This window comes from Miscanthus floridulus, chromosome 11 (genome assembly GCF_019320115.1).
Source record: "Miscanthus floridulus cultivar M001 chromosome 11, ASM1932011v1, whole genome shotgun sequence".
NCBI classification, from domain to species: Eukaryota; Viridiplantae; Streptophyta; class Magnoliopsida; order Poales; family Poaceae; genus Miscanthus; species Miscanthus floridulus.
This window is the reverse complement of record NC_089590.1, coordinates 64,231,356-64,303,024: the sequence shown is the minus strand read 5'-3', so window position 1 is coordinate 64,303,024 and position 71,669 is coordinate 64,231,356. Positions and strand designations below refer to the sequence as shown.

At 45.9% G+C, this 71,669-nt stretch overlaps 3 protein-coding genes across 4 annotated transcripts; all 3 read right to left on the bottom strand.

Moving 5' to 3' along the window:
• Positions 1-27,114: 27,114 nt before the first annotated feature.
• Positions 27,115-28,762, bottom strand: LOC136494827 (transcription factor MYB17-like). The gene is made up of 3 exons (XM_066491003.1): positions 28,574-28,762; positions 28,324-28,453; positions 27,115-28,108 (listed from the first exon to the last, which is right to left on the bottom strand). Exons 1-3 carry the CDS (start codon positions 28,704-28,706, stop codon positions 27,469-27,471), a joined length of 903 nt encoding a protein of 300 aa, XP_066347100.1. The 5' UTR covers positions 28,707-28,762; the 3' UTR covers positions 27,115-27,468.
• A 7,586-nt stretch (positions 28,763-36,348) lies between these two features.
• On the bottom strand, positions 36,349-46,731 carry LOC136491005 (DEAD-box ATP-dependent RNA helicase 6). 2 transcript variants are annotated; one of them, XM_066487211.1, is made up of 10 exons: positions 46,103-46,729; positions 45,047-45,107; positions 42,365-42,599; positions 42,028-42,266; positions 40,510-40,761; positions 40,244-40,424; positions 38,886-38,974; positions 37,491-37,564; positions 37,254-37,405; positions 36,349-36,913 (listed from the first exon to the last, which is right to left on the bottom strand). In XM_066487211.1, exons 1-9 carry the CDS (start codon positions 46,411-46,413, stop codon positions 37,327-37,329), a joined length of 1,521 nt encoding a protein of 506 aa, XP_066343308.1. In that variant the 5' UTR covers positions 46,414-46,729; the 3' UTR covers positions 36,349-36,913; positions 37,254-37,326. The 2 variants fall into 2 exon arrangements, with proteins under 2 accessions (XP_066343308.1, XP_066343309.1); XM_066487212.1 differs by lacking the exon at positions 36,349-36,913 and adding an exon at positions 37,701-37,782 and having other exon boundaries at positions 37,343-37,405; positions 46,103-46,731.
• A 1,571-nt stretch (positions 46,732-48,302) lies between these two features.
• LOC136493884 (transcription factor LAF1-like) lies at positions 48,303-51,164 on the bottom strand. The gene is made up of 3 exons (XM_066490008.1): positions 50,811-51,164; positions 50,323-50,452; positions 48,303-49,132 (listed from the first exon to the last, which is right to left on the bottom strand). The coding sequence occupies exons 1-3, from the start codon at positions 50,944-50,946 to the stop codon at positions 48,526-48,528; spliced, it is 873 nt and encodes a 290-aa protein (XP_066346105.1). The 5' UTR covers positions 50,947-51,164; the 3' UTR covers positions 48,303-48,525.
• Positions 51,165-71,669: the final 20,505 nt, after the last annotated feature.

The window sequence follows — 71,669 nt, the reverse complement described above, 5'->3', positions numbered from 1 at the left end:
AATGTGTTTGGCAGCACCACTTGACTTATTGTTGTGAGCATACTGTACTGCCGGATTATTATCGTAGTATAACTTAAGTGGTCTATAGATGTCGTCAACCACCATCAAACCGGGTATGAACTTCTTTAGCCAGTTCACCTGCTCCGTTGCCTCATAACACGCTACAAACTTGGCATACATTGTGGACGATGTAGTGACGGTCTATTTTGAGCTTTTCCATGAAATAGCTCCTCCTGCGAGAGTGAATACATATCCAGACGTGGATTTTCTATCATCTCCCGCATAATCAGAATCTGAATATCCCACTATATGGAGTGAATCTGATCTTCTATATGTCATCATGAGGCTTTTCGTTCCTTGCAAATAACGTAAGACTTTCTTTACTAATTTTCAGTGTTCTGTTCTAGGATTGCTCTAGATTCTGCCAAGTAACCCGGTAACAAATGCCAAGTTAGGACGTGTACATACTTGAGCATATTGCAAGCTTCCAACAGCTGAAGCATATGGAACTGTTTTCATTTGATCGATCTCATAATGATTCCTGGGGCATTGAAAATCCCCATATCTGTCGCCCTTGACTATAGGAGCAGGTGAGGGACTACATTTGTGCATATTGAATTTCTTTAAGATCTTTTCTATGTATGCCTTTTGTGACAGTCCTAATACCCATTTACTTCTATCTTGGTGAATCTCGATCCCAATAACAAACAAAGCTTCACCAAGATCTTTCATATCAAATTTTGAGGACAAAAACTTCTTTGTCTCTAGTAGTAGACTGACATCACTACTAGCAAGTAAGATATCATCCACATACAGGACAAGGAAGATAAACTTCCCATTCTTAAACTTTCCATAGACACAATTGTCCTCTACATTCTCTTTAAACCCAAAATTCCTTATTGTCTGATCAAACTTTAAGTACCACTGTCTTAAAGCTTATTTTAATCCATAAATGGATTTTTTAGGTGCCATCCCATTCGTTCTTTTCCTTCTATGACAAAACCTTTCGGTTGTGCCATGTAAACATTTTCCTCCAAGTCCCTGTTGAGAAATGTCGTCTTTACATTCATCTGATGTAATTCAAAATCATAGTGTGCCACTAATGCTATTATGATTCTAAAGGAATCCTTATATGAGACTGGAGAAAATATCTTATTGTAATCAATCCCTTCTCTTTGCGTAAAGCCTTTTGCCATAAGTCATGCTTTATATCTCTCTATATTCCCTTGAGAGTCAAGTTTTGTTTTGTAGACCCATTTACAGCCTACTGTTTTGGCTCCTTTAGGAATTATTTCTAGATCCTAAACTTTATTGGCATTCATAGATTTCATTTCATCTTCCATGGCCTCAAGCCACTTTGATGAATGATCACTTCTCATGGCTTCTTCAAATGAGGTGGGATCATCCTCTATTTGAAATTTCTCAGTGTTGTATACATCATAGTCAGCAGAAATAGCTAATTTTCTAACTCTTTGAGACCTTCTAAAGGCCTTCACATTTAGCACATCTTCTGTTTGAGGCTGTTGTTGCTCCCCCTCATGTGTGGCAATAGGTTCTATAGGATCCTGAAGAACAGGTTCTTCATCATCATTCATTGTTGCCACAGACGGAATAACAACAGGTGCTGGCACTACAGTATCTTGCACTGTCGGTGCAGCGACATCAAGTAGTGAGAAAAATGGCTCATGAATCATCGGAGTGGGCGCATACACCCATTTCTCTTCAAGGTCAATTTCTTGAGCTACCATGCTCCCTCTCATCATTTCATCCTCTAGAAAGACAACGTGTCTCGTTTTTACAAACTTTGTATGTCTATCTGGATAGTAGAAACAAAAACCTTTTGACTTTTCTGGGTAGCCAATGAAATGATAACTTACTGTTTTGGGATCTATCTTCCCAATGTTTGGGTTAAATACTTTAGCCTCAGCAGGACTCCCCCCCCCACATAAGTGGTTTAGTGAGGGTACTCTTCCTGTCCACAACTCATATGGTGTTTTAGGCACCGACTTACTTGGTACTCTATTGAGAATATGAATGGCGGTTTTTAACGCCTCCATCCATAGACTCAACGGTAAGGTGGAGTAACTTATCATACTACGCACCATATCCATCAGTGTATAATTGCGTCTTTCAGCTACTCCATTCTACCGAGGTTCGCCTGGTGTAGAATATTGGGCTACTATGCCATTCTCCTATAAGAACCTTATAAAAGGTCTAGAAACTTGGCCATATGGGGTATGCCGACTGTAGTACTCTCCCCCACGATCAGACCTGACTATCTTAATCTTTAAATTGTGTTGGTTTTCAACTTCTGCCTTAAATATCTTAAATTTATCCAATGCTTATGTTATTTCTTTGATTGGATAAATGTAGCCATAACGGGAGTAATCATCTGTGAATGTTATGAACGAATCATAACCATCCACATTCTTTACAGGAAACGGACCACAGATGTCTCTGTGAATAATCTGTAAAATTCCTACGCTTCATTTGTCATCTTTCTTAATTTTCTTTATATACTTTTTTATGCATTCTCTACATTATTCTAAATTTGAGAACTCTAATGGAGGAAGAATATCAGTCTTAACTAGTTTTTCTATTCTCCCCCTCGAAATATGGCCTAAACGACAGTGTCATAATTTCGACGACGCATCGTGAGCTCTCTTTCGTTTTCTGTTTACATCCGTAGATGAGGATACATTCTCATTATCGCACGCTACGTTCCCATCATCGCATACAACATTCACATCATCACATAGTGATAACAAATAAAGCTTATTTTATAAGATAACAAGACCAACACATGCATTATTAAATGTTATCTTACATTTGCCATTTCCAAAATGGCAATCATATCCATCATTGTCCAAGCATGAAACACTAATCAAGTTTCTCTGTAAAGGGGGAACATAAAGTATATCTCTAAGTAAAAGTGTGAAGCCATCAGCAAGCTCTAGAGAAAGACCGTCAACGGCTTCAACATCTGCTCGGACTCCATTTGCAACTTTAACGTGTCTTTCTCTTCTTTGCATAGTCCTCGTCGAACGGAATTCCTGTAAGGAATTAGCAACATGAACAGTTGCACCTGGGTCAATCCACCAAGTAGATTTCAAATACTGTACATATAGGGATTCATTTATGAACATAATAATGTTTTCACCTTTCTTTGCCATGATCATCTTTAAGTAATTGGGACAATCTTTCTTATAATGTTCCATCTTCTTGCAATAGAGACACTAGTCTTTCTCTACTATAAACTTGTTCTACTGAGGCTAATGCAGCATGGGACCCTTTCTCTTTGACTTTGAGGAGGAGTTAGCATTATTACTATTTTTCTTGTTGTCTTTCACATAATTGACAGTGCCACTATTGGCAGCTTTCATTCTCTCCTCCTCTTGCACACACATAGCCATGAGCCTCTCTAAGTCCCACTTCTCGGGCTATATGTTGTAGATGATAATAAAAGTATCAAATTCCTTCGGCAAGGAAGCAAAAATCAGATGGATAAGAAACTCTTCCTTAAGAACCAGATCCATTGGTTTTAGCTTGGATGCCAAATTGCTCATCCTTAGTATGTGTTCTTTTCTGCCACCATTTCTAGAGTACATCTCTATCACCAGCTGCTTTATCAGCTGGGTAGCATATGTCTTTGAAGAGCCACTGAACAGACTCTTTATTCTATCGAGGTACTTGGTGACTGTGTCACACTCTAGGATTGAGCCCACAATTGCAGGCTTAATCGTATTTTTTATCACAACCAAATATTTCTTGTTGGCAGTGACCCACTTCCTATGCTCAAGGCCATAGGATATCTTTTGGGATGCAAAATCCCTCTCTCTAGTTGTCCAAGAGGCATTGTAACACCCTAAAAATTTGCCTCTTTTGAAATAGAGTTAAAATAATTTAAGTTAGCATTTTTCTGCACATGAAATATAGGAAATAAAATTTTCATTAAATTAAAATACATCATAAGGTAGCAACATGTTTGATGCATACAAGCCATTGCATTTGATTGTATTGGTCGAATGGTTTTAATTCAAAAGTCAAAATTGTTAAAATGCTTTTGAAATAAAATTGAAAATGGCTTTGAAATAAAAGAAAAGAAAGAAAAGAAAATTAGAAAATAAAAGTATTTTTAAAGTTGTAAAGTTTATCTTGGAAAGCCTAACAAAATTGTCCATTTTTATTTGAATAGAAAAGTATATTTGAAACTATACTTGAATTTGATTTGAATTTAGCTTAGAATTGAAAACTGGAAATAGAAAAGAATTTGATTTGGGAAAAAATCTTCCTTCCCACCTTTTCAGCCCAATCCCAGGAATTGGGCCGGCCCTCTTCTTCCTTCCCCTTCCTGGCTTGGCCTGCCCGGTGGCCCACCCGCACTCCCCCTCCCTTCTCCTTTTTCAGCGCCCGCTCAGCCTAGCCGCCCCTCCTCTTCCGCGCGTGCCTGCCTCGCCCACGCGGCCCACTACTCCGCTCGGTCTGCTCTGCTCGGCCTGCCCACGCGCCAGCCGCCCGCACGCGCTGTCTCTCCCTCCCTCTCGCTGCGATGCAGGCCCCATCCGTTAGCTGTCGTTCCCTTCTTTCCTTTCTTCTTCCCCGCTCTTTCCTCCCTCTTCCCGCCTATGGTGTGCCCGTGTACGGCAAGCCACCGAGCCGGTGCTCCTACAAGGCAAGCTCCCAATCCGCCCGCGCCCCGCTCCCTTTCCATCTACGCAGTGCCTCTCCCCGCCTATAAAACTCGAGCTCGACCCCCCTTCTTCTCTCTTTTCTCCGACCACCCCTCGCTCACCACTGCCACCGTAGCCCCGCTGCTCCGGTGCCGATTCAACGACGCCGACGCCACCCGAAGATCCACTGTTGTCTCCCGCGCCCATAGGTATCGTAATTTCTCAGTTTTGGTCATGATTGGATCGAATTTTCCCTTCATCCGCGTATTTTCTCTCTCTCCAGCCACCACCGTCGATGACCCACCCCTTTAGAACCTCCCCAGACGCCGCACTCTATTCAAATCAATTCACGGTGAGCTCCTCCACCTACCCGTGCTCTCCTTTTGTTGAATAACGCTCTAGAGTGCCGTATCGGCGAGTTCCCAAGTTGTCGGTCGTGGCGCCGCCTTGGGGCCGTCATCCTAGCGTGTTTCCCCACCCTATATTTACGCCCCGTTGAGTTTGTGAGACCCCGTGCTATGCGTAGGTGCCCTCGGCTCGGTCTAGGGTGGCCGGAATCACCGTACCGTTGATCACCGATGAGCTCAAACCGTCGGCGATAATGGCGCCGCCGTCGTGAGCCTCTTCCCCGGTGGCCCGGCGCCCTACACCCACCTGCGCCGTCGGATTCACGTGAACGGTCAGGATTAGAACGTAACGGTTCGGTCCACCATGGACCCACGGATTCGGTCCACGACGCCATGTCAGCGCATGCGCCCAAGCCGCGTGGTGCACCACGCCCACGCCGCGTGGTGCACCGCGCCAACAGCGTGCTGCCATGTGGCTACCCAGTCAGCAGCCATGGGTCAACCCACGATCAGTCGCATACATTTTGTGAAAAAAGCCCCTTGATTTCTAGTGAATTAACCCGCAATCCAAATCAGTTCAAAATGATTTCTTTTAGGTCCTGTTTTCTTCTGTCTTAGCCCCTGTATTTTCCAGAATTAGTACCCGTAGTCCAGCAGCCATGTAATTTCATATTTTAAATGTTTTAATTCAAAAATGAGTTCGAGTTATTTACAGAAATGTCATTGCACCTTATTTCATGCGTAACTTTTGCGTTTTAAGTCCGATTTGACCCGTTCAAATTGCGTTAGGATTGTATTTACGTTTTCTACATGTTTATACAACTGTTAGGCATGTTTCCAATATTTCAAATTCATGGGTAGATTTAATTTATTATCTAACTATAGGAAAACTTGTTTAAATCATAACTTATTTATTTTAACTCCGAAATAGTCCGTTCAAGTTGCGTTAGATTCGTAACGGCGAGATCTATGCGTTAATAATAGTGTTTACTATATTGTATTTCTAAAATAACATGGTTTAAATCATATCTTGATTAATGATTATGCAATTGGGTTTTATACATAAAATATGATTTGTTTTACTTTTGTTTTATAATTTAAATCTAAAAATTGACTTCATTTAATCTATATTATTTATAAAATATCTTTTATATATGAATTCATATGGTTAACATAAACAAATCCTATAGTTTTCTTTCCCACGTATAAGGCAAATCTCTCGGTAGTTGTAACTTTTCAACCGTAGCTCCGATTAGCGTGTCTCTCGTGACTGTGTGTTCGTAGCGATACGTAGAATCGTATTTTAATCTCTTTTATTTATTTTTCTATGATTGATGTACTGTTCTAATATTGATGCAATTGTATGCTATGCATATATGTGTATGGATGTTTGTGTGGTGTTCTACGATTACGTTCAATCGGTGAGATATATGTGGTGATCCAGAAGAAGAAGGACGTTGAAGAATAAAGCTTACCGAAGGATCGGTGTGTAAGGCAAGTATAGCATGGGACCATCCTTGTTACCTATTCACATTTAATCACTTAATTTATATTGCATGTGTCTACCTTGTTGTCAATAAGGACATCCTAGATATTTCATATCTTGTACCTTGAAATCTTTGGGTTATTGCATTTGGTAGTTTTTGCTAGTGCTTAACTAAACCATGATCTTGTAACTTGATTAATGGTATATGTAACAGAACCGACCAATTATATGAAATTAAGTAAGAAAATCATCCGCCAGCGCAGACGATTTAACAAACTTAAGCCCGTATAACCCGGTAGTCCATGAAATCGCGAAGGATTTCAAACCAACTCACATACCAACCAAGATCATAATAAGTTTAGTGGTCACCATCACATATTACATAAAAGTTCGCATCTCAGATACATCAGAGTTTAAACATAGTTATTACAAAACGAGTTCGAATAAAAGTAGCGGAAGCCATTTGTTCAAAACCACACACTGACACGGAGTTCAAATACAGTGCCAGCTAATGGTCATCTCCAACAAAAGCATCAGATGAGACATAAGGAATGACCATGCCCATGGTCCTAAGCATCACCCATCGCAGGATAAAGGCAGTTGATACAGTAGCCGTAATACATCTGCTCATCTGCAATAAGTGGGAATAAAACCCTAAGTACAAGAAGGTACTCAGCTAGACTTACCCGACATAACCGAAAATAAGTGACACCAAGGATTATGAAGGCTTTATAGTAGGGTGGCTGACTCATTTGCAAAAAGAAGTATTTTTAGCATTTCAAGAACCTTTCTAAAAGCATTATTGTCAAGTTAATTATTTATAACTTGTCGACTAGATTTGCACCTATACTAGAGCAAACATGTGATTAAGCAGATAATAATAACCCATGATCATCAACAACTTCCATAATGTCATATTCATTATAATTGTCCAAGTGTTCCATTAACATTACTACGATGAAGTAACTCAAGTCAAGTGCTCACTATCCAGGAGCGATGGCAATTCGAATCGATTCCTAACCAGCTGGTGATTTATTCCTTACACAAACCTCACTCACCCGCTAAAGTGAGGTATTGGTCACCGAGTCAACTATACAGGAATCTCGAGTTTGCCAGGAACCACATGTACCCGAGGGCCAACCGACTGCACTTTGGTCTTATCATCTCTCCCCCGTGTCCTACCACACCTGCTCCGGCATAGTGCGCTGCGGGCAATGTACTCGGCCCGAATAATCTCCCAGCATCGCGGTCGAAAGGTACTTTATTCGGCTAGCTAAATATAAGGCATGCGTTCAACATGACTCGAGGCCCAACAACGGTCGGTCCTTAATCGACACAGACGGAAAGTACTACAGTCCAAAACTCTGTAAGTCTCTGTCCGGTCTCAACTTCATTTAACACTTAGTTATACCATGACTACATAGTTATCCAAGCAGATCCAGGTAACCATCTATAGCTCACAGGTGACAGGAAATCACCCAACTTGTACCAGTCTAAGCCAGCTAAGCATTGACTCGACTGCGGATACCAGGGTAACAAGGATATAGTAACAAAGGTAGACAAGGTATAATGCAGCAACGGTTGCAAACAACTCCTGAACATAATGCATCAATTAAAGTAAAGCATTTAATTAACAATTGCGAACCGGAGAGAAAATGCTCCGGGGCTTGCCTCTCTCGAAGGAGCTCGGGCGGTGATTGGGGTACTCCGAAAGTTCCTCAACGTCCTCCTCGTCGGCTTCGGTCACTTCCTGCAGCTGCACCTCGAGCTGCTCCTCGGGTATGACGACTGGGTTCTCGGTTTGCGATCCTGTATGATGCATGTGTGTAAGTGCTTATGCAAAAAGTGCATCGGATGAAATGAATACAATGGATATGCTTGAATGCAAGGTAGTCAACATCATCCAAGAACATATACTACAAGCACATGTCATCTACTGCATTCTCTTCTACTACTAATATGCTAAGTTAACACATCTCATTAAATGCTTCAAAGATACACCAAAGCTTCACTAATTCCTTAAGCATACACAAAGTAACATTTGATTAACCCTAGTTAATAATAGGTTTGAATAACAACATCTATTTTTATAGCTCAGAAAAATCTTAGAAAATTACCATAGCACAGTACTACCCTAAGTAGTCTACCATCAGATTTTTATGGTATTTGAATGGGTGGATTAGCCTACACAAAAATAACAAGCTATGGCATGATTATGAACATGAAAATACTTTGTACTGTGAAAAGTGTCAAACACCAGATGAAATATTTTTCCTATGTTCTACACAACAACTAATCACTGTACAAAAATTATCACATGCATGTTTTATACAAATTTTGCTCTCTAGCAAAAATAACAAAAATTAGCCATTAAAGGCACTTGAACTACACCTCATAATTTTTCTACAGTACATGCATGACACATATTTTTCCTAGGAAGTACATTACACAAGAAGAGTAACAAACTTAGAATCATATTTTTCTGATATATATAGGATTTACTAACCATTTTACAAGATATCAGCAATATCAAGAATTAATTAAAGCTCTACAGAAAAGTATCTCAAAAATGACATACAATATTTTTATCATGTAGATCTGGTGACAAGGAACCTAGCAAAAATTTGTTTCAACAAATTTGGAGCCAAAATGAGTACACAAACATTTTCCAAAGCATTTAACAGAAATCTGAAAAAGCATTTCTTAAATCCCTTTTAAAATCAGCCAACACAATTGCTGGGTGCACCCGGTGCTGTGCACCCGGAACCTTCACCAGCCACTGCGGCTGGGCCCTACGGCCCCACGGGTTAGCGACCCGAGAGCAGGGGAGGAGCTCCGCCGACCAGTGCTCACCGGCGGCGAGCCCTTCTGGTGGCGCGGGCGGTGCCAGCGTGCACACCACGCCGAGCCGCACCGGCTGGGAGGGTGGCGTTGGCCCAGCGGCGCGACGGACCACACAGCCATGGCAGCGCGCTCGCCGGAGAGGAAGGAGGCAGCCAAGCTCGGCCCTTACCTCGACGACGACGGCCGCGAGCGAGCGCAGGCGAGGCAGGGACCCTAGGCGGAGCTGCTGGCGGCGGGAATCGAAGGAAGAGGGTGTGGAAGGGGGTATGTCACCGGCGGGGCAGCGGCGGCGTTCGGTGGTGAGAGCGGGCGCGTGCTGCTGCTAGCGCTGCGTCTAAGAGAGCGGGAGGGCGAAGTGGGGAGCGCAGCGGCTTCAGCAGATGAAGGCGAGTGCGTGGAAGCAGAGGCAGGCAGTGGCTGTCGCGCGACGTGCGTCGCCGGCGCATGGCCGCCACGCGGCGATCGCGCTCTGGTGCTGGTCGGGACGCAACGCGCGGGAACGGCGCGACGCAGCGCGGAGGCAGGCCGGGCGCGCGAGGTGGGCTAGGCCACGGTGAAGGCGTTGCTGGGCCAGACGCGGGGCGAGCGAGCGGCGAGCGTGGTGGCAGGCCGAGCCGGCTTCGGTCGTGGGCCGAGAAGTGGGGCGGTGGCCTGTTAAGCGAAAATGAAATAATTTTCTTTTTATTTCTCAAATAAACAGAACTCAAATCCCATTTTGAGCCATTTAAAAGCATTTTCACAAATTGGTGTAAAATGAAATTTGTTCCATTTTTCAATATCTACAACTTTGCTTTTATGACTAAAGTCAAATTCCAAATAGATTTTGATTACCAAATTAAACTCAATATTAATTCAAAACCCTAATTTTGAAGAATTATTTTTAAAGCAAAATTTGGCAATATTTTTAAATACAAACTTTGCTCCAAAAATATGTGCTAAATAATTCTAGATGATTTACAATCATAGCCAAACATGTTTTACTAACCTAGCAAGCATAATTTGGGCAAAAACAACTCTAAACAAGTGTATGCAACATTCATGTTTCACGAGCATGTTTCATACGTTTTGAAGCAGGGTTTCAGTTATTATTTGCATGATTAGGCAGTATGATTAGGATGCTTGATGATGCATAATATGCATGATTTGCAGTGCCTAAATGCTGGCATAACACCAGGGTGTTATAGTATATGCAATAAACATTAAAACTTGACTTTTTATTAACATGGAAACATGGGGCTGTAGTGTTTAGCTACTCTCTAAATGCTCTAAATTCCTCTCCCTAAGGACTTATCTATAAGCGATCATCCAGGACTTACAATACAGTTGTGAGGGCTATATGGCTCTAACTTTAGCTCAGTATGAGGACCTTTTCTAGCTTGTTAGTGGTTACCTTTATGGCACACGAGGGTATATTTCCTTTTCTGCTAGGTTGTGTGTACCGTGTTGCGATGCCCATGCGTGCCACTCCTAGAGAAGGGCCACATACGCCTAGCGGCCCTAACTTGTTAGACGAATCTTTGAAAGGCTTCATAGTAAACCCTATCGACCTTCCTCGGTAGTGGGTCAAGAGGCTGATCACCTCGGGTGAAAGGATAAATCACGACTCACAGTGAAAGTGTACAAACTCTACAGAGTATAAAACTGATATATCAGCCGTGCTCACGGTCATGAGCAGCCTTGGACCCTTATGGAATAGAGATGATCACTAATGGATAATGGTACTAATGATTAATTATTTATGCTATACATTATTCATGTTTACCTAATCATGTGTTTATGGGAATGATAAATTCTTTGCCACTCAATTGCTTAAAAAGGTGACCTATTAAAACTAATCGCAGTAAACCAGTGTTAGCCTTTTGAGCCTCATGAACCTCATGTTATAATTGTTAAGTACGACATGTACTTACGCTTGCTTTACTTTTCTATACATTGGATAAAAATCCTGGATGGATACCAGATTGCTGGTTTGGAGGAGTTAGGCTTGTGGTCAACCAGTCAGTCATCCCTATAGATTTGAAGTCTTCGCCTGAAGATCGGAGTCGACTTTCCGTTGTCTATACTCTAAGTTTATATTCCTTTTACTAATACGTTATATAATAAGTATTGTCTCTTGATATTACTCTTATTTGTGGCTATATATGAGATTTGACTTCCTGGGCTCATATATATAGTGTGTATCTAGTTTTGTCTTTAAAATCGGGTGCTACAAAATGGTATCAGAGTAATGCTGACTGTAGGACACAAGCCTAGATAGAACTGGACATTTTAGCATGCTTTTATCTTGCTTAGTTCTTCTTTTCTCTCCAACCTTGTTATTTGCTAAAATTTATGCTCACTTCAGCCTCTGTCTGTTATGAAAACTTTGTCTCTATTCTCAATCCTCTTTCTTCATTTATATAGATGGGTCGTAATGAGGAGACCATCAGCATCAGAGATCAGGAGGACCAAGCTACGTTGTCCTTGACTATATTCGACAAGGAGAAGCTTGTAGCTATGCAACAACAAGTACTAGAAGGAATGACTCAACCTAGGAGTTTTCAACAGTGCTTGCCACAAGGTCAAACCAACATACCAAAACGACCAGTGAAGAGACAAGTAGCAGAAGCTTGGAAGAATATGAAGTCCAATGAAGATATTGGAAGAACAACGCATGGATGCCAGGATCACCCATAGCAGAAGCAAGAACAGAAGGTCCAGAAGAAACAGGAGCAAGGAAGTAAAGCAAAGAGAAACTACATCCAAGGAAGATTGAATAATGTGGATATGACTATCACTCATGGAGCTAAGGAGGTTGTGTACGGTTTCATTCTAGTAAACTCAACTCCCACCATAGTGTTGTTTGATCCCAGTGCATCACATTCATTTATCTCTAGTACATACATAAAGGAACATAAGATAACTATGCTTCCAATGAGGAAACCAGTTATAGTTAAGTCCCTAGGAGGAAAAATGAAGGCAAACCGCAAATGCCCAAGAGTTAGTCTTAACATCAAAGGGGTAAAATTTGAAGCAAACCTTATTGTAATGGAGTTAGTGGACATTGATGTCATTCTTGAAATGGGATGGATGTCAGCATGTAAAGGAGTGATCAAGTATGCCCAGCATTCAGTGCTTCTAACCACACTGTCAGGAGAAAGAATTGAGTATGAAGGTATTCAGCCTATACCTAAGGACAATGTGGATAAGAAGAGAAAGGAGGTCTCACCAGAGTCAGAATCAGGAAGCAATCAACATTCGAGTTCTATTACATCGTCACATCTAGCTCTAATCTCTGGCTAGATAAACTCAGACTCTAAAGAATTAGAAGTTTCTCAAGCTAAGGTTACACCACTCTTTCCACATGAGGTATGCATAGATGGGTGGACAATTACCTACATGGAGTTTCAACCCCAAAAGATCAAGCGAGCTAAAAAGCGGTCTAGTCAAACAAAGATGAACTTACAGAATTAGCAAGCTGACAATACTCTAAGCAATAATTCTATGGAGTATGACATCACTAAAGATCCAGCTAAGAGAAAGTGTTATCATTGCTAGCAGGAAGGACATTATGTTAAATCTTGCCCACAGAAGAATCAACAATTACACCAAGGAAGTAGCCAGAGTCAGATCACTACTGGTTTGTTACCAGAAAGTGTCAGTGATAACCAACCTGAAAGAAGCATTTGGTGAGAGTGGTAAATGAAGAAGTTATGCTGGACTACCCAAGATCTTTAGTTAAGGATAGGAGTTGTGCCCCTTATGTAATAAAAAAATGATAGTAGCGTAAGTTGAGTCAATGATTAAGTTGTGCATCTTTAAGTGCATTGTTGATTTGTCATTATGCTTATGATTGTTTGCATCTTTGTAATGATTGCAATGATCTTGTTGGGTGTTCCCGCAATTTCATTTAGTTCATAGGTTCAAGGTATAAGGATTAATGAAATAAATAGTTGGGTTATGGTTTTCTTCTGTTTTTCTTATCCCGTCTTCGGAGCTGCCTATCTTTATCGGTTCATATCTCTGATTTTGGACGATCAAAAACCCTAAGAAAATTCTAAATAATAGTAGACTTCAATCACAAGATGATGCAAGCTATACCTTGGTGTCCCCTACTTTACCTTATCTTAAGGGGGGATAGCCAAGTTGAAGAATTTGCAAGATGAAGTGTCCTACGTTCTAGTTTGCGCAGCGGAAGCGTGGTGGTACCCAAAGATTCAAGAGGAACTCAGAGTTTCAATGAGGTTTGGTTAGAAGTTCAAGAAAGGTCTATCCAAGACTAGAAAGATGTTGATAAAGCTACCGGAGAAGCTTTTAAGTTAGTTTGGATCAAGAGACCTTAGCCAAGTGTTTGAAGAAATCCAAGAAGAGGTTGACGTAAAAATCTAGGTATTAGCTTTATCAGATCAGGACAAGAGCTTTGTATCTATAATAATGCATCTTGTGAAGGTGTGGGATATGTCATTATATGAGAAGAAAAGTAGTGGCTTGTTCGTTAAGTCAACTAAGGAAGCTTGAGTTGAACTACCTAACAGGTTATCTGGAGTTATCCATTGTGGAGCATGGAAGTACCATCTTCTTGAAAGTAAAAGTAACATCTAGGAGGATCACAAGAATATATAGGATACCTTCACTAAGTTGGTCTTGGGCTTGTAATATCCTCATTGGAATGAGATTGATTATGACTTGGAAAAGTGCTATCACTTCGAGAAGCAAAGTCATGGCTGATGCCCTTAGCAATGGAGAATTGTGCTAAGAAGGTTCGAGTAACACCAAGGATTAAGAGTTGTATTCCTAGTTCGAGCAACTTCACCAGGATCATTAAGGTTTTGAAGATTGGTGGTAGATTCTCTTTTGGACCAAAAACATAAGGGGGCTTCGTTGGAAGGTGAACATATGAGGAAATAGAATTATGGCCTAGTGATTAGGGTTACCTGAGAGTTGTTCAAGGTACCTGTCAAAATTTTGGAATTAGTTAGGCAAATTACTTGGAGTAAGGGCAACAGATATGTAAAGTAAAGTGGATCTTTATCAAGACGATGGAACTGCGTGAGGAAATAAAGAAGAATCCAAGGACGGAGTATTACCATCTCTTAGTCGACGCCTTCCGAATCTCAAGGACGAGATTCATCTTAAGGGGGGTAGAGTTGTAGCACCCTAAAAATTTGCCTCTTTTGAAATAGAGTTAAAATAATTTAAGTTAGAATTTCTGTGCACATGAAATATAGGAAATAAATTTTTCATTAAATTAAAATACATCATAAGGTAGCAACATGTTTGATGCATACATGCCATTGCATTTGATTGTATTGGTTGAATGGTTTTAATTGAAAAGTCAAAATGGTTAAAATGCTTTTGAAATGAAATTGAAAATGGCTTTGAAATAAAAGAAAAGAAAGAAAAGAAAATTAGAAAATAAAAGTTTTTTTAAAGTTGTAAAGTTTATCTTGGAAAGCCTAACAAAATTGTCCATTTTTATTTGAATACGAAAGTATATTTAAAACTATACTTGAATTTGATTTGAATTTAGCTTAGAATTGAAAACTAGAAATAGAAATGAACTTGATTTGGGAAAAAATCTTCCTTCACACCTTTTCAGCCCAATCCCAGGAATTGGGCCGGTCCTCTTCTTCCTTACCCTTCCTGGCTTGGCCTGCCCAGCGGCCCAGCCACACTCCCCCTCCCTTCTCCTTTTTCAGTGCCCGCTCAGCCCAGCCGCCCGTCCTCTTCCATGCGCGCCTGCCTCGCCCGCGCAGCCCACTGCTTCGCTCAGCCTGCTCTGCTTGGCCTACCCGCGTGTCAGCCGCCCGCATGCGCTGTCTCTCCCTCCCTCTTGCTGCGATGCAGGCCCCATTCATCAGCCGTTGTTCCCTTCTTTCCTTTCTTCTTCCTCGCTCTTTCCTTCCTCTGCCCGTCGATGGCACGCTCGTGTACGGCAAGCCACCGCGCCGGCGCTCCTACAAGGCAAGCTCCCAATCCGCCCGTGCCCTGCTCCCTTTCCATCTACGCAGCACCTCTCCCCACCTATAAAACCCAAGCTCGACCCCCCCTTCTTCTCTCTTTTCTCCAACAGCCGCTCACTCGCCACTGCCACCGTAGCCCCGCTGCTCCGGTGCCAATTCAACGATGCCGACGCCACCTGAAGATCCACCGTTGTCCTCCACGCCCGTAGGTACCGTAATTTCTCAGTTTTGGTCATGATTGGATCGAATTTTCCCTTCATCCGCGTGTTTTCTCTCTCTCTAGTCGCCGCCGTTGATGACCCACCCCTTCGGAGCCTCCCCGGACGCCGCGCTTCGTTCAAATCAATTCGCGGTGAGCTCCTCCACCAACCCGTGCTCTCCTTTCGTTGAATAACGCTCTAGAGTGTCGTATTAGTGAGTTCCCGAGCTGCCGGCCATGGCGCCGTCGTGGGGCTGTCATCCCGGCGCATTTCCCTCGCCCTATATTTGTGCCCCGTTGAGTTCGCGAGACCCCGTGCTACGCGTAGCCGCGTAGGTGCCCTCGGCTCGGTCTGGGGTGGTCGAAATCACCGTACCGGTGACCACCGATGAGCTTGGACCGTCGGCGACAATGGTGCCACCATCATGAGCCTCTTCCCTAGCGGCCCGCTGCCCTGCACCCACCTGTGCCGTCGGATTCACGTGAACGGCCAGGATTAGAACATAACGGTTCGGTGCACCATGGACCCACAGATTCGGTCCACGGCGCCATGTCAGCGCACGTGCCCACGCCGCGTGGTGCACCGCGCCAATAGCATGCTGCCACGTGGCTGTCCAGTCAGCAGCCACGGGTCAACCCACGGTCAGCCACGTACGTTTTGTGAAAAAACCCCTTGGTTTCTAGTGAATTAACCCGCAATCCAAATCAGTTCAAAATGATTTCTTTTAGGTCCTGTTTTCTTCTATTTTAGCCCCTGTGTTTTCCAAAATTAGTACCCGCAGTCCAGTAGCCGTGTAATTTTATATTTTAAATGTTTTAATTCAAAAATGAGTTCGAGTTATTTATAGAAATGCCATTTCACCTTATTTTATGCGTAACTTTTGTGTTTTAAGTTCGATTTGACCCGTTCAAATTGCGTTAGGATCGTATTTATATTTTCTACATGTTTATACAACTATTAGGCATGTTTCCAATATTTCAAATTCATGGGTAGATTTAATTTATTATCTAACTATAGAAAAACTTGTTTAAATTATAACTTATTCATTTTAACTCCAAAATAGTCCGTTCAAGTTGTGTTAGATTCGTAACAACTAGATCTACGCGTTAATAATAGTGTTTACTATATTGTATTTCTAAAATAACATGGTTTAAATCATATCTTGATTAATGATTATGTAACTGGGTTTTATACATAAAATATGATTTGTTTTACTTTTGTTTTATAATTTAAATCTAAAAATTGACTTAATTTAATCTATATTATTTATAAAATATCTTTTCTATATGAATTCATATGGTTAACATGAACGAAGCCTATAGTTTTCTTTCCCACGTATAAGATAAATCTCTCGGTAGTTGTAACTTTTCAACCGTAGCTCCGATTAGCGTGTCTCTCGCGACTGTGTGTTCGTAGCGATACGTAGAATCGTATTTCAATCTCTTTTACTTATTTTTCTATGATTGGTGTACTGTTCTAATATAGATGCAATTGTATGCTATGCATGTATGTGTATAGATGTTTGTGTGGTGTTCTACGATTACGTTCAATCGGTGAGATATATGCGGTGATCCAGAAGAAGAAGAAGGACGTTGAAGAATAAAACTTACTGAAGGATCGATGTGTAAGACAAGTATAGCATGGGACCATCCTTGTTACCTATTCACATTTAATCATTTAATTCATATTGCATGTGTCTACCTTATTGCCAATAAGGATGTCCTAGATATTTGATATCTTGTACCTTGAAACCTTTGGGTTATTGCATTTGATAGTTTTTGCTAGTGCTTAACTAAACTATGATCTTGTAACTTGATTAATGATATATGCAATAAACATTAAAACTTGACTTTTTAGTAACATAGAAACAGGGGGCTAGAGTGTTTAGCTACTCTCTAAATGCTCTAGATTCCTCTCTCTGAGGACTTATTTGTAAGCGATCATCCGGGACTTACAATATAGCTATGAGGGTTATATGGCTCTGACTTTAGCTCAGTATGAGGACCTTTTCTAGCTTGTTAGTGGTTACATTTATGGCGCACGAGGGTATGTTTCCTTTTCTGCTAGGTTGTGTGTACCGTGCTGTGATGCCCTCGTGTGCCACTCCTATAGAAGGGCCACATACGTCTAGCGGCCCTAACTTGTTAGATGAACCTTTGAAAGGCTCCATAGTGAACCCTGCCGACCTTCCTCGGTAGTGGGTCAAGAGGCTGATCACCTCGGGCAAAAGGGTAATTCACGACTCACAGTGAAAGTGTACAAACTCTACAGAGTATAAAACTGATATATCAGCCGTGCTCACGGTCATGAGCGGCCTTGGACCCTTATGGAATAGAGATGATCACTAATAGATAGTGGTACTAATGATTAATTGTTTATGCTATACATTATTTATGTTTACCTGATCATGTGTTTATGAGAATGATAAATGCTTTACCACTCAATTGCTTAAAAAGATGACCTATTAAAGCTAATCGCAATAAACCAGTGTTAGCCTTTTGAGCCTCATGAACCCCATGATATAATTGTTAATATGACATGTATTTACGCTTGCTTTACTTTTCTATACATTAGATAAAAATTCTGGATGGGTACTAGATTGTTAGTTTGGAGGAGTTAGGCTTGTGGTCAACCAGTCAGTCGTCCCTGTGGATTTGGAGTCTTCGCCTGAAGATCAGAGTCGACTTTCCATTGTCTATACTCTGAGGTTATATTCCTTTTACTAATACGTTATGTAATAAGTATTGTCTCTTGATATTACCCTTATTTGTGGCTATATGTGAGATTTGACTTCATAGGCTCACATATAGTGTGTATCTGGTTTTATCTTTAAAACCGGGTGCTACCCAGCCTCGTTTGTCTCCCTCACTGATGACATAGGCTCAGTGGGACACAGTGATGTGACTATCCAGTCCACCTCAGTCAAGATGAAGGTCGAGTCAATCTTTTTCTTCCACTCTGTGTAGTTGTCACCTTTGAGAGTGGGGATCTCTTTGATACAACCCATCAAGTTATATCCGCCTGAAAACATAATTTATATAGAGTGAGAACATAAATAATAACAACAATTGCATGCCTTGATTCCAACGTTGGTCAAAATTAAAACATACAACTATTTATACATTAAATCTATATCACTGTTGGACAAAAATAAAAATAATACATAAAATCATTAGAATTACGATATTGTTATTAACAACGTTGGTCAAAAAATAACAACATCATAATCATGTCAAAATCTCTTTTTCTCCAATTAAATATCACGTTGGTTCAAAATAACTGGAGAATAAACAATTTCTTTAGCAGCGGAAAACATAAAAAATTATCTATTTTTCAGAAGCATTTCTCTGTAATTTCTCTATTCTCTGAAATTTTATCCTGGTGGTTCAAAATTTAACAGAGAATTAAAACAAACTTCATCAAATTCACTTCTAAAAAATAATAAAACAAAAATTACTCTTCTATTCATTTTGGCCCGGCCTCTAGAAAAATAGTACGTGGCCCAGCTCTACAGTGCGCGGCCCAGTCCAATGAATCGGCGTGGCCTGCTCTGCTGACGCGCGCGCTGTGCCTCCCAGGCCACAACCTGGGCCTGGGCCGGCAAAGCCACCCACCCGCACGCTCCCGCCTGGGCCGAATGTCGGTCCGATCAACGCTGGCCGTTCATCTGAGATCAACGGTCGTCCGCGCCTCTCGGGTGATCAAAAGCACGCCGTGGCCGGTGCTCCCGAAACCCTAATTCCATTTTCATCTTCCATTTCTCTCTCTCATCCCCGCGAGCGATAGAGCATAGCCGAGAGCTTGAAGCGGACACAACGCACGAAATGGCGGCTTCGCCATGGCACCCCTCACCGGCGCACGCGTGCGGCTGGAGCCGCGCGCGGCACCATCGAGCGGCACCACGGTGGTGCCCTTTGGCCCGAGCCCGAGGTGGAGATCGTGCGGCGGCGCTTCTCCCGCCTTGGCGGCTAAGGTTGACTTCCCACGCGATGTCCACACGATGGCCAGCGGTGGAGATGGAGCGGGCGGACCCCTGGTAGGAGCTCCTTCCCCTTGTCCGTTCACTCTCTTCCCCTTTCTCGTCGTGAGTTAGGGTTTTGTTAGGTAAGCCGCCTTGCTAGCTCTTTCCCTTTCCCCTTCTTCTCTTTTGGATCTTCTTCCTTTTCTTCTCGGAGTTGAACCGATTTGGGGTTAGGGTTAGGGTTTGACTCACTAGAGTCACTATTCATCTTCCCCAGCGAGTGCTTCATGGGGTTGAGCTGGATTTGGGTTCTTCTTGAAGCTGAGTCCCTCTTCTTCTTACTGCTTTCATTCACCCTGTTAGGGTTAGGGTTCGGTGACCCTCTTCTTTTCTCGGTTTCTTTCCCGATTAGGGTTAGGGTTTCAATCCAAAACGGATCGAACCCTCTGTTTCTATTTCTCTCCTATTTCTTTTTAATTCTCTATCTCATACTAGATCAACACACTGGCAACCCGGCTCTGATACCATTGATAGAACACCGTACCTCTAAAACGTAGATCAGGGGATAAACATCTTACTTAGATGGAGAAACTGATTCCTCTACTTCGCTCTAGCGCAGTTGCGCCACAGCCACATGGACGCCGATGTCGTGGGAGCTCGGCGCGGTGGAGTCCAGCGTAGTGGTGGTGATGCTGAGGCGACGGTGATGCGAGGTGCCGTGGTCCGGTGGTGACGGGTGAAGTCAGTGGGTCTTTCCGTCGCTGGCAGCACCCTCTTTAGATCGGATTAGGTTTTTGCTGTTGGTGGGTCACGGCGGCTCAGGTCAACCTCGTAGTTAGAGCTCTGGTCCCCACCTCTTTTTAGAGTGTTGTGCGACGGGGGCCCACCAACCATGGAGTGGTTGGACGCCACCGATCAGGGCGTTGATCCAAGGGCCCAATTGGCCGATTGGTGGAGATCAAACTAACAGTTGTGAACCAATTTTTGCCAAGCCAAAACATGGGTAAGTTCCAAAGATTTGGCATGCAATTGGTTTGGTGCCAAAACATTGACAATTTCTTCCAAATTTTGGCAAGACAACATTTTCCTCTCTTGCTGGTAGCAAACTAATTACCAACCTTGGTTGCATTGCCAAGTTGGCTTGCCCTAATATTGATACACCCACATTTTGACTTGAAATTGGCATGGCAAAGATTGGTGCTCAACCAATCAAGCTCTAAGTGGCTTAGGGATGCTATATTTTTTTTATAGGTAGGAATGCTATAATTTTTTGATGAAAAGGAATGCTACAATTTTGGATGCAAAGCGAGCTAGTTTAACTGGTTAAGTTTCTTGCGATGGAATCTGTTCATTCAGATTTAACTACAAGGAATAGTTATAGCCTTCGATAACATTGAAGGAATTATCCCCAACATTGGCGTCTTAAGTGTAGCGGGCCTCGATCCTCAAAGAAGGACAGTTTCTTGCGGCCTGGGCCGAATAATAATGTTGTACTACTAGTTTGGGCTGAAAACAGACAGGCCTCCCCATGTCTGGCTTCGGCAGTTTTGTCGTCAGTGACAGGCTGATAGCACAAGGTTTAAAACTTTGAATGAGATCAGAGGGCGCGCTGGGCACTGACAGCTAGTCAAACTTCCCAGGTTGCGAGAAGTGGTCTACCGATCACTACCCAACCAATAATGTGAAAATTATTTTAAATAAAAAAGGATGCATATTGATACTCTCCGTCTGAAAATTGAAAGGTATATTTCGTTTCATTGAAACATAAGCCTTTTTTAATATAAAAGGTAGACTTTGACTAGTAATTAATATATTGATAGTAATAATCATAAATATTTTTAGCACAATTCTAATGACATCGATTAGATTCACAAGCATCATGTATTAGTAGAGTAGTTATCAGTCAAAGTCTTTTTCCATGGAAAATTAAGAGCCTGATAGGTCGAGCACCAATCTTTACCATGCCAATTTCAAGGCAAGCCAAAATATGGGTGTACCAATATTAGGGCAAGCCAATATCTTGGCAAGGCAACCAAGGTTGGTAATTGGTTTGCTACCGGCAAGAGAGAAAAATGTTGTCTTGCCAAATTTTTGGAAGAAATTGCCAATGTTTTTGGCACCAAACCAATTGCATGCCAAATCTTTGAAACTTGCCCATGTTTTTTTTGAAAGGACAGCAAGAGCTTTGCCATAATTTTTATTAGACAGAAAAAAATAAAAAGAGGTTTTAGTACAAAACAACGACTCGAGTAAGCGCTTAAGCCGGTTTCGAAGGAAACACCAAAACAAGATAAAAAGCTGGCTTGGCAAAATTTGGCTTACAACCCGTCAGGCCCTAAATGTCTTGTTTCAAGTCGAGAGAGTATAATTTTACTCACTCCGTTCGGCTGCCAGTTTTGACAGCCCCTTCGGCTGCTGCTGCGACATGTGGCTGTCACAAAGTACTGTGCCAACAACCAGCAGCAGCTGCGCTTACTTGATGCAAAGCCTACAAACTCTGTCTTTAAAAATATAAATATAAAACCAGTCTCAGGAATGAGTTCTCACAAGTTATAAGACTGTTGCAGAACCGATGTAAATTAACTGAGGGTAGCTCAGCTGATTAACAGCCTATTCTTTTGGTTGTGGCTTGTCGTAAACGATCGTAAATTTTTAGCCGGAATAATATTTTTCTCTCACACAAACCAGCCAATAGTACTTCTTTACGAATCAGCAACGATACGAACCAGCCAACCGAACAGGCTGTAAGTGTCCATCTCACCTTCCAGGAAAAGGACATACCAATACACACTGCATGTATTGACCTACATGTATAGGTAATTTGACGAAGACAGAAACAACAAATCGCGAACACTTGAGGGCCTGTTTGATTATCAGTCAAATAAGGCCAAACGAACGGAACGAAGTCCACATGGATTGGGGATGTGGCCTGAAGGAATCAATCCCCTCCTAGGCTTCACTTCGTTCCTCTTAGACTGTCTCCAACAACCTATGCACAAGGATATCCATACCCAAAATGCATGATGCACAGTAGAAAAAAATGCCTCCAACAGACTACGCAAATCAGCTACCTATTTTGCCTACGAAAAGAGAGGGAACCCAAAAAAGAGTCGTTCTCTCTCCACGACGCATCTCCAGTCGGCGTGCCAGGAAGGGGAGGTCGCACGGGTTCGCAGGTGGGCGGCCGAGCTCCGCCGCCCCATCACTGTCCGTTGCTCCCTCACCGGCCGCGCGAGGTCCCAGATCCGGCTGCGCAAGGTCCGGCTCCTCCCCTCCCCTGCGGCGTGCAGGCCTCTGCCCCCTCACCGGCCACTGCTTCTTCCCGGCGGCGTGCACGGGTACGACTTCTCTCCTTCCTGGCGGCGCGCGTAGGTATGGCTCCTTCCCGGCGGCGCGCGAGGTCCTTCCCAGCGGCGGCGCGAGCTCCTTCCCCATGTCCGGCGGCGCTCGAGCTCTTTCCCCTTGCCCAGTGTGAGCTCTTCCCATGGCCAGCGCGGGCTCCTTCCCCATGCATGGCGCCGTGCGCCGGTTCGCCGAGGTCTACGGGGAGGGGATTTGCATTCTCTTCACCGTTGGAGAAAGGTAGGTTTTGGGTGGGAATGCTTTCACTGACCTAAAGATGGTGTATTTTGGGTGATCTTCAGCCTGTTCGGTTGGTTGATTCATATCGTTGCTGGTTCGTGAAGAAGTACTGCTGGCTAGTTTGTGTGAGAGAAAAATACTGTTTCGGCTGAAAATTTATGATCATTTATGATGAGCCACAGCCAAACGAACACTCTGCTAGTCGGAGATAGTCTTATCACGGCTATTTAAACTGTCCTGGTACGAGAAAACCATCAGGCGTACCGGTGAAACCGCAGGCAGCGACTGTGCAATGTCACATCTTTTTCCTCCCTTCTCTCACAGCCCGAGTCGGTCAGACCATGGCAATAAATGTGCTCGTCCTCGCCGTGCCGGTCCCAGCGATCCGACCGGTGCACCTCCGTACAGGGTCGGCGTGGAAACGGATCAAAACGGACGGGTAGCTAGCGCGTAGCGCCCGCTTGCTGTTCGTCGTGGACCCAGGACCCCTGGCGGGCCGGTGGTATATGGTGGGACGACGCCGCACGCCGGGACCGGCGTTTGATTTCGCGGTGGAAAAGTGAAGCGCGCTGCCGCCGGCCAGGCATGATCGTCGGCCACTCGAGAACCCTAGACGGCACGCACAGATCCTGAATCATCGGGCCGGCTCGGGGCGTCTACTGCGCACGCGTACGGACGGCATGCATATACATATATGCACGTTCCACCGGTCCCGGTACGTACGTTTGTACACGCCAGCCACAGACACCGTGCTTGGTGAAAATCATGTCAAAAGTCCTTATACCACAGAGAAAACCACTCTTTACCTGGCGTGGATGATCATGCTCATGTGCCACTACGAAGACGTGTGATACATATACATACCACGGTCCACGGAAACTCATCTACATATAGGGATGAATAAATGATCAAAATAAAAGTTGTAGATCTTTATGAGTTCTACAACTTTGTTGTTGATGACTTTTTTAGCTGAAATCATTTACTCTTTCAAAATATTGTTTCAAGTTGATATTTTTTAAAATCCAAATTTTGAATCGTCCAAACAAACTCACAAGAAAAGATGAACAAAATAAAAGTTGTAGATCTCGAAAAGTTATACAACTTTGTAGTTGACAACTTTTTCATTTGAATTCATTTTATCAAGGAAAACTACGTTTGAATTTTCAAAAAATTGAAATTTGAATTTTTCAAACGGCCTCGGATGGAGAAACCGCAAAAACGAAAGTCGTAGATCTCGAAAAGTTATGAAACTTTGTAGTTGACAATGTTTTGATTTGAAATCATCTTATCAAGGAAAACTATGTTTGAATTTCTTAAATTTGAAATTCAAATTTTGTAAACGACCTCGGATGGAGAAACTACCAAAATGAAAGTTGTAGATCTCGAAAAGTTATGAAACTTTGTAGTTGATAACTTTTTCATTTGAATTCATTTAGGACCTCAAACAATCAATTTAAACTCGATTTTGGATAATATGCGGGGAACCAAAAGCCAATATAGACAAAGTGAATATAAGGTGCAGCGAGGGGAGGTTGCGGGTTTGAATCCCCGTAGAGGCGAAGCGTGCGATTTTCGCACAAAAAATGCCACGACTTCGACGGAGCGGACGGGGGTGGCTGCCGGTGGGAGCCTCCCATAGATAAAAAAATTGCTATTTTTTGAATCTGGAATCACGATTTTTGTAAAATGGTTTGCAGGGATGCCTCAATACCCAACCACCCCTATAAATTTAGAGCTGTCTCTCCAAATACGATTTGTAGAATCGGCCAGCCAACCGCACTTATAAATCAACGATTTTATAGCAGCGCTGTGGTAGATGTGGCCGGTAAAACCGCTCCTCCAAGTTCATTTGAGCCGCCCCTGAAGCAGTGTGTGCTACGCATACCTTCTACAGTACCGCGTGGTTGCAATGCCGTGTGCACAGGTGATCCACTGATCCCACATTATGCAGCGTGAATTGACGTTCGCATCCCTAACAAACGCCATAATAGGAGAAGCAGCGCCAGCTATAGCTAGCTGGTAGCTAGTATACTCCCTCCGTCTTAAAAGATAGAGTCGCTACGGAATTATACTGGTCAAATTTTCTTAACTTTGATTAGTTTTGTAAAAAATACGTGCAACGTTTATATCTCCAAATAAATTTATTATGAAAGTATATTCAACGATCTACCTAATAATACTAATTATATAACATAAATATTAATATTTTGTTAGATGTATTTGATCCAAATTAAAAGTCGTTGACTTTTTTGAAGCGAGAATGACTCTCTTTTAACGGAAGGAGTATGCTATATGGAGCGAGTTCCGGCAGAACAATCAGGTATGGACGTCGCATGCACGATTCATGAATGGTTGGTGCCATTAATATAAAAGCAAGCATATCAGCGTGTCGATCGTATTCTCCCAGCAAAACGATCGAATCTGTGGATGGTCCAAGGCCTATATACATAGGTAGAAGGACGTATATCATGGTGTGTGTTTCGCCGTAGCATTGCACGAATCGACCGTGTCCATGCATGCATGCACCCGTCGCTCTAATTCACGAGGAAGACGTACTCTCGTGCATGCGCCGGCCGGCCGCACAACACATCCATGCACGCCAAAACGTTGGTCCATAGCCTGAAGGTTGCCATTCCCTACTAGTATAGGATAATATTTGCACAATAGCTAGGGGTCTGACTATCTGATTCAAATTCACCACTTGCGTACGGAGTAGGTACTTATTTTTTTAATTTATTCTAAGATTTAACAAAGCTTTTTTTATTTATGATAAGACTTAACGAAGCTTTTTAACGGTAGATGGCGTCTCTCTTAATAACGGACAGACGCCTGTGATGCTCGAGATCGGTCAATTCTGTCTTTCAAATGTGCTCATTATGACTTATGAGTGTCCGCATCTATAATGTGATTAAAAAAGGGTCCAAATTAATAGTTGACAAACTATGTCCATCTCCTGTGGAGAGAACTAAACCCATATGACTTTATTTGGAAGAGGGGTTCTTCTCTTTCAAGTTAATTGTCTTATGTTCTCTCCCACATATCGACCAAGTAAATATTGTAAAGTTTCATGGCACAAATGCTTGTAAAATGACGTCAAAGTAGCAATTGATCATGTATTCTAAGCTTATGGGGCCATTGCTTTGACGAGGCAACAACTTCTTCCTCTCGCCAAGCTCTATCTTCTCAGTTCTCTGGTTCATCATCTAAAACTTTGCATATGCGCAACTACCTTCGACCAAGAAATGGTTTAATTCATGTTATTTTCCGATGACCTCACGCTTCGCGGTAGAGTACAAGCAAGAGTTATGGAACGGTCTACTAATATTAGTAACGAAGGGAATAACATTAAAATTTAAGTGAAAATCTTTTCTTCCACATCTTAATTTTAGTAACGGTCATATTGGATTTACACACAACTTTGTCTAGAGTTATGGAACAGTACGCTCAACTTGTACTAGAGTTATGGAACGGTGATTAAACTTATACTAGAGTTGGTGACTATACTTGTACTAGAGTTGCGGTGACTATTTAGGCTCTCTTTCGCGAGGCTTCTTGGCTATATGTGCTACAGTAGCAGGAGGAGCAATAAATTGTGGTTTCTCCCGGCTCCCTGTTGTTTTTTAGATAAGAGGTTTTAGAGAGGTGAGAGAAAAAAGGGCTCCATTTAGAGAAGAGGTTTTGAAGAAAAGAGACGAAGAAAAGAGGAGCCGAGACACTTCAGAGCCGTGCCAAACGGCCCTATTTCTTCGTAAATCGGTATAGCTAACCAGACGTCCCTTTAGTGTAATTTCTTCGTAAATTGACATAACTAAGAATTCAGATCTTAGGGTACGTCTAATTTGGATGTAGAACAGCTCAGAAACTCAGATTATTATTCTTATATCTTGCTCAGAAACAGACATATAGGAGGGCAATTTTTCACCCAAGCGTGATATGACAAATCTGATTTTATTTGATTGGACCTGACATATATCGGTGCAATTCAGCGTGAAGTGTACGCATGGCCACCCTCGATCGTGCAATAAGCGCTCAACTCTTTTTTCCATCCAAACTGACGCAGAGAATTCTGCATCCACACAGTAATAAACCAGAGCTTGTACACAAACAGACAAACCGAAACCGCGACCATGTACACACGCAGAGGCAAAAAGACCTGAAAGTTGACAACATTCACCAGAGCAATGCTACGGCTAGAGCAGTCGCAAAAACCTCTTGCTCTAGGGCACATACTAACGTACTGTCACACGCCAACTCCTCCACCCATCCGGTCGTTGCGTACAGGCACGTACATACGCCATCGTCGTCCCCAAGACAGGCGGCATGTGTACGTATGTACGTACGCGTACGCACGCAGACGAACGCATGCAGACAATGCGGTCACGTACGTCTAGTCTACTACTACTCTGGTGACTGGCTGATAATGAGATCGAGCAAAGCTACTCAAACGGAGCGAACAGGGAGCAAGGCGCGTCGGCGAACACGTCGGCCTGCGGGAACACCGAGAACGCGCCAAGCCGGCCTTGCAGCAGCGCGAACTCCTCCATCGCCAGGTCCAGGAACGCCTGGTAGTCATCGTCCGCCGCGGCCTCGGTCCCGTAGGTCGACGCGGCCGAGGAATCGTCGCCGCCGAGCTCAGCAGGCAGCGCCTGCTGCGCCGGCACACCAGCCGCCGCCGCACTCGTCTCCGGACCGCCATGCCCCTGCTGCTGCACGGCGGCGCCGCGGAAAGAATCCCCGACCTCGGAGTTCCAGAGGCGCAGGAAGATGTCGGGCGCCGCGTGCTCGGTGGACGACGACGAGGAGGCGGTGGCGGAGGTGACCGTCGTGGCCGAGGACGAGAACAGGGAGAGGCGCGCCTCGGCCTCGAGGCGGGCCGTCTCCCACTGGGCCATGTGGCGCGCGGCGGGGCATGACGACGCGGTCGCCGCCCTGGCGAGCTGGGCGGCAGCAGCGCCCTCGCCGGCGACGGCGACGGCGAGCGCATCCTGGCGGAGCTGCTTCTTCATGTGCGTGTTCCAGTAGTTCTTGATCTCGTTGTCCGTCCGGCCCGGCAGCTGTGCCGCGATCATGGACCACCTGAGATCACAAGGTTCCAGCACGTGATCAGTGAGGCTGGCTTTCGTGTGCTCCAGATGCGTGTTCGTTACATGAATGCACATGAGTGATGAGTTGCAGAGTGACAGTGAGTATCCAATAAATACAGAACGCATTGCTGAAGAGTGCTCCTACTTTGACGGCACGTACTGAGCGAGCAGGGAGAAAGACGTATTGAGTTGAGAGTTGAGACTCACTTGTTGCCGACTATGGCGTGGAGGTGGAGGATGGAATTGTGCTCCTCGGGGGTGAAGGGCCCGCGCTTGATGTCCGGGCGCAGGTAGTTCGTCCACCGCAGCCGGCAGCTCTTGCCACACCGGTTCAGCCCTGAAAGCGCGCGCATCGCATTAGCCCACCCAAATCGCTCAAGAAATGACGAGCCAAAACGACCAGGTCACGCATGCACGAAGCGGCCGGGCTCGATCGAGGAGCAGACAGAGCACGTACCCGCGAGCTTGGGGAGCATGCGCCAGTTGCCGGGACCGTTGGCCTGGACGTAGTCGACGAGCAGCTTGTCCTCCTCGGGCGCCCATGGCCCCTTCTTGATGCCCTTGCTGTCGCAGCACGGAGTCCTCCCCATGGTGGTCGGCCGGTCGCTCTCCGTTTCCCCTCGGCGGCGTCGGCAGCGACAGCAACGAGAAGTGAGGGGACGAGCCGTGCTCATAAATGCCGAGGCGATGATTTATAGGCCGAGGAGGATCCCGGTGGCCATAAATGTGACGGATTTTCACCTGCTGGGGTGTGGCCTGTGGCTGCTGCTGCACCGACGACGAGAGTGAGGGGAAGGGAAGAAGGCATGGCATCAATTATGAGGCGATCCACGGGGCAGCCGGGCCATGCATGCATTTTTAATAGGGGCGAGGTGTTTTCTTGCAAGTACGCCGGGCGGGGCCAGGTGCCTTGAATGCGGTAGGGGACGACCGGTTGTCTGTTGTTGCGCGCCGTACAACTGCCTTCCTGCCCAGGAAATTATCAGCACGCATTCAAATTTCATAACAGATCACCGATAAAAAGAAGATATTTGCAGACAGTGTGGGCACACAAGATCAAATTGCCGACATATTTATCAAGCCACTTGATGAGAAGAGGTTTTGCAAGCTAAGGAATGAATTGAACATACTTGACTTCTCCAATATATGTTGATGCACCCCCACTTATATGACATGCCTCTACTTCGAGCAATCCAAGGTAAAAATTGATTGGCATGGCATACATCCTTGCTAAGGACATGATTAGTGCATCTAGATATATTTCACATTTGAATAGGCTCATTCATAAAAATCAAATAAATTTGATGCTTATATGTTTGAAATGATCTAGTGGTAGCATATGACATGTTCGTGGGCTTGTAAACCTAGTGTTTGATTTAGAAAATGAGCTATAAGTGTTTAACTCAACATGGTACAAGATAACCCTTATTTGAAGGTGTGAAGAAGCTTGTCCTTGGATCAAACCGAGTTAAATATCTTTTGCAAGTAATCTAGATTGAACCAAATTGAGAAAATGATCCTCATCTCATATGGTTTCACCCCAACCTATCTATAATTTGAGCTCACCTTTTATGCTAATTGTTGACAAAGAGGGAGAGACACAAAGATATGATAAAGGAAAGGGATCAATTAAAATTTTGAGCACACAAGTAGGGGGAGCAAGCTTATAAACTTGTATGTTGTATTTTGATGTGCATTTCATATGTTTGCTTGCATAGCACAAGTTTTAAATTTCAATATCTATGCTTGTATGATGTATGCTAGCTATAGGTTTAAGTGATAGAATGAAAAACTAGCATGCATAGGCTAAGTAACTAGACTCATGCTCATATTATACTAGACCCTTACTTTTAATGTTGATCTCATAGGGTATTCTAGTTTTTGTGCATATCTAGTTACTAATGGTGCTAAAGATAATATATTAGTGCACTCCGTTTGGTATCATGCTTTAAAGGTCCATCTCTTATACCTTAGCATTATTTGGTAGAAATTAACTCCTATATTTTCTATCTAAGCATATGTGCAAGCTACAATCCAAACTCTTGGCACATATGTAGGAGGAGCAATTACTATCATTTGGAGTTTATGAAACTTGTCCATACTCTTTTACACATGGTAGATATGCTTGGGCAAGCAACGTGAATTCAATTAAATCTCAATTCATATCTTTGTGAAAGGGTTGTCATCAATTATCAAAAAGAGAGAGATTGAAAGCTCTAATTTGGTTTTGGTTAATTGATGAAACCCTAAGTGCTAACCTAGTTTATCAAAGTGATTATAAGATAGGTAGCACTACTCCAAGTGATGAAGCAATGGCAAAGATCATGACAATGGTGATGGCGTGGTGATGGTCAAATGCTTAAACTTGGAAAAGAAGAAAAAGAAGAACAAAAGACTCAAGGCAAAGGTAAAATTATAGGAGCCATTTTGTTTCGGTGATCACATTTAGGATAGATAGCCGTACTATTAAGAGGAGTGAAACTCGTATTGAAATGCGGTTATCAAAGTACCACTAGATGCTCTAATTCATTGCATATGCATTTAGGATCTAGTGGAGTACTAACACCCTTGAAAACGTTTGTGAAAATTTGCTAACACATGTGCACATGGTGATACACTTGGTGGTTAGCACATTTGAGTAAGGGTGAAGAAGATAGAGCTGAAAAGGAGTTAGTCGCGCTGGTTACAGAGCTACCGGACGCGTCCGGTATGGTGACCGGACACGTCCGGTATTTGATGATGTACTCAGTGATCGGACACGTCCGGTCATCACACCAGACGCGTCCGGTGTGAACCAGAAAAGGCAGTGTTCGGTAGAGCAATCGATCAGACGCTGGCAGCGTCCGGTCGTTGGTGGGTGCTTACTGTACTTGACCGGACGCTGAGGCTCAGCGTTCGGTCAATTTCTTCCAGACGCGTCTGGTCGGCCCTGGTGACTTACTAGACTCGACCGGACTCGGCGGCTCAGCGTCCGGTCAATTGTGTTTGAGCGTCCGATCGTCGGCGAATGGGCAGCAACGGCTAGGCTGGTTTGAACTAGACACGTGGCAGTCTGAGAGCTACCGAACACGTTCGGTAGGCTGACCGGACGCGTCCGGTATTCACGACCAGAGCGTCTGGTGCTACGTCCGGTGCACTCTGACCGGAGCGTCCGATCGATGCACAGTCAGCAAAATGTTTGAGCCAACGACTCTATTTCGTGGGAGGCTTCTATTTAAGCCCCATGGCCGGCTCAAGCTCACTCTCTTGCACATTTTCATTGACATAGCAACCTTGTGAGCTTAGCCAAAGCCCTCCCACTCATCTCCATCATTGATTCATCATCTTTGTGAGATTGAGAGAGAATCCAAGTGTATTGCTTGAGTGATTGTATCTAGAGGCACTTGATATTCGTGTTGCGCTGCGAATTTCGCTTGTTACTCTTGGTGGTTGCCACCATCTAGACGGCTTGGTACAGCGGTGGAGGATCGGCACGAGTTAGTGATTGTTCGTGGCCGTCTCCGGTGATTGTGAGGGGAGTTGTACCTTCCCCGGCGGAGCGCCGAAAGGTAACTCTAGTAAATTGCTCGTGTTATTGAGTTACCTCACTTATGGGTAGGTTCTTGTGGTGTCCTATCGTGTGGACGAGGTTTGTGAAACACCTCTTAGCCGCCGAACCACCAAGTGTTGGTCGACACAACGGGGACGTAGCGTGTTTGCAAGCACGTGAACCTCGGAAGAAAATCGGTTGTCTCTTGCCCATATGGTATTATCCCAGTGATTGGTATATATTTACCTTGTGATTGGTTCATCCCTCTACATGTCGGTATAATCACCCTACTCACTCTCTTATATTCTTGCAAACTAGTTGTAGCAAGCTCTTTAGTGTAATTAGAATTGAGAGCTTACTTTCATATTTAAGTTTGCTTAGTGAAGCTCTTTAGAGTAGAAAGATTGAGAGCTCTTAGTGAGTAGTATCATAGCAAATTATGTGTCTAGTTATCATTGCAACTAGAATTATTGGATAGGTGGCTTGCAACCCTTGTAGAGCTAGAGCAAGTTTGCATTTCGCTATTTGTCATACTAATCAAATTGCTCTAGTTGATTTGTAGATTTTTAAATAGGCTATTCACCCCCCTCTAGCCATATTAGGACATTTCAGCTGTTCCGTGCTGCCCCCTCCGTCATCCCCTTCCTCCACCCCGACCACCTCTGCTCCTCGGTTGATGAGATCAGCAGCGCGGCCTAGGTGATGACATCGGCACGGCATGGCACGACTAAGAGGCCGTAGTGCTATGCCTGGGCCGAGATGGCGGCATGGTGGTACTATCAGGCACACCACAACTAAGCTATCCTGGCGCATAGTGCCGTGCCTGTCCATGTCGTGCCTGATCGTGCTCGTGCCCATACTGTGTGGCCCGGTTGGCCACTATAGTTAAACCGTTATAATTTGATAATTATAGTTTTGCCATGTGCCTGACGCTTGATTAAGCGTTAGTCATCTTCAACCTTGAGCCGCCTACCGCCATCCTCCATCTCTCCCAGGCTCCCCTGTCTACTGCCAGCCTCCTCCTCTCCCACGCTACCCCGCTTATCACCGGCCTCCTCTTGTCCTCGGCAGCGTCCTCGCTGACAGGTCCGCCTCCGCTGCCCCTCGCAGCGCTAAACTCAGAGGCGGAGCTAAAGCTCACCGCGCCCTTGCCCCCACCTACCGCCAGCCTCCTCTAGTCCCTGGCGGCGTCCCCATCGCCGGATCCGTCTCCGCTGCTCCCCGTTGTGCTAAACTCAGAGCCAGCGATGCGATGAAGCTCACCGTGCTGTCGCCCCTACCACGACTCTTGCTATCCAGTTGTCTAGCCCCGCTCGCTCGCCGGCGGCCAATAACCCACCACCACTACCATGCCTACCTGCCTCCCTAAGCCCTTCCTTTCTAAGCCCGCTGCCATTGGAACTCAGGACAGTGGCGGACCCAAGATTTCAAACTTGGGTATGCCCAAGCCCCAAGCTAAAGAAAATATATTACAAATTGAGCCAAGATCAAAGAAGAACTTGAGTTGTTGCCTCAGAATTTGGTTAACAAAGATACCAAATCAAGATCTGTCTGCACTTCCAAACGCCTCCAGTGGTGTGCGCCTGTGCTGGTGACCAGCGTGCCCTCCTACCCGCTGGTATCTAGCGAGGTGTGAGGCGACCCATGGTTGAACTATGCCTACCTACTTGCTGAGTGCTCGAGCCGCAACAGTGGTACATCCACAGCAACACTGTGCGTCTTAGGGCAACACCGCGCTGGGGTTTTAAGGTAGTAAAGGGGTGGCCGTCATCTTTGCTTGGCAGGCGCTAGGATTTCATCTCGTGGTAGCATCCATTGGGCTCATGGCTCTTACGCTCTGCCTCGCCAGTTGCTAGACCGAGGGTGGAGAATGGACTAGAATCAATCTGGCTGTTTTTGATAAATAAGACGAAGAGAACTACAATATTAAAGCTTAACTATATCATACATATGTGTATACTTATATCTACTAATTTTTGGAGCAAAATGTTGGATATGCCCGGGAATACCCGGGCACAACACCAGGTCCGCCCATGACTCAGGAGGAAGATGAATAGGGTCCCCTAAAGGAGGAAGATAAACAGTGTCGCCTGAAGAAGGAAGATGAACCCATTAATTTCTGATCGGACGCCCAAGCACATCGACTGACGAGAATTGCAAATTAGCAGGAGCATGCATACGAGTAATTCTGATTTCTATAATATACATATTTAATATTGGTGTTATTTAAAAAAATTCAAAAAAGCTTAACCATTGCATTTTTTGGACGGAAGTACTAATAGTACCCGTGAGTAGTGACGGTTACCGTTTGGAAATGTAGGAACTTCACTGGGGGCAACTCGGTTTCGAAACGGATCTGAACTTATCGGCGGCCGTCTTATCAGTTCTCTCACAGTAAAACAGTTTGATCGGCTTTAATACCAATCGAACAATGTCATGTGTCCGACGAGGCTCCGGGCTGTAGAAGTCGGTGTACAGCTACGGATGACGGGAAAAAAGAAGGACCAGAAAAAAAGGATCACCGGCGGCTATTTGTTTCGTAGGAGTAAGGCCCCGTTTAGTTCCACTCAAAACTCAAAATTTTTTGTGCAGTATCCATCACATCAAATCTTGCGGCACATACATGGAGTACTAAATATAGACGAAAAAAAACTAATTGCATAGTTAGGTGAGAAATCGCGAGACGAAACTTTTAATCCTAATTAGTCCATAATTAAACACTAATTACCAAATACAAACGAAAGTGCTACGGTACCCAAGACCCAAAATTTTTGTATCTAAACGCGTCCTAAATAGATTGATCCACAGGCCACAGCAGATGCGCTGGTACAGGAGCTGCACAGCAGCAACGCAACGCACAGGGTCAGACGTCAGAGATGGGCGGGACTGCACTGTGCACTGCAGCTAAATTTTAATAGTTGGGGGAGGAATTGTGAAAAATTTGGCAAAACGACACGGTAGCATTTTCATTATTATTTAGCAATTAGTGTTCAATCATAGTCTAATTAGACTTAAAAGATTCGTCTCGTGGATTTCGTCTAAACTGTGTAATTAGTTTTATTTTTTATTTATATTTAATGCTTCATGCATGCGTTTTCGTATTCGATGTAATGGAAAATCTTGAAAAATTTGACATTTTGGAGGTAACTAAACAGGGCCGAAGGCCGGCCGATCCGCCCGGCCCGCCGATGGGACCGAGACGTGAAGCGGAGGTTGCCACCATAAATGAGCTCTTGCCCTCTGCCACTGCCACTGCCATACGGGTACGGCTCGGACTTTGGCGCGGCCGGGCGCCAGGCGGTGGCGGAAGCGGAGTGGGCCGGCGAAAGGGCAGCCCGGCAGGGCGTCGCAGCGGGGGCGGACGAAATAAATGCAGCTGGCGGGGCGGGGCGGGGCGGCGGGGGCCGGGCGGCCGGGCGAGGGGGTGAGAGCTGACTGGCCTGGGCGTTTTACTGTTGCTGGGCTGGCACGGCCGCCGCGGCAGGTGACGTGCCGTGGCCCCGTGGCGTGGCGGTGGTGGCAGCAGCAGCAGAAGCAGGGGCAAGGAGGCGTCCTGGTTAAACGATGGTAGAAGCCGCACGGCAGGCGTCCTGGTTAAAACGGGACAGGGAGTCGTGGCCGCCTGACCGGGTCGGTGTTGTCAAAGCCAGCCTGACATGCCGAGTGCTACGGGCGTTTCGTCTTTTGTCTTGTCTGCTGACTGCTGCCAACTGGCAACTGCCGCCCCGTTTCGTCATCCACCCATGAGAGGTGTGCAGTGGGCTGGCTGGCGCCGGCGCGTGTGCTTGGCTTACGGCAACGCAAACGCATGGCAAAAGTTATGAGAAGCTGATGGAACGGGATCATGTTTGATCTCTTCGCTTCGTGGCATGCCGCATGCCCTCCGCAGTGCGTGCTCTGTGCTCAGGAAGTCAGGAGTCGCACGTCCTCTTCTTCCAAATTGTTACTAGGATCAGGCTTTGTCGCTCTTGGAAGGTTGGACTAATTCTTCTTAAATAGGAATTTTATCTGTCTTCCAATAAATCAGTAATACGCTACTAGTACTAAGTTAAAGAAGCAGTTATTTCCGTGAACAAGAGAGCCGGATCAACCAGAGCCAAATGAATGTGGATGTTCCTAGTTGTTTTGGTCTGGCTTTATTTAAATCTTTGTCAAAAAGCCCAAGGAGCTGTACAAAGAAACATGTAGGTATTTCACAAAAACTAAAATAATTCCTTCTGTTTGTATGGGGTCAAAGCCCAAGGAGCTGTACAAAGAAACATGTAGGTATTTCACAAAAAATAAAATAATTCCTTCTGTTTGTATGGGAAATTAAACTGGAAATCGTATTCCAGGCAGCAACAGTGCTACCCTCGTTCCTGTTTGGATAAAAGTATTTTTTTTTGGAGTTTTAAAAAAATACCATGGTTCTGTGAAATACTTTAGTTTTAGAATGCCACGAAGTATTTGGGTGCAACAAACTTTATGGTTTCAATACCATAGTATTGCTGAAACTACAATCTTTTTAGAGTTTTAAAAACTCCACTTAAGACATCTTTTTTCTAAACCATGGTTTTGCACATCAATGGTTCTGAAACTACAATTTCTAGATACTATGGTTTTTTAATACTACAGCATCCAATAGATGCAGAAATCCAAACATCTATTATTAGGGTGCGTATCATCAAGAGGAGAAGACATAATAAGCACCTGTTCAAATCAAATGCAAGACATGAATAGTACTTGTCTGGTGCGACCTTTTCATCCCAAAAGAGGAAAGTAGAGAATCAGGTTTCGACTAGAATCACAACAGCAAAAGATGATACATATGAAAGAAGGGAAACGAAATTCTGATCTGGGTAAACAAGCTCTAGCAGGCCCAAACTAGACAACAACGGAATGCGATATCAGCATCGGAACGGAAATGATGATTCAAATACAAAATACTAAAGATGTAAGTCTAATCGAGCACCCTGGATACAGAGCTTGACACAAATGACATGGCCAAGGGGCACTGCACAGCCCACAGGTGAAAGATCCGTTTGTTTGCACCAAGCTCACAATGCAGAAGGTATCAGGGTTAAAATGTCCTGTTGTAAATGCCAGTTGTCGAACACATATCTGGCAAGCTTGGGGGGAAACAGCCTGGGGGCAGACCGCTTTAACTGGATGGACCATACGCATCACCGAGTGCGAATTTTGATGATCTTGGCTACATGTCACTTAGTTACTGAGTGCCCCTCACAACTATGGGTTAAAAACACACCACATGATATAACAGAATGAAACCTGCAGCATGAATAGAAACTGAGTCAACCAGACATCCAGATAGATACAGCTTTGGAAAAACTTTGCACGACACTGAAGGCATTTTTTTCCTGTTGGCCAATGCTAGGCTTAATCTGTTATATAAAATTTGGGGTCGGTGAAAATTCATGACACCACCAAATCATACAAACTGCTACTGTCCAACAAATAAAATCTTTGAGCATTGAAATGTCAACTTCCATTACTAATGCCAAGGTTGTGAAAAGTTTGGAGAAGTCCATGGTTGGATGAAAACTAACACCGCCATCAACTGTAACTAGCTCCAATTTTTCTTATAAGACTAAAAATGTAGCGTTCATACCTGGTGAGCCGGTATTTACACAAGTTGTCTTATTCCTTCAAGAGAGTGGCTACAAGATCACTCTCTCATATCACTACTGGCAGTATATAGCCCGGTCTATCTGAGGAGGTATTGGTTTTATCTCTGTTCCAAGTTCTTGCTCAATCCGATACCTGTAACCAACAGGAAAAAGAATTATGTTATAGCAGGAAAAAAGAGAGAAAAGACAACATCTGCAACAGTCATCAGAATGCATACAAGTTAAAGCGATCCTCATAGGTGATCAAATTCACAGCCAGACCAAGGTGGCCAAACCTCCCAGATCTACCAACCTGTAAGAGAATAAACCGTCAAGGCAAAGAAGCGAATCAAGTAATCAACATACGGTACCATGCTAATTTGCTCATTCATTATGGCTAAGGAAAAGCAGAAAAGATGATAACAGGGATAATATTAATACAGTTGTACCAGATGACATGTATTTTCTCCATAGTTTTTACGGCGGCGTGGCGAGGCGCGGCGACCCACCACCTTCACACCTTTACAGCGTCTATGGCGCGCGGCGTGGCGACGCCATACACATATCGGCGTGGCGAATACATACATTATAGTCTAGGATATTAGGAAATTATATTGACAAATGGTAATGCAAATGTAGCTTAAAAGGTACATTTCATCTTCCTGGTGAGTTTAATTAAACAAAACAAACACTTCAGCATTTATCACGTTGAGGAACTTCTGATTTCTAGACTAGGCTGGGTTTCGGTTTTAAGGATCCAAACGGGCCGTTATGGAAACAGGAAAGAAATTGCGTCTGTTTCCGGCCCAGCAGGCCACAGGATCGAGCCTGCCAGTCTGCCACTCACCTCGGCCCGTTCAAGTCCTAACCCTGCTAGGTCACCACACCGCTGCCACGAGGGGGAGGGGGAGCAGGAGCAGGAGCATCCACGAGAGGAGATCGAAGGAGATTCCCATTCGCCCCCATCCGTCTCCCATCTCACCAGAAGCGAAGCCGGAGGAGGGAGGAAGGAGATCGCGAGCAGCCGGAGCCGTTGCCGGAACCCGAGAAGATGAAGAAGTTCGACCCGTGGCCGGATCTAGGCGGGGGCGGCCGGCTCGGGCTCGGGCGAGGCCGACGGAGGGCGGGGGAGGCTAACGGAGGGCGGGGGAGGCCGACGGAGGGCGAAGCGGACGGATTTCCAGGCGGGGGCGGGCGGAGGGCGACCGTCCCGGCGGCCGACAGCGGCGGCGGCTCGGAGGGCTGCTTGCGGTTGCGTCTCGGGCTCGGTCTCGGAGGGCTCCAATCGGCCACTCGGCCTATACAAGTACCCTCACGGCCTCACCCTCACCCTCACCGTCTATTGCGCCCGCCACAGCGCACAAAGGCGCCACGGGGACGCCACGGCGCTATGGCGGACGCCATACACGCCGGAGCCGTGGCGTCGCCGTGGCGAGAGCCAGAAAAACGCCACGGCGATATGGCGACAATATGGCGTCGGTATAGCGACGCCTTAACAAATATGATTTTCTCTATACTATTTCCAATCAAATGTCTACAGTAGAGTATTATTTCTCCGATACTGAAATGCATCATTGGAATAAAGAATTACAATGTGAACATCAAACTCAAATCTCAATGTTTTCAATGCATACCCTGTGAAGATATGTCTCTGCATTCTTCGGGAAATCAAAGTTGATTACAACATTGACAGCTTGGATATCTATTCCCCTTGTAAAAAGATCTGCAAAGGGAAAGAAAAAATGTTAGAACCAGAGGTCAAACAACAATCCACTTCTAAAATGGAAAAATACGTTCATCAGTGAACTAACAGCCTTTGGTGCCAACGTGTCATTAAAAAAAGGGCGTACCCAGTGCAGAGAGCTCCCGCCCTGTACGGGGTCTGGGGAAGGGTGTTAGTGGCAAGCCTTACCCTCGCCTGTGCAATGCGAGGAGACCGCGACTCGAACCCGGGACCTTCCGGTCACAAGCGGTAAGACTCTACCGCTTGCACCAGCCTTTGGTGCCAACGTGTCATTGAGAGCAAGATATTCTGTCAGGCTAACCTTTTGCAGGCAATTAAGAAAAATAATAGATCTGTTCTCTACCATTTAAAGTTTTATTAGGAGCAAAATTACTCTTTCTTTCGGGCTACAAGATTTCAAGACAACTATACCTCTCTAAGAGCACACATATCACAATATTGGGGTATCAAAATGAGGTAACAATGACAAAATTTAGAGTGTTCGTTTTGTGTTTAGGATTTACTATTTAGAGTCCACAAGCATTTCATCTCTTCATCTGTGGTATCCATATGATGACATGAATGAACTGCCCTTCTGTATAGTAAACAATTTTAGGTAAAATGACAGGTACTAAAAAAATGCCAGATCAGACAAGTAACTAACAGCATCTCTCTCCCTTTTTTTGCTGGAAAAATACTCTCTCCTCTCTTTTTGTGAGGCTGAAACTTAACCTTAATACCAACGCAAAACAGAGCTACGAGCAAACATCCAAATATATCCTGGAATTCCGTTTGTTCAAAGGAGGTGAACAGTGCCCAACTCAGGGTCTAAGGAGGTTGGTTTGCCCAAATGTCTTTGGACTTGTCAAGAAAGCTAATTTATATACTGAGTTATCGTAAGATGACGCAAAACAGGCTACATATGTAAAGAACATGGAAGAAATGTCCTCCATATACTAATAATCATTTTACACTACTAAGTTCCAAACAGGTAGTTATTAAAGAAGAACTAAGCAAAGACATGCTAGCTAAGATAAGCGAAGGCATGCTAGCTAAGATATAACCTCCATTGTTGAAAAGCAACAACACAGAAGTAATAGTTTAATTGCAGTAAGGAATGGGGACAAACTATCCATAGTTACAGGTAAGGTAGAGCTTATGAGTACAGAAAGGTAATATTTAATTGCCAAAAAATATTTCCATTCAATCAAAAAAGAAAGGAAGAAAACAAAAAATAAAGCCAGAGCCTAGAAAAGGAAAGTCCGATACCTGTACACACAAGGTTCCTGCATGCACCGTTGCGGAAATCATGAAAAACCCTATTGCGATGATCTTGAAGCATTTTAGCATGGATGTAGAAGCAAGAGTAGCCAAGCTCGGTGATCTTCTTTGCCAAAAGTTCAACACGATTTACAGAGTTGCAGAATATTATTGATTGGTTAATTTGCAGCTGTATGGAAAAGAGTGATATGCATCAGTTACATATCAATGTATTCTAGGTGACAATAGAGGTAAATACAAGGGGGGAAATAAACCTTGGAAAAGAGAGTATTAAGACAATGAACTTTCTGCCTTTCTTCAACAAAAGCATAAAACTGAGTAATTCCCTTAAGCGTAAGTTCATCCATAAGGTTTATAACATAAGGTTTAGGAAGATATTTGTCCTTGAATTCCTTGACGGTCACAGGGAATGTTGCTGAGAACATCAAAACCTGTCGATTCGATGGGAGGTATCGAATCAACTGCTCAATAGAAGGTTGGAACTCAGGAGAAAGAAGCTTGTCCGCCTACAAGGAAAAAAGTGGCTGTAAGTGCCTATTTAATGAGAAATCTTTCACCACAGCACCAATTCAAACTTTAACTTTCTAATATTATCCTCTCTTTTTTCTTCACAGACCCATAGGGCTTCAAGTCTGCATTGCAGAACTTAATTTTCATATATATAATACATAATGATCCATGCAGACGTAGTCCACGTAATCAGATTTGAACATTTTTTGTTGTCGTCCTAGAATCATAATAGAGTAACTATTGATGCTTTGCCCCAATAGGAATAACAGAGACATAAAAGACATATTGTTCCACTTAGTCTCAAATAGAAAAGCAAATCATTACATGGCCAGGCAAACTGAGAACTGTAAGACATAATCTGCTGCTCCCCAAATCTCTTTTTGCTGCAGATTAGGAGTTGGAGCTGGTCAGCTCGGCCTGTCCACTCTCTACTGCTGTAGCTACTAAGGCAATAGGCCATCTAGTACATGTAGTTGGTAGCAAATACATCAGCCATGTCTTGGTAGTGGGCTGATCTAAGCAATGTACTGCTAGTACTAGGAGTAGATGGGGCTGTACTCAGCCATACTCTTGTGTACCTTATAGTTGGTACAATAGTTGTATATATACTACCTCAATAAAGGGCGTACCCAGTGCAGAGAGCTCCCGCTCTATGCGGGGTCTGGGGAAGGGTGTTAGTGGCAAGCCTTGCCCTCGCCTGTGCAATGCGAGGAGACCGCGACTCGAACTCGGGACCTTCCGGTCACAGGCGGTAAGACTCTACCGCTTGCACCAGGCCCGCCCTTCAATATACTACCTCAATGCAATTGGAATAAGTAGTTCAGTTGCCACATTCAGGGTTCAGAGCTGCTGCTGCTGCTCGTGAAGTGTATGTGTGAGTGCTGAGCTCAACTCCTTCTACCTCTAGCCAAAGTGAGTGTGTGGGTGTGCTGGTAAGCTAGCTGCTTACCTGTGCAGGGATCCTAGGGACCAACAAGAACAAGGTTAAGAAGGGAAATGAAACTGCCAGGAGTAGAGTGTGAATAAATCTCATCAGTCAAAAAAAAAGTGTAAATGCATTCCTTTTTGTCATTGTTTAATAATACTTCCTTCCATAGATAGTGTTTTCTTTTTGTCTTTGATTTGTACGTCCTTTCTTAGATATAGATAATAAGCATAATTATTGGACACGTGACCATAAAAATACTTCAGCAAGGATGTTGAAAAATGTAAGTCTGTTTGTTTAAAAACATAAGTAACCCGCATGATAACAAATGTAATACCTCATCCATTATAAGCATTGAACACTCTTTCAGAATGCAAATGCCTTTCTTTGTAAGGTCCAAAACGCGACCAGGTGTCCCAACAAGTAAATGAACAGGTTGATAAAGCCGAATGATATCATCCTTTAGGCTGGTTCCGCCAGTAGTGACCATAACTTCAATTTTTAGGTGTTTCCCAAGTTCTTTGCAGACTTGCGAAGTTTGCAAAGCCAATTCCCTTGTAGGGACCAATATGACGACTGAATAAGAAAATACAAGAAAAAAGAAGTCAGAACTCAAAAGGTCATATTGATCAGGAGTGCCATGCAGAATAATAATATCTTGAATTGAAAAACACCTTGGATAGCATTTTTGTCTTGGTCAATCTTTTCTAGAGCAGGTATACAAAATGCAGCTGTTTTGCCAGTTCCATTTTTTGCTCTTGCAAGAATGTCACTACCAGTTAATGCAATAGGAATGCTTTCTTCTTGGATAGGTGAAGGCCTTTCAAATCCTTTCTCATATATTCCCATAAGTAGTTCACGTTTCAGAAAATAGTCTTCGAATTCATTTCCCTTGGTCGCAGTAACATCCTGCACAAAGATTTTTTTAAAAATAAAATAAAATCACCAATGAGAAAAATACATAGATACATGGCATACAATGATAAAAAAGAAAAAAGATCAGACAAACTTGACATTTAACTCAGTCAACAATCTGTTCTTAAAACGGAAAGAAGATTATTAAATTCTGATGGGGTTCCAAATTTGATGGATGTATAATAGTGTAAAGAACGAAGGGCGGGCCTGGTGCAAGCGGTAGAGTCTTACCGCCTGTGACCGAAAGGTCCCGGGTTGGAGTCGCGGTCTCCTCGCATTGCACAGGCGAGGGTAAGGCTTGCCACTATCACCCTTCCCTAGACCCCGCACAGAGCGGGAGCTCTCTGCACTAGGTACGCCCTTATAATAGTGTAAAGAACAATAGTCTGTTGAGTATCAACAGCATCAAATACCCTGCTTTCATAGTCCAATATCTAATCTCATAGTACTAACACATCATCACTTGTAATGAACACAACAAAGAATGGATACTATATCTTACTCCAAACATCAAAATTTTGCAACGCAAGTACACAAGGCAATGTGTCGCCCCATTGCCTTACGTGCATGCCTCACCCATTCTAGTCTGCCAGCTGATCAATTCCACCATCTCCCGCACGATTCAGCCTTCTCCTGCTCATCAATTCCTAGATTCCATCACCAGCTACTGTCACCCACTCTTTGTGGCTCAATTCCACCATTGGGAGATCACAGGAGGAGGAGGCAGATAAAGAGTAGGGATGCAGGTTTTTGGGTCAACCCAACGACCCATCACCCGATATGTGAAAACCGGTAATTAACCTATAGGAAAAACCCACTGAGTCCTGGTGCCAATGTGGGTTTTTATACTTGGGGTAACTGGGTAACCCAAACGGCCTACAACACCATCGCGTCGGCCCCACTCCCCACAACCACAGCTCCTTCCTCCACCAAGCTTGCCTCGTCACCGCCCTGTCCGGCACTCCTTGCACTGTCAAGCCTGCCTCACCGCCTCCTGCCGGCTGCCGACTATCTTCTGTGCTCTGGAGGCTTCCCGGCCGGCAGTTCCACACACACCGTGGACGACTGACAATTGAGAGCGCGACTGCACAGATCTGGCAGGTGGCCGACCGGGATGGTTGGGTGGTGCTTCGCAGTGTTGGGCTCGCAGATCCTGTGCAGATTAGCTGCATCCGGGCCAGCGATGGTGCCCTTCCTCCCTCCTAGCTATAGTCTGCTAGTGCGCCCCTCCCATGCCTGCGGATGCGACGAAGTGGCACTGGCATGGGGCTGCTGCGGCGGCGGCGTATGCGGCGGACTCCGGAGACCATGGAACGCGGAGCTGGAGGGTGTGCAAAGGAGCACCTGCGTGAGCGCCTGCTACTTAATATTGCGAGTTGATTCATCTGTTCGCTTCCAACTCTTTTTTCTTCCCTCTCAAATTGTGCAATTCTTATACTAGATTTTGCTTAGTTCTTCAGATTTGGATTGCTTTCCGCCAGGGTTGTGAAGTGTTCCCCTTTCTTGACTAATTATGCCACCATACTTTGTACATAGTTTTGTTAATCAATTTGTATTTGATTGATCCTCAATCCATCCATGATTATTTTGGAGTTGGATGAGACCATGCTGAGACACTGTCTGGCGCCATGCAATATGGTGGCAAGTTCAAGCCAGAGTGGTCAAGGAAGAGCGGAGGACATGGCAAGCGTCTCGACTCACAAGGACGATAACATCTAGAGGCCGTCAGTGCTGGTGTTTTTAGGTCAACCCAGAACCCAAAGACCCAAAAGTTGTAACTGATTGGATCGACCCAAAACCCAACACAGACTGGCTGGGTAGAATGGGTCACCGTCTGGGCTGACCCATTGCGACCCACCTTCAAGGGTAGAGAGGAGGCACCAGTGGGTGCTGTGGATTGGTTGACATGGGAGGTAGCTGCTGCTGTTGGAGCTCTCAGAAGGCATGCACAAGCTTGAGAGGGTGCTATGCACACGAGGGACAGGCGGCAGCTGATACACGAACTCCAGAGGCACAAGAGGATATTGCAACTAGGGCTCGCAATGGGTTATGCGCTGCTAGGCCTTGTATTGGGCTTTAACTGGCTAATGGTCTGTAGCTGACTAACTAGTAATAGCTCACGTACATTCCCATTTTTTACTTCTCTTATTCGATGCATATGTGTGTAAGGGGTTGCCTCATCTCACGCCTTAGAGCTAAAACCGTGACACGTACCGGGGTCACCACACCTCGCCTTGCTACATTAAGAGTTAAGAACCATGTTTGCAATAACTAAACTGTAACTTTATAAGTTTTTCATGATCGGAAACAGAAACCCCATGAGAAGACATAAATTATTTTCAAAAATAAGTAGATTGCTATCTACATCAATAAATGTACCAGTCCATAGCAGTTATTACTATCTAGTACTGACATGGAGAGAGGGGAGTTCTAAAGTGTACCTCTGTCCTGTAGCGAGTATCTGGAGGTGGAAGCTTCAGTTGGGCCTTCCAGTCTTGTGAACTGCAAAAGGATAAAATTTGAGGTCTGGTCTGTATCTATAGCACATACCACGAAGGTCCAAGAAGAATTGAACTGCACATGTCCCTAATTCAAGAAACATTTTTCCATACAACTCCAAGAAGCGGAAGCACATCCAGAGGATATACTTGCCCTTTCAACTATAACTACTACATCACAAGGCATTTTCAAAAGGAAACAACTAAATCATATAATGTACTGATCCCACCTGCTTTTAGCAACGATGTAACAAAATCATTTCTATGTAGTGGCATATAAAAAACTTCCCAACTACTAACTCATGTCAGAAGGGCGGACCTGGCACAGTGGTAGACTCTCTACACTTGTGAACTGGAAGCAGTGTTCCCCTGAATTGCGGTTTAGTAACCCGTTTAATTGGCTAAACAATAAGTGACTGCCTCTTTAACTTTTACTGTTTAGGTGAACACTGCCAGTGGTCCAGGGTTCGAATCAGCCACCTTGCAAAATAAGCAAGGATAAGGCTGGCTCGAAATTCCCTTCCCCAAACCCCACCCCTTGTGTGGGAGCATTTCGGCAGTGCATACACTTTTACTGTCTCAAGCCATTGCGGTGACCCTACATACATTTAAGCAAACTAAACTGGAAAGAATAAGAATCATGCTTTCCTATGAACAAAGCTCACATCTACATGTTTCTCCAAAATATAAACAACAGCATGCTCCATCAATTGTGCCACAGTACGCAATCTTATTGACAAAATTACTTCATAAGAAGCAATCTCTGGATTATTTGACAAATGATGTTGTGTTTGGTACGCTTCCACAAAACTTGTGATCAGACGCTATAATTCCCCTGTCTAGCACCATAAGTTGACTACAAACACTGAGCGCTCTACCACAAAAACCGAATGGTATAATTCCGCCACCTAACCAAATTTCAAGTCCATAAATCACACAAATATGAACCTTCTGTATCGATATCAAATAAGTTGCAGACATTTCACGTGCTTCTATCACCTTGAATCGATGTTGTCGGCGGCAGGCGGCGCCCTCTGTGCGCTGGCTCCTACGGCCTCGCCAGCGATCTGGTTGCGCCGAAGCCACTGCTGCTGCTGCTGCTGGTTGTGGTGCTGCGGCTGCGGCTGACGCTGCACGAACTGCTGGTGGTGCGCCTGCGACGGTGGCCGTGGCTGCTGGTGGTGATGCTGCTGCGGCGGCTGTTGGTGGTGATGCTGATGCTGCGGTGGCGGTGGACCGCGGCCGTAGTAGTTAGGGTTCCCGCCGCGGCCGTTTCCCATGCCGGGAGGGTACCTGGCCCGCGGATCCATCGCAGCGAGAAGCGCTCAAATCGAGGAGAAATCAGGCCAGCGGGTAGATCCCACCCGAGGACGACGACTCGGCAGGAGGAATCAGGTGTTGGATGCTCGAATTGGGAAAAAATTTCTGGGGCGGTTTCCGTGGTGTTTCCCTGTTTTGGCGAATTCGTGGGTAGGGGAGGGCCGGTGGGAGGATTCGGATGAAGCGTCGCGCCGTCGCTGGCTCGCGACGAACTTGAGCTAGACGACAGGCTAGGGCAACGGCGAACTTGGGACGACAGAGTTGGAATTACAAAATGGCCCTTCTTCCCCTGCACGTACGGTTTTTTTTTCCTCTGCTTTTGCCTATGTCCCGAAGTTGCAGTATGTGTACGCAACAAAATTCATAACCCGTGAATTTGAATCAAGTCTCATTCGTGGGTGTGTTTGGTTCGTGCATATCTACGATGGGACATGAATATTTATAGATTGGTTGGATAGAAAAAGCTAAACTTGGATATCCATAACAGGGAATATTCTGGATAGATGCTGGATATCATGTACCTCAAAAGTCTGACGGATGAGGATATCTATATGTTGATTAGAGCATGTTTTGTGTGATAATTAGAGTAGTATAATGCTAATTAACATATTTTATTTTTTATTAGTGATTATAATGACAAAATTAGTGTCTGCATATTTATTAGGGTATAATTAGTTGTTATTATTTTTAAATAATAGATATAATTAGTCAAGTATTCTCATCCCATGCAGTCTCATCTATCCAACCAAACAGAAAAATAGCTTATCACATTCATCCAACCAAACTGACAACATAGATATCCATATCCCGAAATTCATGATAGTTATATCACACCCACTTTGTCCTCAAACCAAACACACCCTATATATCAAACTCGTTTAATTTTTTCCAATTCTTCTGCAATCACTAAAACCATCTACCCATGAATTGTTGGTGTGTGAATAGAGACAACATTGATGTTGAAACTTGGAAAAAAATATCAATGCCTTTTGCTTGTGATACGTGCATCCGCAGTTGAAAATTTTAAACCTGTCACCGATATCCGTGATGAGTTTTAATAGATATTTTTGTACAACTGTCACATCAATGTGCTGGTGTATAGTGTGTATAATGTGGCCTAATCATGGGCAGATTTATCAAAAATAGTACCATCTGTGTGTGTTTTACGATGTTATCTGGTTTGCTTACCTAGGGGTCTAAAACCTAAAAAAGTTTTACGAAATCGTATTGTTCTTAGTTTTATAGGATAGGAAAATATTGATCAATCCAATCAGTGCAGTTTGATATTACTAACTCTTAGTCAAATATTATTTCATACATGGAATGGACAAACTTATGAAACAGATGGAGTAAGCAAAAATTTTAGATGACATTGCTTGGTTTGTTGGTTTAGTAATTTTTTGAGTTAGACCTGGTTTAGTTCCTCCCCAAAAGTTTACACCTTATTCCATCGAATGTTTGTACACATGCATGAAGTATTAAATATAGATTAAAAAATAACTAATTGCACAGATTACAACTATTTTGCGAGATGAATCTTTTAAGCCTAATTAGTCCATGATTTGACAACAAAAGTGCTACAGTACACGCATGCACTAATGACGGATTAATTAGGCTTAATAAATTTGTCTCGCGATTTACTGACGGATTCTGTAATTTATTTTTTTATTAGTATTCGAACACTCCATGCAACACCCCCATATGACACCTGATCTGACACCTAAAACTTTACCCCCTAGAATTGAACAGGACCTTATATTATAGTTGTGCTTTGGTAAGTAAAATTTTATATTTTTTTAAGTTCCTTACTCTGTGTGACATTGCCGTACAAAAAGCAAGAGTTTATTTTGCCTACTCGTTCAAATCATAAGGTGAAAATTTGGACTTGAAACCATGCAATTCCGACCAACTGAGGTTAGAGCACAGCCGCGTAGTGGACTCGAAAGGAGAATCCTCACACATCTTTACTCGGCTCTGCATATACTACATTTAACTGCACACTGGTATAGCACACAATTTACACTTTGTCCTACGGAAGAAACAGATTCGACACAATGCTTCGCGATGAACCGTTGGAAAGAAGACAACAACACTCTGACGGCCTAGTTGATCCCAAGGAACTCGCTCATGGAGAGCAAATCGCAGAACCCTCCTCCACCCTGCACGTCCAACTGATCCGCCGCCGCGTCGAACTCCCAGCACATGCCGCCGACGCCGAGCCCGTGCAGGGAATCCACGGCGCCGCACGGCCGGTCGACCTGCGCGGACGACCCCTGGTGGCTCAGGCCCTGGGCCGGGCTGAGGCCGCCCACGTCGAAGACCCCGGCGTCCGGACCCAGCGCCACCAGGCTGGTCCCGTAGTCCATGTCCAGCCAGTCCGCGAACATGACCTTCGGGAGCACGGGCGCGTGCGGTCGCACGGCGGCGCCCGCGCCCGCAGGCTCGGTGGCGGTGAGGCAGCTGGAGTCATCGGCCGAGGACGACTCGGACCAGTCGGAGTTCGCCGGCCGGCTGACGACGGACCCCTGGCCGTTGTTCTCGCTGGGGTCCGGGCTCCCGTGGACGTCGGAAGGGGCGGGTGTCGGCGGGTCCGCCGCCGCGCCCTTGCCCTGCGCGCCGCCCTCGACACGCTTCTTGAGGTACGAATTCCAGTAGTTCTTCACCTCGTTGTCCGTCCGGCCCGGCAGATGCCGTGCGATCTGAGACCACCTGAGGCACAAGAATTTTCCAGTGTCAGAGAGTCGGTCATAAAAAAAGTTACGTTAATTACTGACAAAAACTACAGCTCGATGAAACTTCTTGTGTCGGCGGGCACGTTTTTGGCATCTCCATCACCAGCGTTTACTCGTGTAGCTTTCTATTATACTACTTTGTAGGGAGAAAAATCCTTGGACATGACGTGTTTCGTAAGAACTATGACACATTGACACCTCTGATTCTTTTTTCTTTTTTTCTTTGGGGTAGTAGGATACTAGTAGGATTATATATAAAAATACGAATCAGTTCAATACAGCACCACTTGCCGTGAGTACTACTAACATGCTTACAGGTCTTCTTTCATATCGTCAAACTAAATGGATTTATATTTATATACCATAATATAAACCAATTGGGCTCGATAGTTGACAGTTGTATTTATAAATCGTTGCGTCAAGAATTTTGTATAGTGGCCCCGTTTGGCTTGCTGAAACTTGGCTGAATTGGCTGAAAACACTGTTCTAGCTGAATTGTTGTGAGAGAAAAATGTTCTTCCGGCTGAAAAAACAAGCTGAATAGGACGGATTATAAGGTAGGCCGAACGAGGCCATGTATAAAACCGGAACAAGATAAAGTACAGGGGCAGGAAGCAACTACTGCAGCACCTCCTCCAGAGAGAAAGTAGCAGACACTGCCTTTTCTTGCCCATTTTCTTTTTCTTTAGTTATTCTGTTTTCTCCCCGGGTCTAGAAAGGGACTCACCGTGACTAAGCGCACTTTTTTTTTCATTAATTAAACAAATGAAAGAGATGCTAGCTAACAATCATCAATTTGAGCACTGGGAAAAGATGCGATCGAGTATCTCGATAGCCGATATGGAGCGCAGATGTCAGCATCAACTCCACCACTTAAAGCGGTCTCCACGTTAAACATCAGCATTTCTCCTTTTTCTTCGCACTGATTGACACTTTTCTACTCTAAACTAACTGGATTTTCCAGCTTATTAACCACACTGCCAAGCACACACACTAGTAGCAAAGCTAAAGCATCCAGGTAGAAATGGAAGCTACTAATATCATAATTTAGCTAGCCATTTGGTAACCGAAACCTTACTTGTCAGTAATCGTCTTCTAGCAGTACAAGTGTACTACAGGCTAAAAGGTGAGGTGAAAATAAGCTGAGAAAGTGTGCGCGGTGCTTACTTGTTGCCCAGCTTGGCGTGAAGGCTCATGACGGTCTCCTCTTCCTCCCGGGAGAACATGCCGTGCTTGAGCCCCGGCCTCAGGTAGTTGATCCATCGCAGCCTGCAGCTCTTGCCGTTGCGCTGCAGCCCTGAACGAGTGGCAATTCACACAGAATTCAGCACACGAGCGCCAACAAGGTGCATTTCGCAATCACAAGGGATTCGTTACAACACAAGCATGCAAGAGCACGCGAAATTGAAGAGCTACGACCCTGTTCTGACTCTGAGAGCTGAGCAGCAGACTTTGCTAAAATTGCCCCACCCTTTCCTCTCCCAAAAGCCAGCAAAGGTACATTTGAGAAACACGAGAGGAGGAACAAGCAGCTGCAAAATAGGGCCGTAGCTACCTTGTCGCTGCGAATTCAGAGCTCGGCGCAAATGCAATTCGCTCAACGCCCCTTCGAATTATTCAGGGAGGATTGTGAACTAACTCGTGCGATTTCTTACCAGCCTTGAGGGGCAGAGCGCTCCAGCAGCCGTGGCCGTAGCGGAGGATGTAGTCGCGGAGCTTCTCGTCCTCCTCCGGCGACCACAGGCCCTTGCGGTACTGCACCTTGGGCTTCTGGCATGCCTTGCACCCCATTATCTGCTTGTTGCCAGAGGAGAAATAATGTCGCTGCAGAGGACAGGAGCGGAGAGCTCCGAGCAGGAGGAGGAAGAAGAAAGAAGGAAGGAGCACTAGCTTGGCAAGAGGATTGGGGTGCGCTAGCACTGTGGTGTCGGTCCTGCCTGCGTTGCCGTGCGAGCAGAGAGAGCTAGCTGTGCGCGCGACTTTATAGGGGTGGGAACCAATGATGAGGTTGTTACTCGGAGAGTTGAAAATGGGGGAGCATCTCTCTTGTACAGTTGTACAGTTGAAAATGGGGGAGTTTTTTTTTTTTTTTTTGAGAATAAACTAAAACAAGATGAAACGAGCTGATAACCTACCAGCCGAATGAGTGCGCTGATCTCCACATATTCTTTTTCGAACGCCAGACATCTATTTTATCTTATTACTATTACTAGATATATTACTAGACAGAGTCACGTTGATTTCCACCATACACACTAGAAAACAAAAGTTAAACTCAAAAAATTCTCAATATTATGACCTTTATTTAGCAGACTCTTATCATTATCACAAATAATACACAATCAGACTATTTACGTTTTATAAAAAAATACTTACATCTATCACTATGAAAAATACATATTGCCATATTGGCGATGGTAGATAAATTATAGTTTCATATTAAAATGTTGATAAGAAAATGAAATGATGTAAAACGAGCTTATATAGTTTAGGTTTCAACTGAATACATATTACAACTAGAAAAAAAGTAAATTACAAAAATTCTAATTAGAGGTCCTAACGCGGCCTCCACGTTAATCCTCACAAGACCCGCTTGAAAAAAAATCCTTGAAATTCTTATAAAATCCATAAATATCCGTCTATTAATTCGTAGACTCTAATCATTGTCGATGATAATAATAGCCATTGGATCTATTCTATTTTATAAATAAAAACCTACCTCTGCGCTTTTGTAAAACAAAATAAACTAACCCATGGATCTATATTTAAGTTATCCATGTGTGCTATTAAAAATAGGAATAAATTAAACCTAAATTTACATCTAATTGTCTACATGCTATTATGATATATAATCTATGCAACCCCTTAAAGTTGCTTCTAAAGTACCACTTCTATCATTACTAAAAAAACTAAATATCCCCTCAAATTTACATCTAAGCTATATGCATCTTTTATTACAAAAAGGTTAAATAAACCATTATGCATATATATGTTTCTAGCCTGTACTATTCTAGAATTACATTCTTATTATGACAGAGGGAGTAACTTTTTATTTGTTAGGGGTATTGAACAATAATCAATGCTTATGTCTTCTAGATTCTAGCCCGTGCAAGAGCACAATTCAGTGGCCGATGGAATGGGGCTAGGGCCTGGCACCCCAAACCTCCTGGATGTCCCATAGTACAATCCTCATCATTTAGCTAATTTAACGATGCTACTTATTAAAAAGTGTTTTATTTGCTAGCTCTCTCTTTGTGTTAATCTCTAATAACACTTAATATGATTTATGATTAATCTTCATGTTACCTTCGCCCTCTATGTTGTTCTTGTTCTTGTTGTTGTAGTTTTTTTTGCATGCACAAAGTTCTAGCTAATCTGCAGAATACATGCCTGATTAGCTAGTTAATGATGGTAATTAGTGGTCTTTTTGTTTGTTCTCCCTCCATACTAATCTCCAATGACATCTTATGATTTAGGATTTGTCGGGGACCTAATACTGGGGTACCCAATGGGGTGAAGCTAATAACCATCAAACGTTGATGCTTCCAAATAGACAAGAACGCAGCTACACTTCTTGCCCGAACGACTGAAAATTGGCTCCGCCTTGCCCGATGTCCCGGGCTGGCTCCGCCTCGCCCGACGTCTGGGGGCAAGCTCCGCCTCGCCCGACGTACGAGGGTAAGCTCCTCCTCGCTCGACGTTTGGGGGCAAGCTCCGCCCCGTCCGACGTTCCGGGCTAGCTCCGCCTCACCCGATGCCTGAGGGCAGGCTTCGCCCCGCCCGATGACGAGGGCTGGCTCCGACTCGCCCGACCCCGAAGGGCTAGCTCCGCCTCGCCCGATCCCCGAGAGCTAGCTCCACCTCGCCCGACCCTCAAGGGTTGGACTCCGCCTTGCCCGACAACTGAGGGCTGGCTCCGCCTCGCCCGACGTCTTGGGGCTGGCTCTACCTCGCCCGACGACTGCACCCTACTCCTTCATAATGATGAGCATAGGGTACGATAGGACATTTGAGTCAACCACAGTACCGGGGACCGTACCCTGCATGCCTACAGGAAGGTACCGTCAGGATACGACGGGACTGGCGCTTTAAGCCCTTTCCGACCTGACAAGCGTCCGAACAGTGTTGTAGGCGTTGACTTTTGTCCTATAGTGTTGTGGGCGCCGCCATCAGCCCTCGGGCGTGGATCCTGACATAAGCATACGACAACCACTACAATCTAAGAGAGAACTCGCATCATCTACAGTGACAGACGAATGGTCACTTCCCCGTCTACTCCCCGTAGGGTCATAGCTCGACACCCTGGCATGCCGCACCGTTCGCTGGTATAGGATGGGACGCAACCACTTACTACACGAGGCCAGAGCATGACCCTATGAGGATCAGCGAACATGCCATCCCTGGCATGGTCTGCCATGTCAGTGGGGCAGGCACAAGGGGAAAGGAAGACCCGGCTCCTTCGAAGGACCTTCTCAACCCTCTGGTTTTTTCCTCTTTCTCCTATCTGTAATCCCTGCTCCCCCTTGGTCTATAAAAGAGAGGGCAGGGCACCCCACTAAGGGGACGGATCAATTCCACACACAACACATGGCCAAGCAGCAACCGAGCTCTTGGCATCCTTTTGACCTTTCCATCAGAGACTTGGGACCAGTCCCTCTCTCGACCATGTGTACCCCCTACTATGAACCTTTTTCGGTACTAATAACACAAGCAGCAGCGAACTAGACGTAGGGACATTCTACCCGAACTAGTATAAACCTTATGTCATTTAGTACACCATCCGAGCCTAACGCGCAACAAATATAAATTTACTAGTTGGTGTTTGTTTGAAACACCGACGGTTGGCACGCCAGGTAGGGGCCTTTGCGCGTTCCAAATCAGGCCTCGGATGGCTAGCCACGCAATCAGCTAGGTCCCGAGCGCACACGTGCGTTTCGGTGACCTAGACTTCATCGTCACGGTGGGAGGAGAGTTGGCGTTGGCCCACGCCGCTATCTAATCTCTCCCCTCCATCGGCTTCAACTACGGGAGACTTGAGCGCCAGCTCGGCGTCTCCCTTGAACCCCAGCCGTTTAGGGAGGACCTGCACCACCTAACCCTCTCTCTAGAACACTCTACACGGAGCACCTTGACAGTGCTTCCGTTCGGTCTCTGCAACGCCGTGGTGACCGTTAGCCACCTTATGGTGCAGCGCAAGATCCCATCCCCTGCGAACGACGAGTTCATGGGGATGATCGAAAGCATCGCGGAATCCCTCCACGACCTCCTCGTAGAGGAACCAGGGTCAGACTCTGGCTCTAACTCCAGCAGGGAGAGCCATTACCCCTCCCGGGAATGTTTCATGGCAGGTACCCCCGAGGGACACATCGAAAGCATCTCCACGGAGAAGGCTATCTCGGCAGGCAACCTCAGCGATAGAACTGAAGGGGAGACAATAGCCCCACCTCACATAGGGGTGGAGCAACTAAGAGTCCAAAGCGAGAGATCGAAGAAGCCATAATCCAGCTTGTGCGGGAATGCACGGAGGTCGATCAGGAGATCGAGCGCCGCAGAGATGGTGGGTGCGCATGCGCCAGGGCCCATGATGTGAACCGAAGGATCATCGCCGATGATGAAGCCCTTCCTCGCTTCGCCTGGGTAGGCCAGAACATCGCCATCACGACGGCCTTGCTCCATGGCCTTCTAGAGGCCGTGATGCCCGAGGATCATCAGGCCCACCATGAGATTCGCACACTGCTCGAGCGTGCGGCGACGCAGCAGGCAGAAAGCTCATTGTGTTGGCGACGCGAGCTCAACACCAGCCAGTGCATGCCCTCGGTGCACCCCGCCAGGGATGCATCAGTCCACTAGGCACCACAAGGTGGTAGGCAGCGTGCTACGATCCTGATACATCGACATCTCAGCCGCAATCACGGCGCACGCTGCACTCTCGACGCCCGCAGATGCACCTACAGGGACCCAAGAGAAGGAGCCCACCGTGGCTATCATCCTCGTTGCGGCGGACACTATGATAGCGGCGAGGACCATAGCCTAAGCCCTGACCTACTAGGCCCTCAGTCCTTCGGCCGGCACATCCTCAACGCTGCTTTCCCGCTAAGGTACCGACCACCTACTAATATCCCTAAGTACTCTAGGGAGACAAACCCTGGACTTTGGCTCGAAGACTATTGGCTTGCCTATCAAGCCGGTGGTGCGGATAATGACGACTTCATTATCCGCAACCTTCCATGGTTCTTGGCCGATTCGGCATGAGCGTGGTTGGAACACCTATCGTCCAACGCAATCTAGAGTTGGGCAGATTTAAAGGAGATCTTTGTGAAAAACCTCTAGGGCACATACAAAGCCCTGGGAACCCATGGGACCTCAAGAACTACCGTCAGAAGGCCGGTGAGACCCTCCACGGGTACATCCGACGCTTCACCTGATAGTGCAACAAGCTCCCTAACGTCGCCAATGCCGACGTGATAGGAGCCTTCCTGTCTAGGGCGACCTGCGAGTCCTTGGTTCATAAGCTAGGACACAAGGGCCTGTGAACCACCAAGGAACTCCTGGACATCGCCACCAGCCATGCCTCAGAAGAAGAGGCGGTCAGAGCAATCTTCGATCGCCTCGAGGGCAAGGCAAGGTAGGATGAGGGCACCGGTGAAGGCACCTCCAATTGTTTCACCAAAAGGAAGAATAAGAAGCAACGGCGTGAGGACTCGCTCGTGGCCGCTACTAACTATAAGGGTGGTCAGAAGCCCGCGGAGGGCACTCTGAACCACTTCAAAAAATTACTCAAGGGGCCATGCCCGAAGCCATGCCTTTCCTGTTAAGCATCTGCTCAAGGACTACAGCCTCATGCGGTGGTTCTTGTTTGGAGGCTCCAACAAAGGGGAGCGGGGGAAGGACCCTGCCCCCACTGCGGATGACGTCGTGGAGAAGGACGACAGCTTTCAAATGCCGAATGACTGCCTTATGATCTTTGGAGGATCAGCAGCCTATGGCTCCAAACACTGTTAGAAGGTCTCACACCACAAAGTCCACATGGCCCAACCAGCCACACCTCCCTTCCTCCAGAGGTTGGAGTCTGCCATAACCTTCGATCGGACCGACCATCCAGATACCGTCCTGCACTTGGGGAGATATCCGCTTATGGTCGACCCAATCGTTGGCCTAAAGCGACTCACCAAAATACTGATGGACAGAGGCAGCGACCTCAACATCATGTACGCCATGACGCTCGATGAGATGGGCGTCGACCGAACACGCCTCCGCCCAACCCGAGCACCTTTCCACAGCATCGTGCTCAGGAAGCAGGCCATGCCACTCGGGTAGATCGATCTGCCCGTTACCTTTAGGGATTAGTTCAATTACTAGACTGAGACCCTCACCTTCGAGGTGGTTGGGTTCCCCGGAACATACCACGCATCCTAGGACATCCATGCTACACCTTGTTCATAGCCGCCCCCAACTACACATACCTCAAACTAAATATGCTAGCCCCCCATGGGGTCATCATCGTTGACACCTCCTTCTAGCGCGCCTATGAGTGCGAGGTCAAGTGCTGCGGCCATTCTATAGCAATCGTTGCCTCCGGGGAACTTGCCACCCTCAAAGAGGAGGTAGCCAAAGAGGCGCCCGATGACAAGAAATCGACCGGGTCGTTCGAGTTGACCAAGGGCTCTTAAAAAATCCTCGTGGATCCCAGTAGCTCCGAGGGCAAAATGGTACGCAATGGTACCACACTTTCCTCCAAATAGGAAAGCGCGCTTGTCGACTTCCTCCACGGCAACAAAGACATCTTTGCGTGGAAACCCTCAGATATGCCAGGCATTCCGAGGGAGGTCACCGAGCATACCTTGAAGATCCATCCAGGCTTCAAGCCGGTGAAGCAACGCCTGCATCGCTTTGACGAGGAGAAGCGCGAGGCCATCGGTGAAGAGATAGCAAAACTATCGGTGGCCGGATTCATTAGGGAAGTATACCATCTAGAGTGGTTAGCGAATCTCGTTCTTGTACGAAAGAAGAGCAAAAAATGGAGGATGTGTGTTGACTATACAGGTCTCAACAAGCGTGCCCAAAGGATCTGTTTCCTTTGCCGTGCATAGACCAAATAGTCGACTCTACCTCGGGGTGTGAAACCCTCTACTTCATTCATGCGTACTCCGGCTACCATCAAATCATGATGAAAGAGTCCGACCAGCTCGCGACATCTTTCATCACCCCCTTCGGATCGTTCTGCTATGTCTCGATGCCATTTGGTCTGAAGAACGCTGGGGCTACGTACTAGCGTTGTATGCTCAAATGCTTTGGGGACCTCATCGGGCGAACCGCTGAAGCCTATGTTGATGACATCGTGGTTAAGTCCAAACGGGCTAACCACCTCATTGTCGATCTTGAGCAAACTTTTGCAAAACTCCGAGTGAATGGCATCAAACTCAATCCCGAGAAATGTATTTTCGGGGTCTTGAGCAGCATGCTACTCGGCTTCATTGTCTCCGAGCGTGGCATCGAAGCCAACCTGGAGAAGATCTCAGCCATCACAAGGATGGGCCCGATTCAGAACATAAAGGGGGTTCAGCGAATCACAAGGTGCCTCGCCGGCTCACCGCCCTCAGCCTATTCATCTTGTGCCTCGGTAAATGAGGTCTCCCCCTTTATTAACTCTTGAAGAAAGCCGAGCACTTCGAGTGGACATCCGACGCCTAGGAGGCACTTGACATAGTCAAACTACTTCTGACAAAGCTCCCGATCTTGGTTCCTTCGACTGATGGAGAATCTCTCCTGCTATACATAGCGGCCACCACGCAAGTGGTCAACGCCACCCTAGTAGTAGAGTAGAAGGAAGAGGGGCATGCCCTCAAGGTGCAGCGCCCTGAGTACTTCATCAATGAGGTACTATCTGACTCTAAGACCCGCTACTCCTAAATCCAGAAGCTCCTATATGCTGTCCTCATCACCAAGAGAAAGCTATGCCACTACTTCAAGTCACACCCCATGACGGTCATGATGTCGTTCCCCCTCGGCGAGGTCGTCCAAAGCTAGGATGCCACAGGAAGAACCACAAAGTGGGCACTCGAGTTGATGGATCAAGGCATCATGTATGCCTCCCAAACGACGATCAAGTCCTAGGTGTTGGCTGACTTCAACGTGAAATGGACCAAGGTCCAAACACCACCGACGGTCGTCGATTAAGAGTACTAGACGATGTACTTCAATGGATCACTAATGAAGAAAGGTGCCGGCACAGGGCTGGTCTTCATATCACCCCTTGAGGTTCGTATGAGGTACATGGTTCGTCTCCATTTCCCCTCATCCAATAATGTGGCTGAGTATGAAGCGCTCATCAACGGCCTATGAATCGCCATCGAGTTGGGCATCCGACGCCTCGACATCTAGGCCAACTCCCAGCTGGTCATCAACCAAGTCATGAAGGAGTCAAGCTATCATGACGCCAAGATGGCTACGTACTGCTAAGAAGTCCAACGACTGGAGGACATATTCGATGGCCTCGAACTCAATCATATCCCAAGGCGCCTCAATGAGGCGGTCGACGCGCTTGTGAAAGCGGCGTCTGGCCAAGAACCGGTGCAAACAGGTGTCTTCATCAGCGACCAACATAAGCCTTTGGTAAGCTACAAAGGGTCAGAACAGGCCAACGACGGTCTGTCCGATCCAACCTCGGGGGCTAACTAACCGATGGCTCCATCTGGCCCTAAGGTCATGGAGCTTGAAGAGGATCCAGCGACAGAGTCTAACCCTCTAGACGACTAGAGAACACTCTACCTCGACTACCTTCTCCATGACACGCTGCCGACGGACAAGACGGAAGCTCGACGACTCGCACGTCACGCCAAGTCCTTCGTTCTTATAGAGGATGAACTCTACAAACGAACTCACACCGGGATCCTATAGCTCTGTATCCCCATCGAATAGGGGAAGCTTCTGTTGAGCAATATCCACGGTGGGGTATGCGGTCACCTTGCCATGCCTAGAACCTTAGTTGAGAATGTAGTCCGACAGGGCTTCTACTGCCCCACTGCAGTAGCCGACGCCGAGCAGATCATATGCACCTACGAAGGGTGCTAGTACTATGCTCGACAAACTCACCTCCTGGCCTAGGCACTCCAGATGATCCCCATTACTTGGCCCTTCATGGTCTGGGGGCTTGATCTGGTTGAGCCTCTCAAGAAGGTGCCTAGAGGCTACACCTACTTACTTGTCACCATAGACAAGTTCACAAAATTGATCAAAGCTCGGCCGATCTCCGTAATCAAGTCTGAGCAAGCTGTGCCATTCTTCCTTGACATCATCCATCACTTTGGAGTACTAAACTCTGTCATCATAGACAACGGCACATAGTTCACCGGCAAGAAATTCCTTCAATTCTGCGATGAACAACACATCCAGGTCGATTGGGCCATCGTCGTGCACCCCTGAACGAACGGGCAGGTCGAGCACGTGAACAGCATGCTCCTACTAGGCCTCAAGCCTAGGATCTTCAACCGGTTGAACAAGTTCGGTGCACGCTAGGTCACCAAGCTCCCTGCGGTGCTCTAGAGCCTAAGGACAACTCCTAGCCGAGCCACCGGCTACATGCCTTTCTTCATGGTCTACGGTTCCGAGGCCGTCCTCCCAACCGACCTTGACTATGGAGCGCTAAGGATCAGAGCATACGATGAATAGGGAGCCGAGGCATCCCACAAAGACGCCATGGACTAGCTAGACGAAGCCCACGACATCGCCCTCCTCCATTTGGCCAAGTACCAGTAGGCACTATGATGGTACCACAACCGACAGGTGCAGGACCAAACCTTCAACATCGAGGACCTAGTTCTCTGCCTCATGCAGAGCAACAAGGACCACCATAAGCTCTCCCCACCCTAGGAGGGGCCGTACGTCATCGTGGAAGTACTCTGGCCAGACGCCTACAAGTTAAAAACCATCGACAACGAGGTCATCACCAATGCCTAGAATATTGAGCAGCTATGTCGTTTTTACCCTTAAATAAACGCATACCTTCTCTTATCAGTTTTTGTTATAAAAATCCCTGATCTTTTATGACATCCGACCCCTACAAAATGCGAGGGGTCAAACCTCACTCGGGGGCTGATATAAGTACGTCTATCTTGCAAACACTCTCTGTGTTATCTTACAAACATTCTCTGTGTTTTCCCTCTTTTCTCATGGTAAGTCCTAAAGGCTAGGATTTTGGGAATAAAGTCTGAGTATAACTGGTAGGAATGCAGGAAACCCATGCCCTAGCGGCTACGACCTCCTTGCTCACCAACGTGATCAAAATTGGCTCGCCCGCACTCTGAGTCTTTTGTGACCATAACTATGGGAAGGGTCGAAAGGCATTAAACCTCCTTTGCCAAAAAGAGGGAGAACAGCTGAAAAGTTGTTTGCCATAATGAAATTTAAGAACTTATTCATTTTTTGCACAAATTCATCGCTTACAAAGTGTTTTCATCATGAAAAGTACTAATGTATCCATAAATACAAAACACTGTTCACACGGGGGCTCCCCCACAACTTATTCGATTATAGTTTCTGACTAGTTTTACTATAAGCACTACTACGGTCGTCGTGCCACGCTCTCCATCAATGATGTCCTACCGCTCCATGGGATCCTCGAGGGCGCCGTTGTCTGCAATGTTGAGCTCCATGTCGGCGACTGTGGTGCCTTCACTAGGGCATCCAGGGACTGCGCCATCATGATCAGCCGCAACCCTGACAATGGCACCTAGATGAGGGGCGCTCCCCGTCGAAGAAAGGCCACCATGGCTGATGGATGCCTCTGACATCTCATCAAGCTTCATGAACTGGCTGATCTAAGCAGCAGCAAGGGCACAACCCCCTATCAATGCAATCCTGAGCGGCTTCCCCACCAACAAGGCTCGCCTAAAGAAGCTTTGCCAGAAGAAGTCCCTGTATGGCTCCATTCCGACGAAGGCTGCGCGGACAACAACAAAGCCAACTACGCTCAGCACCCTTCAGTGCACCTCCTCCTTTGGTAGAAGTGGCCCCTTCTCAGCAAAGGCAGCCAGCACCATCTCATCTATGTTGGATGACCTCCAGCTCGACATCGCACTCACGAATGGATCTGTGAGTTCTCCTCTCCCTCGCATTACCCTGTCTCACTTAGGAACCGCCGGTACATAGAAACGTGCTCGGCGAGATGGAGAAAGGAGGAGAGGTAGCGGGTTAGGAATAGTCAAAGGAATGGGATGAGAACTCCCCTCCCCCTCCCTATTTAAGGAAGAGGCACAGCAGCTGAGGAAAGACAAAAGGTTGGGATGAAAAAACTCTCTCCCTTCCCCTATTCAATGCAGATGGGAAATCGATGCTGACGGGAATTTAAGGGGACACATCTAGACCAACGGGACACGCTCTGCTCAATGAAATGGTGCCTGGTCAAACAGGGAGTGGCCTAGGCATGGTCCACCACTACCTCGCGTCGGGCACGAGAAACAAGGCACACCCGCATACAGGCGACTTTTCGCTTTCCCAGACAGGACTTGGAAGGACCCAGCGACAGAACCCCCATCAAGGGGAGCCCACCGGGCCTCCTGGGTCGATCGGATGGCCCAGGTAAAACACCGAACGAATGGCCACCAAAAGATATGCACCTTGGATTACTTACTTTGCGTGTTGATTCCATTACCGAGCCTTCGACCCCAACAACGGCAGGGGCACGAACATCGCTCGGGGGCTACCGAGAGTGTCTACTTGTTTAGACATCCTCTTCGCCCAACCCCTCCTTATGTTTAAAACCAGAGGCGCGATGTGTAGGTGTAAAACTTTGAGTAAAACTGGACAAACCGCTAGACCCTACGCCCCGATGGCTACGGTGTTTTTGTTCACCAGAATAATCAAATTCATAATTCCCCGCACCCCAAACTTTAGCATCCGCCTTCTCGAGAAGGGTTTGGAGGGGTCCACCTATAGAATCTCCTCCAAGGAGAAGCTGTTAGGTCACCTAAAGTCAATCAAATGGGTCGGATCGCCACCGAGAGACAGAAACGAAAAATTACAATGCTCATGCAGGTCACGCTGGCCCCATCACAAACGTCAGACCTGAACCCCGCATGGACATGTTCGATAAGAGCTTCTCATTGCTCATGCCACCAATGTAACATTACCAACCCCCGCTTTCATTTCAATTAAATCATACATTAATCCCATACATTCAAACGGTGCATATGCAATCGCTACATCTCAACGCTTTGTGTCACATCACGAAGCGGCACCCGCCTTGTTCGATATGAGCGACAACTGACCGAGGTTCGAAGGCCAGCCCGCAAAGGGCTCGAGGCCACCTTGAGTCAAATAGAGCTAGGGGAGAAAAACCGAGATGAGCCCCAGCGGCCTTTCCCGACCCCGCTCAGAAGTAGACAGGGACACCTTGACCTTTCTCGTTAGATTCTAACCTCAAGCCAAACACATAAAATCTCCATCGAGGAGAGGCCAATGGGCCACCTAAGCCTATCGAATGGCTCGAGCATCTGTCGGGAGGCGGGTTAAGAAGTAGTGGAATACCACATGAGGACTCTGCCAACCCCATCAACGAATGATGGACCCAGATTCCACATGAACATGCCCATTAGTGAGCTTATTGAGCATGACACTCGAGCCATCGAGGCAAGTAGCGTCAACTCAACCCCTCTGGTTGTGGAAACCGAGGACGGGGTGACGTGTAAAACATGGCCGACCCCTATCAGACCCCGACGAGTTTAGGGGCTTGAGCCGCCCAATCCTAGATCGGGAGACCGAGGTTCGAAGGTGAAAGCTCTAGTTTGGTTTTGGTGAATTGATGAAACCCTAAGTGCTAACCTAGTTTATCAAGTGATCATGAGATAGGTAGCACACTTCAAGTAGAGAAGCTAATGAAGATCATAATATGACAATGGTGATGACATGGCGATGATCAAGGGCTTAAACTTGAAAAGAAGAAAGAGAAAAATAAAAAGCTTAAGGCAAAGGTATAATCCATAGGAGCTATTTTGTTTTGGTGATCAAGACACTTAGAGAGTGTGATCACATTTAGGTTTGATAGCCATACTATTAAGAGGGGTGAAACTCGTATCGGAATGCGGTTATCAAAGTGCCACTAGATGCTATAACTCATTGCATATGCATTTAGGATCTAGTGGAATGCTAACACCCTTGTTAATATTTGTGAAAATATGCTAACACATGTGCACAAGGTGATACACTTGGTGGTTAGCACATTAGAGCAAGGGTGGAGAAGTTAGAAGTGAAAACAGAGGTGATGACAGCATCGGTCAAGTGATCGAACGCTGGATCCAAGAGCACCGAACACTGACTGCCTGCGTCCGGTCACGTTGACTGGCGGTATAGAGGCTAGGGTTTACCACCGAACGCTGGGCTGCATCCGGTCGAGGTGGACCGGACACGTCTGATCGAGAAAAACCAAGTTTTGACCCTTACTGTACTTGTCCGGACGCTGAGGCTCCAGCGTCTAGTTAGTTTTACCGGAGCGTCCGGTCAGCTTCATAGCCGTTGGAATCTGACGAACATCGTTTGAAGCCAGTGACACATGGCATCCATCAGTGGACCGGACGCTGAGTCCAGGGTCCAGTCAGTTGGACCGGAGCGTCTGGTCGGAGCGCAGTGTACCCAGTGAAGGGGTACAACGGCTCTATTTCGTGGGGGCTTCTATTTAAGCCCCATGGCCAGCTGTGGCTCACATCTTTGGCCATTTTCATTGACATAGCAACCTTGTGAGCTAAGCCAAAGTCCTCTCACTCATCTCCATCATTGATTCATCATCATAGTGAGATTGGGAGTGATCCAAGTGCATTGCTTGAGTGATTGCATCTAGAGGCACTTGGTGTTCGTGTTTCGCTGCGGATTTCGCTTGTTACTCTTGGTGGTTGTCGCCACCTAGATGGCTTGGAGCAGCAAGGATCATCGAGCGGAGGTGGTGATTGTCTTTGGCTCCGATCGTGGTGATTGTGAGGGGTTCTTGACCTTTCCTTGGCGGAGCGCCAAAAGGTACTCTAGTGAATTGCTCGTGGCTTGTGTGATCCTCATCTTGTGTTGGTTGTGCGGCACCCTATTGAGGGTTTGGTGTGTGAAGCCAATTAGCGTGTGAACCTCCAAGTGAGTGAATCGCCACAATGAGGAATAGCTTGCCGGCAAGTAAGTGAACCTCGGTAAAAATCATTGTGTTCATCCTTTGATTCCGAGGTGATTGGTCTTCATTGTTATTCATTCTTGTGATTGATTGGTTCACTTCTCTACACGGCGGTATAACTATCTTAATCACTCTCTTTACATTATCGCAAACTAGTTGACAAGCTCTTTAGTGTAACTAGTTGTGAGAGCTTGCTTGCTTGGTTGGTATGGCTCTTTAGTTAGCCTTTGAGAGCACATTAACATAGGGTAGTGTCATACCTCTTGTGTGAATCGACACTATCTAAACTAGAATTGTGGTAGGTGGCTTGCATTTTGGAGTAGGCTAGTGCAACACTTGCTTCGCCTCATAATTGTCTAACCATTTTGTTAAGTGTTGTTGCAGAAATTTTATTAGGCTATTCACCCCCCCTCTAGCCATTAGGACCTTTAAGAAGGCTAGCCCACGAAGGGCCTGATGTAGCCTTGTGTTGAACAAGAGCCAGGGGAGAAAACACGGATGAGTCTCCATGGCCTTTGCCGAACCCGCATAAAGGCGGATAGGGTCATCTCAACCTTCTAGTTCAATCCAGCCTCTAGCCGAGCCCATAGAATCCCCATTGAGGTGGAGTCTGTTGGAAGGCGGGTTATGGAACAACAGAATGCCACCCGAGGGCTTTACTGACCCTGTCACGAGCGATGAGACCGGATTCCATTCGAACATCCCCATTAGTGAGCTCATCAAGCGTCTCCCTTGTGCCATCGAGGTAGGCGATGTCGCCTCAACCCCTCCAGTTGCGAAAACCATGAACAGAGCGACAGTCACAAAACGAGCTGACCCTTGACCGAATCCCCGCCACGCGTAGGGGCTCGGGGAAGACTGTGCCAGCAATAAGACCAAACGCACGGTCACGGAATGATCATTAAAATCCTAAGTACAGGGTATGTGCAAATACAAGAGTAAGTTTGCTACCCTTGCTTCGATCTCTAGTAACATCCAGCCCCAGCGACCGCAAGGGGTCAGATCCCACTCGAGGGCTGAGAAAGGTATAAATACCTCCTCTTTTTTTTAAAATAGCCATTGTGTCATACCTTTTTCTCGTGTTAAGGTTAGCAGCAAGGATTGTGGGAACAGATAAACAAGCATGCCTAGTAAGACTACAAAAAACCCACGCCCCGACGGCTATGGTAACTTTGCTCACCAGCATAACTGAAATTTCCTCCTTATACACCTTGGGCCCTATGGTCTTAACGAACAGAAGGGTCGGATCGCATAAACCTTTTTTCTCGAATGCAAAAGGGAAGAAAGTAAGATCAAATGAACGAAACAAAATTACGAAACGAAATTATGAATTTGTCTTCGGACACAAAAGTACCAACACTTGTCCACAGATTACAGATAAATGTTTATCAAACTCATTCGACTAACTACCTCCTCGGGGGGTGAACTATGTCTTTCATCCTGTCTGCCAGGTTCAGCGCAATAGGAGTCACCGCCTTCTCAATCTCATCCAGCTCGGAGGCTTCATAGCCAGGCGCGAAGCCGAGGCTCATTACCTCCAAGTTAATTTCCTAATCATAATGAGAGCGGGCAACAACAAAGGCTTAGGTGATCCTGGCGTGAAAGGCATTCTCCTCAAGCTGGCGCACTCGCACCGTAATATCTACGACACGGGCCGTAAGTGAGCCAGTTTCCTCCGGCCGCGCCACCCCTAGGTCATCGAAAACCACTCCGACGGTAGCACGTAGGAGATCATGCTCATCACTCTCGGCCTAAAGAATCCCTCGCACCTCGGCAAGCTCTGTGCCTAGCCCAGCAGAGATACTCTCAGCCTCCAGCCTTTGGGCCACCGCGGCTCCAAGATCCGCCCAAAGGGTGCTGACCCCCTGACGTGCCTCGTCGCGCTCTCGGACGGCCTGGTCACATTCCTCGTGGGCTGCACCACGCTTTGAGCGGAGTCTTTCTATAGTCTGGCGTAGCTCGTCTCGCTCCCTGCATAGCCGGGCAGCCACCTTGGCATCCAGATTCACCTTCTCCTGTAGGGGCACGGACCTCTCCTCGGCTTCTAGCTTGACATCCCACTCACTCTCTAGCTCAGCCAGGAGGTCGTCGGCCCGCTGGCAGGCCTCAGCATCCTTCTCGAGTAGCTCGTCCCGCTCCTTTCGAACCCTGACGGCCACCTCCTTGTCCTGCTGCACCCTCACTGATAGATCCTAGAACATCCCATGGACCTCCTCCTCGTCCCGACATGCCTTGGCTTCCTACTGTTGGGCGACAGCAAGCTGGGCACTCACATCTCCACATAGTCGGGCCTCCTCGGTGAGGCGGTCCCATTCCACCTTCTGTTCATAGAGGAACCAGGATTTCTCCTGGCTACTAGCAATGAGGCGGTCCCAATTAGGGATGGGCCCGCAAGCGGCCAAAACTCAGGCACACGAACCTCAAGGAAGTCTCAATCCACTATTGAGTCTCAACCGGGCTAACCCTAGGCGAATCCCCACGAATGGGATACTAGGGTTCCCTTTAAGCTATCTAGTTGTCAAAATATCAAATCTCACTGCCATACTCGCGGAGGGTCCAAAATACCCCCTGGGCGATTCTATCTGAGTCACCCGGGGGCTTGGAGGCTACACCCGATGGGTGCGCTCGCGCGCACCCTCTGGCGAATCAAAAACACCCCTAGGCGATTCTATCTGAATCACCCGGGGGCTTGGGGACTACTGTCGGGGACCTAATACTAGGGTACCCAATGGGGTGAAGCTAATAACCATCAAACGATGATGCTTCCAAATAGACAAGAATGCAGCTACACTTCTTGCCCGAATGACTGAAGATTGGCTTCGCCTCGCCTGATGTCTGGGGGCAAGCTCCACCTCGCTTGATGTCCAAGGGCAAGCTCCGCCCCATCCGACGTTCCGGCCTAGCTCCGCCTCACCCGATGGTCTAGGCTGGCTCCGCCTCGCCTGATGCCTGAGGGCTGGCTCCACCCCACCCGACGACCAAGGGATGGCTCTGCCTTGCCCGACCCCCAAGCACAGGCTTCGCCCCGCCCGACAATCGAAGGCTGGCTTCGCCTCGCCCGACCCCTAAGGGCTGGCTCCGCCTCACTCGACCCTTGAGGGTTGGACTCTGCCTCACCCGATGACTGAGGGCTGGCTCTGCCTCGCCCGACGACTGCACTCTACTCCTTCATAATGACGAGCATAGGGTACGACAGGACATTCAAGTCAACCATAGTACTGGGGACCATACCATTCATGCATGCAGGAAGGTACCGTCAGAATACGATGAGACAGGCGCTTTAAGCCCTTTCTAGCCTGACAAGTGCCCGACCAGTGTTGTAGGCGCTGACTTTTGTCCTACAGTGTTGTGGGTGCCGCCATCAGCACTCGGACATGGATCCTGACACAAGCATATGACAACCACTACAATCTAAGAGAGAACTCGCATCATCTATAGACGAATGGTCACTTCTCCGTCTGAAAGCTCTAGTTTGGTTTTGGTTAATTGATGAAACCCTAAGTGCTAACCTAGTTTATCAAGATGATCATGAGATAGGTAGCACTACTCCAAGTGATGAAGCAATGACGAAGATCATGACATTGGTGATGATCAAATGCTTGAACTTGGAAAAGAAGAAAGAAAAAACAAAAGGCTCAAGGCAAAAGTATAAAATATAGGAGCCATTTTGTTTTAGTGATCAAGACACTTAGTGAGTGTGATCACATTTAGGATAGATAACCATACTATTAAGAGGAGTGAAACTCGTATCGAAATGCGGTTATCAAAGCGCCACTAGATGCTCTAATTTATTGCATATGCATTCAGGATCTAGTGGAGTGCTAACACCCTTGAAAATATTTGTGAAAATATGCTAACACATGTGCACAAGGTGATACACTTGGTGGTTGGCACATTTGAGCAAGGGTGAAGAAGATAGAGTCGAAGAGGAGTTAGTCGTGCTAGTTACAGAGTGACCGGACGCGTCCGGTATGTGATCGGACATGTCCAATATTTTGGCGACAGACTCAGCGACCGGACGCGTCCGGTGTGAATCATCATGCACTGTGTTCGGTAGGGCAGTCAATCGGACGCTGGCAGCGTCCAGTCCGGTATCACCGGACGTGTTCGGTTGGGCGTGGTTGCTTACTGTACTCCACCGGACGCTGCGGCTCAGCGTCCGGTCATTTGTGACTCTACGTCCGGTGTGAGCGTCCGGTTGTTAGCAGAAGGGGCAGCAACGGCTAAGTTTGATTTGAACTGGACACGTGGCAGTCTAGGGCTATCGGACACGTCCGGTATGCTGACCGGACGCGTCCGGTATTCACGACCGGAGCGTCCAGTGCTGCGTCCGGTGCAGTGTGACCGGAGTGTCCGGTCGATGCGTAGTCAGCTCGTTTTTTGAGCCAACGGCTCTATTTGATGGGGGCTTCTATTTAAAGCCCCTTGGCCGGCTCAAGCTACAACTCTTGCACATTTTCATTGACATAGCAACCTTGTGAGCTTAACCAAAGCCCTCCCACTCATCTCCATCATTGATCCATCATCTTTGTGAGATTAGGAGAGAATCCAAGTGCATTGCTTGAGTGATTGCATCTAGAGGCACTTGGTATTTGTGTTGCGCTACAGATTTCGCTTGTTACTCTTGGTGGTTGCCAACACCTAGACGGCTTGGTGCAGCGGTGGAGGATCGGTACGAGTTGGTGATTGTTCGTGGCCGTCTCTGGTGATTGTGAGGGGAGTTGTACCTTCCCCGGCGAAGTGTCGAAAGGTAACTCTAGTAAATTGCTCGTGTCATTGAGTTACCTCACTTGTGGGTCGGTTCTTGCGGTGTCCTATCGTGTGGACGAGGTTTGTGAAACACCTCTTAGCCGCCGAACCACCAAGTGTTGGTCGACACAACGGGGACTAGCGTGTTGGCAAGCACGTGAACCTTGGGAGAAAAATCGGTTGTCTCTTGTCATTTGCATTCTCCCGGTGATTGGCTTAATCTTCATCTTGTGGTTGGTTCATCCCCTACACGGTGATATAATCACCCTACTCACTTATTTACATTCTTGCAAACTAGTTGATACAAGCTCTTTAGTGTAATTAGAATTGAGAGCTTGCTTTATTATTTATATTCATCTAGTTGAGCTCTTTAGAGTAGCGAGTTTGAGAGCTCTTAGTGAGTAGTTACATAGCAAGTTTGGGTGCCTAAGTAATCATTGCAACTAGAATTATTGGATAGGTGGCTTGCAACCCTTGTAGAGCTAGAGCAAGTTTGCATTACGCTATTTGTCATACTAATCAAATTGCTCTAGTTGATTTGTAGATTTTTAAATAGGCTATTCACCCCCCCTCTAACCATATTAGGACCTTTCACCGTCTACTCCCTGTAGGGTCACAGCTCAGTACCCTAGCACTCTGCACCGTCCGCCGGTATAGGATAGGACGCAACCACTTGCTGAACGAGGCCAGAGCACGACCCTATAAGGATCAGCGAACATGCCATCCCTGGCACGGTCTGCTATGTCAGCGGGGCAGGCACAAGGGGAAAGAAAGACCCGGCTCCTTCGATGGATCTTCTCGACCCTCTGGTTTTTTCCTCTTTCTCTCATCCGTAATCCCTGCTCCCCCTTGGTCTATAAAAGGGAGGGCAGGGCACCCCACTAAGGGGACGGATCAATTCCACACACAACACACGGTCAAGCAGCAACCGAGCTCTTAGCATTCTTTCGACATTTCCATGAGAGACTTAGGACCAGTCCCTCTCTCGACCGTTTGTACCCTCTATTACGAACCTTTTTCGGTACTAATAACACTAGCCGCAGCGAACTGGACGTAGGGACATTCTGCTCGAACCAGTATAAATCTTGTGTCCTTTGGTACACCATCCGAGCCTAACTCACAACAAATATAAATTTATTAGTTGGTGTTTGTTCGAAACATCGACAGGATTATCTTCTTATCTCTTCTTTACTCATGTTATTGTTTAGATTTTTTTAGCCTATGAATTAGATTAAATAAGTCTAATTAAATTTTGTTTCTCTTTCTCTGTAATCTACAATACCATTTTAGTTTTTAAAGTTTCCTTTGTATCACAAAACAATGTTGATCTATGCCCTTGCTATGTCAGTATATATGCGTGTGTTTCATCTATGATTATCGTCTGACATTGCACTGATTGATGAACTAGTTTTAACAAATCATATTACAAGGCCTCCAAATATAGTAGTACCAGGTTAACAAGTGTAATGCTCACTTTGCAACGTGAAAAGGTAACTGTGGTGGTCAGTATTTTTCCTTATGCATGCTGCTGAAAGGATCGGCAACGGGCTTGCCTGCCGCCGCACCAGAGGTCACTGTGCACGTTGTCACAATGTCACCACTGCACACTGATATGCGGAGCAGCCACTTGCGGCTTCCTTGACATCGCTGTCTGAATGCACACCCACAACTCGATCCACACATCCGAAGGGGGAGGGGATTGTGTTTTTGGATGTTTCCTAAGTCAAGAGACCAAGTGGCATGTGATGCCTTGATGGCTGCGTGCTTTTACCTCCTCCTTTGACCATTTTTAAATTATGGCCCCGTTTGGTTGTCTTATAATTCATTTTTTTAGTTTGTTTTTTAATAAAAACTATATTTTTCTCTTACAACAAATTAGTTGGAACAGTATTTTAACTGATTTTTCAGCAAAACGAACAGGCCTATGTTATATTCTCGTTGAAATATATTTATATTTTATAGGGAGCATGTTCAACGCCACATAGGATACCTACTCCGGGAAATACAAAACTACCACAATGCCCAATAGTACATGCCACACTGTTTGTTATAAGTCACATTTCAGCTACACTTATGAACTGTGAGTCTGTGATCACACCAAGCACCAATGTCTATCTGCCTCAGTACATTTTTATTCTAGTACTTTTTTTATAGCTATAGGATAGATTATTTTAAATAAGAGGTACAATGCTGAATTTTCAAGCCAATGGCTTGCCCACAGGAGTACACAGGTAAAATAATACAATGATGTCCATTTTTTTATTTATGTACGGCCGAAAGAAAGTTTCTTATGGCAGTAATTTACCAATGAAACTCATACATAGGTACACACGTACTCCCGTCTGCACGTATTTAATGCAGAAAGCCAGCACGATGAAGTACTTTATATATACATACAACATATTGTTGAATCATTGACAAGACTCGAACTTTTATTCCGTTTTATTTTGATTTAATTATGTGGTTGGTTAGACGACCCAATATCGTTTACTTCGTTTTGTTAATATTTTACCATTTATTATCGTGTTTCGGTACCAAACAAGTGTCATTTCAAATTGATAGCGGTTCCGGTTACTGGTGTGTACTCACTCCGTCCCTATTTAAATATCGCCATCGAACT

Bases quoted from the DNA above. Each gene is read 5' to 3' on its own strand.
- LOC136494827 (XM_066491003.1), bottom strand. From the start codon at position 28,706: ATGGGGAGGACTCCGTGCTGCGACAGCAAGGGCATCAAGAAGGGGCCA. The intron at 28,454-28,573 runs GTACGTGCTCTG...GCGCGCTTTCAG, and splicing joins CATGCTCCCCAAGCTCGCGG to GGCTGAACCGGTGTGGCAAG. The intron at 28,109-28,323 runs GTGAGTCTCAAC...TTGTGATCTCAG, and splicing joins CACGCCATAGTCGGCAACAA to GTGGTCCATGATCGCGGCAC.
- LOC136491005 (XM_066487211.1), bottom strand. From the start codon at position 46,413: ATGGATCCGCGGGCCAGGTACCCTCCCGGCATGGGAAACGGCCGCGGC. The intron at 40,425-40,509 runs GTTTATTTCCCC...TTTTCCATACAG, and splicing joins TTAATACTCTCTTTTCCAAG to CTGCAAATTAACCAATCAAT. The intron at 37,406-37,490 runs GTATGCATTCTG...TGTTGGTTACAG, and splicing joins TATGAGGATCGCTTTAACTT to GTATCGGATTGAGCAAGAAC.
- LOC136493884 (XM_066490008.1), bottom strand. From the start codon at position 50,946: ATGGGGTGCAAGGCATGCCAGAAGCCCAAGGTGCAGTACCGCAAGGGC. The intron at 50,453-50,810 runs GTAAGAAATCGC...CCACTCGTTCAG, and splicing joins CGCTCTGCCCCTCAAGGCTG to GGCTGCAGCGCAACGGCAAG. The intron at 49,133-50,322 runs GTAAGCACCGCG...CTTGTGCCTCAG, and splicing joins CACGCCAAGCTGGGCAACAA to GTGGTCTCAGATCGCACGGC.